General features: G+C 45.2%; 1 protein-coding gene and 1 pseudogene across 3 annotated transcripts; one reads left to right on the forward strand and one right to left on the reverse strand.

Moving 5' to 3' along the window:
- The first annotated feature begins 9745 nt into the window (after positions 1-9745).
- Positions 9746-12277, forward strand: LOC139530825 (ergosterol biosynthetic protein 28 homolog; annotated as a pseudogene).
- On the reverse strand, positions 12266-44288 carry LOC139530824 (choline/ethanolamine transporter flvcr2a-like). 3 transcript variants are annotated; one of them, XM_071327554.1, is made up of 11 exons: positions 43306-44288; positions 32319-32460; positions 24844-24984; positions 23651-23718; positions 23193-23296; positions 19448-19558; positions 18421-18526; positions 17272-17383; positions 16687-16751; positions 15061-15173; positions 12266-13625 (listed from the first exon to the last, which is right to left on the reverse strand). In XM_071327554.1, the coding sequence occupies exons 1-10, from the start codon at positions 43900-43902 to the stop codon at positions 15099-15101; spliced, it is 1521 nt and encodes a 506-aa protein (XP_071183655.1). In that variant the 5' UTR covers positions 43903-44288; the 3' UTR covers positions 12266-13625; positions 15061-15098. The 3 variants fall into 3 exon arrangements, with proteins under 3 accessions (XP_071183655.1, XP_071183654.1, XP_071183656.1); XM_071327553.1 differs by having other exon boundaries at positions 15061-15185; XM_071327555.1 differs by lacking the exon at positions 15061-15173.
- Positions 44289-72089: the final 27801 nt, after the last annotated feature.

Consider the following 72089-nt stretch of genomic DNA (forward strand, 5'->3'; position numbering starts at 1 on the left):
TAAATTAATTACATAAAAAAATGTCAACTTATTTCTATCATAAATAAAGAATGCAAGCAGCACATCTCTCCATAATAGTGTAAAATCTACATAAATGTGTTCAATTATAAATCTACTGATGTCTTGCCACAGATTCCTTACATGAATACAATGCCAAAAAACAGAAAATACTGTTTCTGGGTGGTCATTACAAAAGGTACAATTTGATTATTATTATAAAAAAAATTACTTCTTCATATAGTGGTTGGCAGGATAATATTTATGAACAATTTTAAAAGAAACTTCCATAATTTTGTTAATAAGTAGGTATGCGGGTGGCAACATCCAAACTTTTTTACAACAGACATTATCAATAAAACCATTCCAATAAGCCATGACATATGGGATAGATACATCCTGTTGAAACAAGGCTCGTATAGCTCTATTGTTATTAAATGGACTCAAAGAAAAGAAAATCTTTCCTACTGATGAGTCAACGGGGTTAATCGTAACTACGTTTTTCATTGGGAGAGCAAACTAACATTCAGGTTATAAATCATGAAAGCCGTAAAACTACCATATAAACACACCCAACTCTTCCCAGCATAGGATAAACTTACGTAATCAAAGAACCACATTTAGTTACAGTAGCTAGCTAGCCATCATTAACAAGTCGTCCTGTAGCCTATTTGTAACTACAACAACTGACTGGCAACCAATGGAGGGAGCATCCACACTGTCCTCAAGCACGTGACGTTTCTGACACAATTTACACTGTGAATCCCAAACACTGATCCCAAACCACACCCTCGCACCTACCAACCAACCACTGGTATAATAAGAACGGCTACCAACTCGCTCAGAGGGCCCTCTGTTTTCACATGTTGCTGATGAAACTCCTAGGGTGACTGACCTCCAGAGAATTGCAAAGGGATCAATAAACCCATCAACTTCTGGACACACTCCTGACTTGAATGATGCAATTCATGTTCCACTTTTTAAGAACAAAACGAGCATGAAATTCAAATGAACAAATCCCCCCTGTAGTTTTACAGTATATAAACCTCAGTAACAGATAAACATTTAATTTTGGAGCTATTTCATCTGTTACGTGTCAAGTCTCGAAATCAGACAAACAAATGCACTTTTGTATGAAATTGCCAAAACATATTGCTGACACTCGGTATAGCACTTCGCTCTGAAGCCTTACTGGCTCAGTCGAATTGGCTACCTGAGGGTCTAATTAACCCCTACACCCTCAATAATGTTCACCCCCTGAGCTTTGGGACACTTGTGCAAATGGCGGAGGTGTGTGTAAACGCGCAAATGGAGAGCCGAGGGGAAGGGGGTGATTTGGGATTCAGACCCCATTTGTGATGGATTTCTATAAATTCAAATCTGCATCATAAAATAATGATTTTTATTGAGGGAAAAAACAGACCTGCATGTGCATTCCAATGTTTTCAAGTTACTGTACTGAATTGGTACATATGGTTAGAGAATTTCACACATAGAATTCATTCTATGAAATATTCATACAAAGGCTTAATTACATCCTCCCAGCTGCCCACTGCACTGAGGCTAGGAAACACTATCACTACAGAAAAATCCACAATAATTGAGAATTTCAATAAGCATTTTTCTATGGCTGGCCATGCTTTCCACCTGGCTACCCCTACCCCGGTCAACAGCCCTGCGCTCCCCACAGCAACTCGCCCAAACCTCCCCCACCCAAATCCAGATAGCTGATGTTCTGAAAGAGCTGCAAAATATGGACCCCTACAAATCAGCCGGGCTAGACAATCTGGACCCTCTCTTTCTAAAATTATCTGCCGAAATTGTTGCAACCCCTATTACTAGCCTGTTCAACCTCTCTTTCGTATCGTCTGAGATTCCCATAGATTGGAAAGCTGCCGCGGTCATCCCCCTCTTCAAAGGGGGAGACACTCTAGACCCAAACTGCTACAGACCATTATCTATTCTACCCTGCTTTTCTAAAGTCTTTGAAAGCCAAGTTAACAAACAGATCACCGACCATTTCGAATCTCACCGTACCTTCTCCACTATGCAATCTGGTTTCAGAGCTGGTCATGGATGCACCTTAGCCACGCTCAAGGTCCTAAACGATATCATAACCGCCATTGATAAGAGACATTACTGTGCAGCCGTATTCATCGACCTGGCCAAGGCTTTCGACTCTGTCAATCACCACATTCTTATCGGCAGACTCAACAGCCTTGGTTTCTCAAATGATTGCCTCGCCTGGTTTACCAACTACTTCTCTGATAGTGTTCAGTGTGTCAAATCGGAGGGCCTGTTGTCCGGACCTCTGGCAGTCTCTATGGGGGTGCCACAGGGTTCAATTCCCGGGCCGACTCTTTTCTCTGTATACATCAATGATGTCGCTCTCGCTGCTGGTGATTCTTTGATCCACCTCTACGCAGATGACACCATTCTGTATACCTCTGGCCCTTCGTTGGACACTGTGTTAACTAACCTCCAGATGAGCTTCAATGCCATACAACTCTCCTTCCGTGGCCTCCAACTGCTCTTAAATGCAAGTAAAACTAAATGCATGCTCTTCAACCGATCGCTGCCTGCACCTGCCCGCCCGTCCAGAATCACTACTCTGGACGGTTCTGACTTAGAATATGTGGACAACTACAAATACCTAGGTGTCTGGCTAGACTGTAAACTCTCCTTCCAGACTCACATTAAGCATCTCCAATCCAAAATTAAATCTAGAATCAGCTTCCTATTTCGCAACAAAGCATCCTTCACTCATGCTGCCAAACACACCCTTGTTAAACTGACCATCCTACCGATCCTCGACTTCGGCGATGTCATTTACAAAATAGCCTCCAACAGTCTATTCAACAAATTGGATGCAGTCTATCACAGTGCCATCCGTTTTGTTACCAAAGCCCCATATACTACCCACCACTGCGACCTGTAAGATCTTGTTGGCTGGCCCTCGCTTCATACTCGTCGCCAAACCCACTGGCTCCAGGTCATCTACAAGTCTCTGCTAGGTAAAGCCCCGCCTTATCTCAGCTCACTGGTCACCATAGCAGCACCCACCCGTAGCACACGCTCCAGCAGGTATATCTCACTTGTCACCCCCAAAGCCAATTCCTCCTTTGGCCGCCTCTCCTTCCAGTTCTCTGCTGCCAATGACTGGAACGAACTGCAAAAGTCTCTGAAGCTGGAGACTCATATCTCCCTCACTAGCTTTAAGCACCAGCTGTCAGAGCAGCTCACATCTCACTGCACCTGTACATAGCTCATCTGTAAATAGCCCATCCAATCTACCTCATCCCCATACTGTATTTATTTATTTATCTGGCTCCTTTGCACCCCAGTATCTCAACTTGCACATTCATCTTCTGCACATCCTACCATTCCAGTGTTTAATTGCTATATTGTAATTACTTTGCCACCATGGCCTATTTATTGCCTTATCTCTCTTATCCTACCTCGACTGTATTATTGATTGTGTTTGTTTATTCCATGTGTAACTCTGTTGTTGTGTCGAACTGCTTTGCTTTATCTTGGCCAGGTCGCAGTTGCAAATGAGAACTTGGCTCAACTAGCCTACCTGGTTAAATAAAGGTGAAATAAATAAAAAATTAAAAAAATCAATCAACATTGTCTATCATAGTATTAAAACAATTGATGAAGTATCCACATATGTATGGTGTTTTTATAGTACATTGTATATATACACTGCTCAAAAGAATAAAGGGAACACTAAAATAACACATCCTAGATCTGAATGAATGAAATATTCTTATTAAATACTTTTTTCTTTACATAGTTGAATGTGCTGACAACAAAATCACACAAAAATGATCAATGGAAATCAAATTTATCAACCCATGGAGGTCTGGATTTGGAGTCACACTCAAAATTAAAGTGGAAAACCACACTGTTGGCTGATCCAACTTTGATGTAATGTCCTTAAAACAAGTCAAAATGAGGCTCAGTAGTGTGTGTGGCCTCCACGTGCCTGTATGACCTCCCTACAACTCCTGGGCATGCTCCTGATGAGGTGGCGGATGGTCTCCTGAGGGATCTCCTCCCAGACCTGGACTAAAGCATCCGCCAACTCCTGGACAGTCTGTGGTGCAACGTGGCGTTGGTGGATGGAGCGAGACATGATGTCCCAGATGTGCTCAATTGGATTCAGGTCTGGGGAACGGGCGGGCCAGTCCATAGCATCAATGCCTTCCTCTTGCAGGAACTGCTGACACACTCCAGCCACATGAGGTCTAGCATTGTCTTGCATTAGGAGGAACCCAGGGCCAACCGCACCAGCATATGGTCTCACAAGGGGTCTGAGGATCTCATCTCGGTACCTAATGGCAGTCAGGCTACCTCTGGCGAGCACATGGAGGGCTGTGCGGCCCCCCAAAGAAATGCCACCCCACACCATGACTGACCCACCTCCAAACCGGTCATGCTGGAGGATGTTGCAGGCAGCAGAACGTTCTCCACGGCGTCTCCAGACTGTCACATGTGCTCAGTGTGAACCTGCTTTCATCTGTGAAGAGCACAGGGCGCCAGTGGCAAATTTGCCAATCTTGGTGTTCTCTGGCAAATGCCAAACTTCCTGCACGGTGTTGGGCTGTAAGCACAACCCCCACCTGTGGACGTCGGGCCCTCATACCACCCTCATGGAGTCTGTTTCTGACCGTTTGAGCAGACACATGCACATTTGTGGCCTGCTGGAGGTCATTTTGCAGGGCTCTGGCAGTGCTCCACCTGCTCCTCCTTGCACAAAGGCGGAGGTAGCGGTCCTGCTGCTGGGTTGTTGCCCTCCTATGGCCTCCTCCACGTCTCCTGATGTACTGGCCTGTCTCCTGGTAGCGCCTCCATGCTCTGGACACTACGCTGACAGACACAGCAAACCTTCCTGCCACAGCTCGCATTGATGTGCCATCCTGGATGAGCTGCACTACCTGAGCCACTTGTGTGGGTTGTAGACTCCGTCTCATGCTACCACTAGAGTGAAAGCACCGCCAGCATTCAAAAGTGACCAAAACATCAGCCAGGAAGCATAGGAACTGAGAAGTGGTCTGTGGTCACCACCTGCAGAACCACTCCTTTATTGGGGGTGTCTTGCTAATTGCCTATAATTTCCACCTTTTGTCTATTCCATTTGCACAACAGCATGTGAAATTTATTGTCAATCAGTGTTCCTTCCTAAGTGGACAGTTTGATTTCACAGAAGTGTGATTGACTTGGAGTTACATTGTGTTGTTTAAGTGTTCCCTTTATTTTTTTGAGCAGTATATATATATATATATATACACACATACATACATACACACCTACATGTCTTAATCACCAGCCAATCACTGGACCCAATGAAGCGAAGTCTCCATCTAGTCGGGCCCGGTGCACCAGGAGAGCTAAATCGAATGCGCCCACAGTCGCAATTGTGGTTTGGGTTGTAATGATTGGTGGAATGAGCAAAAGAAACGGAAAAAATTAAGAGAATGTTAGAGAAGCAATAGCTGTGCTGGAGTGCGATCATTATGGGTGACCATTCTGATGATATGGAGTGGAGGATGAGGGGCAAGGATCTGAATGGTCTGTAGAGGAAAGACATAAGAAGAAGAGAGATCATGATACTGAAAGCAGGTGAGCGTCTAGTGTTGAAAGCAAAAATAGGGTCAAGGTAGGAAGCAAGAGCAATAATGTGTCGGAGTGGAAAGTTGTGATTGATGAGACCATAGGGCCTCATTTACACCCTACCTGACTAACTAATGCTGTAGAGAGAGAGAGAGATGGGTGAAGTTAAACTAGCCCGGTTAATTGGAAATGGTAGATTTCTAATATTTTGTGGTAGTTCTGGAAATGGAAAAGCGTAATGGGAAGAAGATTAAAAGTCATGCTCCTGGTGTTTTTGCTAGGTTGAGGGGGGGGTCATCACTGTGTGTCACGCTGGATAATGATAGGAGACAAGCGCATACGTAATAGGTTTTTTTATTTGTTCACCCAAACAAAAGAGTGAGGTGTAAACCTGGAAACAATACACGGGACAGGACCCGTAAAACAAGTGCACAATAACACGTAGCATAGAAGCCGATACAACAGCACAGGTACTCAAAAGACCAACGGATATGATAACAATAACCGACAAGCACAACAGGGTACAGAGGGCACACACACATGTGTGTGTGTTATATAGATTGGGATATATCCCAATCAGGGGGAATGGGAACCAGGTGTGCATAATGAGACAAGACAGTCCGGGGTTGGTGGTAATGAATCCAGTTCAGTGACACCTAGAAGGGCGGTGACGTAGACCTCTGGAGCTGGTGAACGGAATGAGCAGCAGTACCGAGTACATCCCCCCCCGATGTGCTGCACCAGCAGGTTCTTTATTGAAATTATTCTAATAAATATGAATACTCACCACGCTGCGTATTGGTCCGATATCTCCTACTCCTCCTCAGACGAGAAGGACGAAGAACGTGACAGAATCACCCACCACAACCGGACCAAGCAGCGTGGTAACGGGCAGCAGCAGCAGCTATCGCAGGACTCCTGGACCTGGGAGGAGATTCTGGACGGCAAGGGACCCTGGGCACAGGCTGGAGAATATCACCGCCCCAAGGCTGAGCTGGAGGCAGCGACAGTGGAGAGGCGGCGGTATGAGGAAGCAGCACGAAAGCGCGGCTGGAAGCCAGAGAGGCAGCCCCAAAAATGTATTGGGGGAGGCACACGGGGAGTGTGGCTAAGTCAGGTAGGAGACCTGAGCCAACTCCCCGTGCTTACCGTGGAGAGAGAGGGACCGGGCATGCACCATGTTATGCCGTGAGGCGCACGGTGTCCCCGGTGAGCAGGCATAGCCCGGTGCGGTACATAGCAGCGCCTCGTATCGGCCGGGCTAGAGTGGGCATCGAGCCAGGTGCCATGAAGCCGGCTCAACGCATCTGGTCTCCAGTGCGTCTCCTCGGGCCGGGGTACATGGCACCAGCCCTACGCATGGTGTCCCCAGTTCACCAGCACAGCCTGGTGCGTGGAGAAGGCACCGGATAGACCGGACCGTGAAGACGCACTACAGGTCTCGAGCACCGAGCCTGCCCAACTCTACCTGGCTGAATGCTCCCCGTAGCCAGGCCAGTGCGGTGAGGTGGAATAGCCCGCACTGGCCTGGCTACGGGGAGCATTCAGCCAGGTAGAGTTGGGCAGGCTCGGTGCTCGAGACCTGTAGTGCGTCTTCACGGTCCGGTCTATCCGGTGCCTTCTCCACGCACCAGCCCTCCTGTGGCAGCCCCACGCACCAGCTCTCCTGTGGCGGCCCCACGCACCAGCTCTCCTGTGGCGGCCCCACGCACCAGGCTCTCCGGTGGCGGCCCCACGCACCAGGCCTCCGGTGGCGGCACCACGTACCAGGCCTCCGGTGGCGGCACCGACGTACCAGGCCTCCGGTGGCGGCACCGACGTACCAGGCCTCCGGTGGCGGCACCGACGTACCAGGCCTCCGGTGGCGGCACCGAGTACCAGGCCTCCGGTGGCGGCACCACGTACCAGGCCTCCGGTGGCGGCACCACGTACCAGGCCTCCGGTGGCGGCACCACGTACCAGGCCTCCGGTGGCGGCACCACGTACCAGGCCTCCGGTGGCGGCACCACGTACCAGGCCTCCGGTGGCGGCACCACGTACCAGGCCTCCGGTGGCGGCACCACGTACCAGGCCTCCGGTGGCGGCACCACGTACCAGGCCTCCAGTTCCTGCTCCCCGCACTCGCCCAGTGGTGCCTGAGCCGCCCTTCAGTCCGGAGCTGCCCCTCGGTCCAGAGGCGCCCCTCGGTCCAGAGGCGCCCCTCGGTCCAGAGGCGCCCCTCGGTCCAGAGGCGCCCCTCGGTCCAGAGGCGCCCCTCGGTCCAGTGGGGCCCTTTATTAGGGTTCCCAGTCCAAGGTCGGCGGCGAGGGTCGCCGCTCCAAAGAGGTTACTGAAGCGGGAGTCCGCACCTTGGGGGGGGGGGGGTTTACTGTCACGCCCTGACCATAGTTTGCTTTGTATGTTTCTATGTTTTGTTTGGTCAGGGTGTAATCTGAGTGGGCATTCTATGTTGTATGTCTAGTTTGTCTATTTCTATGCGTTTGGCCTGATATGGTTCTCAATCAGAGGCAGGTGTTAGTCGTTGTCTCTGATTGGGAACCATATTTAGGTAGCCTGTTTTGTATTGTGGGTTGTGGGTGATTGTTCCTGTTCCTGTGTTTTGTATTTTCACCGTTCAGGACTGTTTCGTTTCGTTCTCGTGTTTTTGTTAGATTATTCGTGTTCATTAAAAATGGATAATCATCACGCTGCATTTTGGTCCTCCTCTCTTTCTCCTAACAACGAACGTGACAAGGAATACGTAATTGGGGATTTTATTTCTCCACCCAAACAAAAGAGCGAGGTGTAAACCTCTAAACAATACACGGGACGAGACACGTAAAACAAATGCACAATAACACGTAGCATGGAAGCCAATACACCAGCACAAGACCAACGGACATGGTAACAATAACTGACAAGGTCAATGATGAACAGAGGGCACACACACACAAACATACATACTAATCAGGGGGAATGGGAACCAGGTGTGCGTAATGAGACAAGACAGTCCAGGGTTGGTGGTAATGATCCAGTTCAGTGACACCTAGAAGGCCGGTGACGTAGACCTCCGGAGCTGGTGAACGGAATGAGCAGCAATACCGGGGGATCTGACACTGTGGTCCCAATATCTATGTCGACAGATAATATTAAAGAAAATGTAAGGTTGATCAGTAGGAAAGAGGGTCAAAGAAGTGGAAGCTTATCAGTGACGCTGTGCCTTGAGAAAGTCTTGCCCGGGAAAAGTACAGCTTGGATTCCTTAGCTTCAATGTTAGAGAATTTGTCCCATTTGCACTGCAGTGTTTTAAATGCCAAAGAATAGGACATGTAGCTGCTCAGTGTAAAGGAAAGAAAGGATGTGCCAATTGTTGAGGGGCACATAATTACGGTGAACGTGGAAGCAATGTGAAGGTTTAGCACCGATGGAGCTTACATGGAGGTACCTGTAGTAAGTGCACCTACTGTCGAGGCTGGTGCTTCGGATGGTCCTGGCATGGTTTCGAGGCCTGTTCAGAAATCTTGTGCTCATGAATGTGTGGTGTCAAAGGACACTTTGATAATTAATCAAGTTGAATTTATAGCTTTTATTGGTAAGGTTAACAATATGACTCGGGTTGTGGAAAGGAGAAATGCAAGGTTGAAGGTTATTATGGAGACGGTAAAAGAGATATTGGGGGTAACATATGTTACTGTTGAAATGGTTATTGATATGCTGAGTGTTTCAGCATGATATAAAGTTTAATGGCATTGGGAGGATTTTGGGGGAGGAGGGAGGGTATGGTCGAAGTTAAGGATTTATTTGGTTTTTAATTTACATGGTAGTTCAGAATTGGGCAGTTTGTGAATTCCAGCACAGTAGGTGGCGGCATACACTTTAAACATTTGTTTGCAGAAGAAGAAGGAGCATGAGCGAAACAACTCCTACGTTACCAGAGATTAATGGGACAATTTGACCAAGCCATCTTTTGAGCTCTCTAATTAGCCAAATTGAATGTCCATATCAGGTAGTAGTTATTGAACAACAGTAGCTAGCTAGCTAGCTTCACACAGTATTCTCAATATCAAAAACATTATCATTGATTTCGACTCATCGATCACTGTCGTATCTGGATATGCCCCAGCTATAAACTACACTTTAGAAGGTCAATTAGACACATGGTTATCAAGCTAGCAATAGTTGTTGTTGCCAACTAACAGTTGCTAGCTACAGTAGCTATCCTTTGATCGTGGTAGTTATTGCAACCTGTCAGGTAGCATTCATTGATCCCGGCTATAGCAATCAGAATGAAGCTGTTATTTTCTTGATAGCTTTTGCACACTGCAATGTTGTCGGTCCCTCATTCTCAGCCAACTTGTCTGGCAGGTGCGTCCCACAGAAGGCAAGGATGAGTCGTTTTCTAAATGTTCTGCGGATTTGGTTGGTAGGTAATGGTGTCTCTGTCATTGCCATGGGAAACACCGTCCAGAGTTTCAGCGATCACAGCTTCCTCTCTGAGAAACTCTACACAGGGACACCAGAGTTTGGTGAGTAGTTTCTACACTTCATGACTGGAATGCTCTTACCCTGCAAGGGCCGGTGTGGGTGCAGGCTTTTGTTCCAGCCAAGCAGAAACACCTAATACATCAAATCATAATTCAGTGAAGGAATTGATTAATGGAATCAAATCGGTTGCTGCTTGGGTAGGGGAAAAGCCTGCCCCCACAGGGTAAGGTTTCCATCTGCTGCTTTAGTCCAGCGCTCAAAAAACATTCTTATAGGGGTTTCAGCGGTTGGCTGCGCGTTACTTCAATTCCGTCGCGGTGTTTTAACGTTTAGAAATGTCAATAATCATTGCTTTCTAAACAGTTTTCGAAACATCTGGCCGTTCTCTTTTATATCAGCGAGAAAGAATCTTTCAAATAAAAAATATACACTTACTTTAGCAGCGTTGCACGTGTCCATACTGTTGGTGCCTCCCGTTGACGAACTACCCTTCCTCCCCAGTTAGCTGACACACAGGTGTTTGGCGCGCATTAGATTGCTAATTAGCACAGGTGGCTGCCTATGTCTTCTTCTCTTCCGTAAACAAGCGCTGTAACATCAAGATATGGCTGTGGGAACACTAACTATTAAGGTGTGTTTGTTTTGAAAATTATTTCTTGCTGATGTGAAAGATAGGTTCCTTATGTTTCCAAAACCGATGCATTTTTTAACGTTCAGAGCGTCAGACCCTCCCATAACACACACAACTCCCCCGACCCGAAGATGCTATCATCAATAGGCACAAAAGCAGTTAGTGTCTATGAATGGGGTACTGTAGAGTCTATCCATACAATCCCACAAATATCCTGTAGGTTTATGTCATTATGCCTGTAGGTTTATGTCATTATGCCTGTATATAAGACTGGGTTACACATTGATTTGTCTACATTACAGGAGCTTAACAGTAGCAGTATGCTCCATGCTCCTCCATGGTGCAAGGAATTTTGGGGAATTTAATTTAGGTTTTGCTTCCTTTTACAGTAAATAGCCTCCAAGCAAGAACATTTGGTATCTGGACATTGTTGTCGTCAATTATCCGCTGCACATTCAGAACAAAACGTAAGATTTCCTCCATACCTGCACTGTTCATGCAGTAGTGAGTGCATAAACTATGACTCATGTTCTATGGAAGTTATCTTTCTCCTCTTCAAGTTATCTTTCTCCTCTTCTGCAGCCTCTATCACATCACCCTGTGGACACTTCCTGTCTGAAGCCTTCATCTACAAAACGGCACCTCTGACCATTGGCATTATGGCACCTCTCATTGTGGCGAGTAAGTACTGCAGCTCTATAATCCCATCTGATCAAATAGTGAGCTTGTTTTGTTATAACCAGTAACAACACAGTGTTAGTAAATCATCAAACTACCAGGTACAGAATGTGCATCGCTCAACAACATTTTTCATCTGATATAATTTGCTCAGAGCTTGTGCTGCTGGTGTCTGTTATTGCAGAGGAAACCCCATTCCATCCTCTCACCTCTCCAGGTTTCTCTATCGTGGAAATGCTGATTGGGTTCCAGTGTGTTCCAGAGCCTCAGGAGGAGGTGGCTGTACGTCATAAGAAGCAGAACTGATTCCAAGCTGCAGAAAACTTTTGTTATACATTGTGCCATTTTGCCCAGCAATAGAGAGAGCTGTGGGATAGTATACTTCTTCTCTTGAATAATGAGTGGCCTATTTACTATACTGTATGTACACAAAGACAAGTCCAATAGCTTTAAACTTTTAAGAGGGGGTATACAATAACTGGAGTTTATTTTGCAGGTCATTTGTACCTGTCCTACGTGATTTGTACCTGTGCTAGAATATACTAGTTTGGCTACAGCTGTTTCACTCTTGCATGGACAATTGAACAGGGATTGTCGATCAATGTTTCATCATGTACAGTACAGTAATTTACATAAATGTACAGTGATGATTTTATGTATATTAATAATGGTTTGATTAATGTGTGGTAGGGTTGACTGGATTTGGAATTATTTTATGTAAATGAACAGTTTGGGTGTGTGCCATGTACAGTACTTGAATGGATTCTCTCAACATTGGGCCTTTGTCTTGATTTCTAAACTGCTCAGTGATGGTGTGCTTTCTGTATGTTACTGGATTTTGTGTGTGGTATAACATCCATTGATAAAATAACTGAGCATTTTTTAAAATGTTTTTTACATTTAGTTCACCAGATTACCATGTACAATTGTTCACACTGACATTTTGTCCAAACAACATCTACAAACATTTTTACAAAACTATAATTATGTTGTTCATGACTGAATATGAGAAATAGTAAAAATGACATCACCATTTGATGTATATAAAATTATCCTTCAAAACAAAAAAAGCTGATGAAACACTGCACTATGGAATTTAATCTTAAATCTCACTATTAACATTAAGTATGGCATGAAAGAGTTCTCAGTAACAAATATACAGGCCAAAAGAATCATACATACAATTACAACACTCGCCTACCTCGTGCAAAATGACAAGTCCATTGGATTGTCTGTCTTGCCACGCTAATGATTTTGTGCTCACATTGTTATCATAGTGTTTTAGGCTCTAAAACAAGTCAATGCAGAGCATTAAATACAATAGTCCCAAAGTTTCTGACTTATTCTAAGAATGTGGTTAAAGCAGGTTGATTCCTTCTGAGACATACTCAGGCACAGTATCAACCCTATTCACCATTATCAGTAGTACTTAGAAGTATCTCTGTGTAATCCTATTTGGCAGATAGCAATCTCAAAATCCTGTTAAACCACTAGGTGAGTTGGCTTGACTGGACCTAGAACAGTTACATTAATACATTGAGCAATGTTAAGTTTGGTTACGGTATAGTATTGGTCAAATGTCAGGAAACAAAAAGCACAATACTGCTCATATCGGGATGCACAGACATCAACATTTACATGATTTAGATTGGAGACAGTCAAAGGTAAACAAAATGAAAAGATGAACCATTCATAGCGTACTCTCAAAAAGTGACACTTAAATATTAATTAACAGGTCATTCAACTTGAAATACTTCTGCTTGTGCTTGACAATCAAACTCGTTATCTGTTGAGTAATTTGCTAAAGAGGGAGAACATGTGAGGTTCCAAGTGAGTTCTTCTGCATGGCTTGAGTAGATCTGGGGAGCCAGTTGTGCTAGGCAGTAGAAATAGCAGTCACTGGAACTAAAGCCAAAGCAGGGTGTCCATACCCCAGCCTACAGTACATTCCTGGGCTCTGACTTCCTCAGAGGCGTCCTCCATGTCATAGTTTCAATTAAGTACATTAAGTACAAATTCATCACTTGTGCATGTGCTCACCTTCACATTTGTAAAGGGAAAGCAGCATGCTTTTTAGTGTATGTATTGAATCTGTTCCTGTTTGTGTGTACATCCTTTGGTAGTTTTCAAACATGTCAGTGTGTGCTGGGCTGTCTTCTCACACCTGTCCAACTGGAATTCCTCCTTATACCTTGACCTCCTTCAGTGTATCTGGCGGTGCGATGCCTGCCTGTTTCTGTCAAATCAAAACATTACTATTAGAAATCAGATTTTCCTCATGATGTTCCAATATTATATATTACTACATGTACTATGTTAAAACTTTAAATTGTGTTATTTCTATTGAGGTGGAGCTTACTAACAACGGAACATCTTATTGGGTCTCAATATTTATAAACAAAGCATATTTTATTTAACCCTTATTTTACCAGGTAAGTTGACTGAGAACACATTCTCATTTACAGCAACGACTAGGGGAACAGTTACGGGGAGAGGAATGAGCCAATTGGAAGCTGGGGATGGTATGAGGGCCAGATTGGGAATTTATCCAGGACACCGGGATTTACACCCCTACTATTACGATAAGTGCCACAGTGACCACAGAGTCGGAACACCTGTTTAATGTCCCATCCAAAAGCATCACCGTACACAGGGCAATGTCCCCAATCACTGCACTGGGGGATTGGGATATATTTGTTTTAGACCAGAGGGAAAAGTGCCTCCTACTGGCCTTCCAACACCATCTGGCCTCCCATCCAGAGACCAACCAGGACCAACCCTGCTTAGCTTCAGAGACAAGCCAGCAGTGGGATGCAGGGTGGTATGCTGATGGTGTAAATTAGACAAACAGGCACTTAAGTAACTTGGTTTCACTAGAATGTATTTAGGTTATCAAAACAATATGTGTTTCATGCAATAAACACATCAATCCAAATTTTACAGGTAATGTATACACGTATGATTATCTTTCTCTGGTAGACAGAAAAAGCTGATTGATTCCCCTGACCCTTTTTGTAAGGTACCAAAATATTTCCTCAGGGGTTTATTAGCTAAACTTAAAACAGGAAGTTAAAAGCTCTGTGCCACACTTAAAATCATCACCCTTTTGTTTTCCAACCAGCTCATATAGTAGGGCTTTGCTTTGAGAAGGATGATCAACCGAAGGACAAATAGTTCAAAGCACACTAATATTACACTGAAGCTGCAAGTAGCATACTTCAACAAAGCTTCGGCATGATCACTTAATTTCCAACAATATTTTACAGAACTTCAGTTCCTCAGTCACTGCTTAGCTGACAGAAAACGTGTCTTACTGATTATTGTAATTGAAGCACAGTACCCTATCCAGATATTAACTCCAAACCCTGCTTAGAGACTCCTTATGCTTTACCAATCCCTGTCATCTGCTTTGGCAAGTCCCACACGGCATTCTCAATCCAAGTTACTGCTCTTTTCACAGAAAGAGCAGGTGCCATGTCTTTATTTAAGACCTTTCACCTTGCTGAAGTGGGTTACATGTGTAAAGATTGAGTGAATTTAGTGTTTTATGTCTTTATCTTTCAATCGGAATTCTCAACACATCCCCAATAGGAGTGCTCTTTATGATTGCATTTTGTACAGTACAGCACTTTGCATGTGTGATATAAGACTCAAAGACTTGATACCCCTACCTTGGCAGGTGTGTGTTTGGGTTTTAGTGAAGTTAATGTCAGGATTGCTGCTCCTGTGGTCTGCTGGGTGTTGTGGCCCCGTAGTCCTGTACCCGAGACGGGGAATCTGCAGCCTGGAACAACGGCTGGGGAATCACGCACAAGAGGGGCAAGAGGGCTCCTCCACCATCCCTATCACCATAATCCCTCTGCCCTTTCCAGACCCTCCCATAACACTTTATTTTAACTCCAGCAGTCTACCTGCCTCTAGAGAGAGCCTTCTCTTAATGAGGACTCTTCTTTGGATGGAAAGGATATGACATAAAGCTGGAGTGGAATTGTAAAGGATTATGGATTAAACAGTCAAATTGTGCAATATGGTCTTTTGACTCTTCAGACGCTATAAACACGTTCTAAGATATATTTTCAACTAATACAATGCTACCTATTGTGACTAACAAGCATTCCATTTTCAACATCCAATTTTTTTTAAATGGAGAGAAAATTATTGAATTCTCTTGGCACTGTTACTGGAGACAAGGGACATTGCACTGGTTTCAAATATTAAGAGAAGTATTGATGGGATTATTGTTGTATTCCATAAATGAAGTGAGTAAAGCTCCCATCCTGCATTGAGATAAAATAAGTGATAGCGATATTCTCATAATAGAAAGAATAGTCGCTGAGCAGAGTGGATTTGTTAGGCATGATAGTCTTGTTAATGATTTAAAGTTGATCTTCAACAGCTGAACATCACTGGCCAATGGTTAGTTGAACCTGAAGTTTATTATGAATCTACTATATGATTAAAGTAAAAAAATACATAATTACATTCTCTTGCGTGAGCAAGCCATTGGTGTATGATTTATTTTGCTGCCAAGTGAGAGTAATTGAAAATGTAAATGTGATGTATTTTTTACTATAGCCTATTGTACTTTTGATGAATATACTCCCGAGTGGCACAGCGGTCTAAGGCACTGCATCTCAGTGCTAGAGGTGTCACTACAGACCCTGGTTCGATCCTGGGATGTATCACAACTGGCCGTGATCGGCAGTCCCATAGGGCGATGCACAATTAGCCCAGCGTCGTCTGGGTTAGGGGAGGGTTTGGCCGGGGTAGGCCGGCATTGTAAAATACGAATTTGTTCTTAACTGACTTGCCTAGTTAAATAAAAGGTGGCTGCATCATTGTAGTTCTATACTCTAGATAAACCACAATGATATTGTGTGATTCCTACAGCTCTGCAGACATAATAATCTGTGACAAAAGGTCATGCATGATCTTTGTCTTGCATGTCGAATGAAACAGAAACTTCTCAAGCATGTTTTTGTATCAAACACCAGCAAGGCATGTAATCAAATACAGCTAGTTGGAGAGCTGACAGCGGGTGCAAAGTCATGTTTTCAGAAACAGCTAGGTTGTTTTCCGAGAGCTGAGGAAAAGCATGGTGGTGTCTGATGCCTGTGACCCCTGTGTCCACTCCACAGCAAGCAAGAGGAACCCACACCAGAGAAGAAGCCAGACAGCCAGCATAGTCCATTGAATGGAGCATCAGCCATGGGAAATATCCAACAGATCACATCCCTTTTAACTGGAACGCAGAGATCCTACCGCTGACACCAAATAGCAGAAACAGATATACTTACACTTTCCGCCTGTGTCTCAGCCAGATGGTTGGCCTTTTGCCGTCGGAGGTCAGACTTGATGAATGCTGTGACATATAGATGAGAGAGGTAAGGCACTACTCAGAAACATATTCAGGGTCATATATAGCATTCATATTCAGGAATGCATGGGTCATATATAGTATTAATATTCAGGAATGCATGGGTCATATATAGTATTAATATTCAGGAATGCATGGGTCATATATAGTATTAATATTCAGGAATGTATCGCCTCGGAAACAATGTGGGAAATGTACTACTGTATGTAGAAAATGTGTTAACTTTTTCCTGTGAAGAGAAATCATGGTCACTATGACCCACTAGAGGGCATCATTACTCCATAATGAATCCTAGATAAGGCTGTTACGCAAAATCTGTGCAACTGACTGCAATTATTTGAGGAGTCATGCGTTCCTACAGCCCCATATAATGTGGATCACATAACAGGACACTGTGCTTCATTATAACAACTGCAGGCAGAGGAGTCCAATGTTCAATCTACCGTAAAGCTGTTCTGTTATTGCAAAATTGGGCTATAATGTGTGTAGTGGGTAAGCAAACTACCTGTCATAATAGTGCCCATGAGGAGGAAGACACAGAGAAAGATGTTCCCAGCGAACGTTCCAAAGTGCTCTATGATCTTCCCTTGACCGATGGTGAATATGATCCCAAATATCTGGAAGAATGAGGGGAGTGAACATGAGAGTTGATCATCTCTAAACACAATCAAGTTTCAAGTTTTAATGTCACATGCACAAGTACAGTGAAATGCCTTTCTTGCAAGCTCTAACCCCAACAATGTAATACTAAAAATAACAAAATTGAACAAAAAAAATAACACAAGTAAGCATACTATATACAGAGTCAGTTCCAGTACCATATTTACAATGTGCAGGGATACTGGATGGAGAGAGGTAGATATGTATAGGGGTAAGGTGAGGTGACTAGGCATCAGGATATATGATAAACAGAGTAGTAGCAGCATATATGATGAGTGTATGTGAGTGGGTGTGTAGAGTTGGTATGAAATGTAAAGGTATGTGCATATTATGGAGAGAGCGTATGTATGTGTGTTGGAGTATCAAGGTGCATAGTGTGTAGAACCCTGTGAGTGTGCATAGAGAGTGCAAAAATAAGAATTAAATATGACGGTCAACTCAGATGTTATGTGTAACCATTTTGTTAGCTATTTAGCAGTCTTATAGCTTGGGGATAGAAGCTGTTCAGGAGCCTATTGGTGTCAGACTTGATACACCGGTACCGCTTGCTGTGCGTAAGCAGAGAGAACCTTCTATGGCTTGGGTGGTTGGAGTCTAACTTTTTCTCCGGGCCTTCCTTTCACACAGCCTGATATAGAGGTACTGGATGGCAGGGAGCTCGGCCCCAGTAATGTACTGGGTTGTCCATGCGATCGAGGGCGGTGCTATTGCCATACCAAGCTGTGATACAGCCAGTCATGATGCTCTCAATGGTACAGCTGTAGAACTTTGAGGATTTGAGGGCCTTCTTCACAACTGTGTGTGGACCATTTTAAGTTTAGTGATTTGGACACTTTAAGCTCTCGATCTGCTCCACTGCAGCCCCCGGGACTATGTTGTTATTGTCATAGCGTGCATAAAATGCATTACGTTCATACATAGACTTCATGCATACAACAAACCTAGATGTACTATTTCAATGGTGAATATTATCCCAAAGTATGATCCCTGTTACCTGAGCTGAACAGTTGAGCAGGCCTGAGGAGGTGCCCTCACACTCTGGGAAGGTCAGCTCCACAGCAAACTCAAAGCCAAGCGGCAGGTACCCAGTCATGAAGAACCTGAAGACATGAGGTTATTCAGTGTTGTTTTTACTCAAACTAAAGAGCAGCACTTAACATTTCATGCCTGCTGAGAGAAAGAAAAAAAAAATCTACTCCACAGCCAAATCTCCTCTGAGGGCATTACTCTAGCAGACCCTTTAAAACCTTCAGCTCTTGTTCATCTCCTTTATACAGTGGGGCAAAAAAGTATTTAGTCAGCCACCAATTGTGCAAGTTCTCCCACTTAAAAAGATGAGAGAGGCCTGTAATGCAACAGCCCCAAAACATCACTGCTCTAGAGGAGATCTGCATGGAGGAATGGGCCAAAATACCAGCAACAGTGTGTGAAAACCTTGTGAAGAGTTACAGAAAACGTTTGACCTCTGTCATTGCCAACAAAGGGTATATAACAAAGTATTGAGATAAACTTTTGTTATTGACCAAATACTTATTTTCCACCATAATTTGCAAATAAATTCATTAAAAATCCTACAATGTGATTTTCTGGAATTTCTTTTCTAATTTTGTCTGTCATAGTTGAAGTGTACCTATGATGAAAATTACATGCCTCTCTCATCTTTTTAAGTGGGAGAACTTGCACAATTGGTGGCTGACTAAATACTGTTTTGCCCCACTGTACATCAGTTAACAAATAATAAAATACTTATTAAATTCCAGAGGAAAATAATTAATGTTGCACAGAATCATGGGCTTGTCTCCCACTACACTTGACCTTAAACAGTCTTAACATTAGCATTGTAAGATATTGTCTGCCTCTTCCCACAGAGTGGCTGTTTAAAGAACAAGGAGGCAGTTTGCAATGTAAATAGCATGCAGTGTTCCTGCGGTGTGACCAGGGCAGGAAACCTAGTCCACCCCACATTACAACTGACATGCTAAAGGTGGAATAGCAACATCACAGTGTTTGTTCACTCTTACCCTAGAGCCCCCGATGTTACAAACACCACCCATAGGTGGCCTAAGTTAAGGGTGAAGGCATAGACCACCATTCCCACGAAGGACAGAAGATATACAGCCAGGGTAGTCTGTCTGGGGAGAGAGGAAAATAATAATATATGTTTTGTTTTGCCTGTATGAAATGTACTGTATGCTTGTGTAAACAGAAATGTACTAACTATATTTTCATACGCAGTTTGATTTGCTGCATTTCTCACGGACACGTCAACATAGCTGCATATCCCATATGGGATTTGAATGAGTCTGCAATGTATTCATCATATCTGGATATTGCTTTTACATAAGTTTCACAAAGCACTTCAGAAAAGTCCCAGTCCTCAACAATCTGTGGTAGGCCTACATACAGCACCAGTAACCCATCCAGGTTCTGAACTAGCATGCAGAACTGTTCAGTAAGGCTGGCTGTGGCTTCACTGTCAACACCTCCAATCCCATCCTCTATGAGAGGAAAAACAAGAATCCTGACCATCTAAGACCCCCTTATTAAAACTGGCACATTCTGGCCTACACCAACAGGCTTACTTTGGTGAAGCTCTTCCTGTACAACCACGCATGAAACATTGCTCCACTCAGCTATTGTTGTTAATACAACTTAGTCCTTTGTCTCTCACACACATGGAGGTATGAGGAAGGGAGCATCAATAACAGAAATCTGGGTTGACTGCTTTGGCTCGATTTATTCGAATGGCATGTGAAGAATTTGGGGAAACAATTTTCACCCTCATAACATGTGTTATATATCCCTTTCATACTAAGATGGAAAGTTGCCAACTTTACCATGCCGTCAACTTTTATAAACCTTTCCTTTATATTTGAAAGGTATTGCGGTCACAAAGCCTGTACTTTTATTTCCACCAACCAAGGTAGTCATGAATGCGGTATTATGCTTAAGTCTCGCTAACACCTCAGTATAAAACGTTGCCTTTTATCTTAGCAGCTTTGGAACGCATTAAATAATGAACATTCTATTGTTGTCAGACATCAAACTTATCAAAGCTTCACAGAAATGCTTTTAATGCATGTATTCTCTCCATGTAAATGTATGTAGTTCTGTCCTTGAGCTGTTCTTGTCTATTGTCACAGAAATTCATGGGGAAACACATTGTATATGCCATTGCATCTTTTTTTCTTGACTTTGAGAGCTACATTTTTAAAGCCCTTATATCTAGCTCCTAAATTATGGGTTAACATGCATACTTTTCTAACTTAGCCTACTAGCGATTTGTAGTTTATCCGTCTTCAGCCAAAATAACTGGTGGCGAGTTTGAAAGGAGAGAAAGCGTGCAATGATGTGATCACATTGGCTGGTGATTATACATGTACTGCAGTATTAGGCCTAATATTTAGCCAACAAATGAGTTCATATGAATGAGCTTCTTCAGCTACATATATTTGTAAGTCGCTCTGGATAAGAGCGTCTGCTAAATGACTTAAATGTAAATGTAATATAGCCTCTCTTTTCCAGATGCACAATTACGCAAGCCTCTCCACTATTCCTCTTCTCCTGGAGTCGCAAAAGCTACAGGCTACAATATCTTGTTGGACATTAAATGTTGAGCATGTTTTGCTACGATTAGTCCTACGATTAGATAACTGTCTGCTGGGGATGAAGCAGGAGTTTGGGGGCTAGGTTGGCATGTAAACACTTGGTACTGCCACTGCTGTTGTTATAGCATTCCCTGATGTGTAGAGTTGTGTAACACCTACAATTGAACTACATAGTTGATTCATTGTTTGTTCATGATCAGGTCAGGTGTTTGATGAATGGCTGCTCTGTGGTGAGAAACAAGGGCCTGTGTTATTTGACCAAAACAAATAGAAAGGAGATTAAACAGAATTGGACATTGTCTGTGCAGATGTCTGAATGACTGCATTAATAACCTCTACATCTTAATTTGATCACTCTTTTGTTACTGAGAATTTTCCTACACAGCAGGAATTGTAAATGTGTAGTGTATTCAAGGTTTAAAAAGGCTTCTAAAGTTTGTAATTTCCACTTTAAAATGTCAGCCACTGTTCCCCGGCTGCCGATGACGTGGATGTTGATTAAGACAGCCCCCCGCACCTTTCTGATTCAGTAAAATGGGGTTAAATGCGGGTTAAATGCATTCAACTGACACATTTCAGTTGAATGCATTCAGTTGTACAACTGACTAGGTATCCCCCTTTCCCTTACGATCTACATCTGTATTTAGATGCATTTAAAAGGATAGAGACTTCCTCTCAGGCATTCTCTATGGAGCCTCAATTCCAACAGGCCAGTACTTCAGCTGAGAGGATTCATAGATAAAACTTGTCAGCTTGGATATGCAGGGAGAGGCATCAGATACAACGCTTAGTTCCTCCAGAACCTCATTGGTTTCCACTTCCAACAAAAATAACTAATCTGCCTAGACGCCTGCCTTTGAATGAGAGCTTTAAAAGACATTCATGCAGAAAGTGCCTCCTTTAGAGTGGCTAATGAGAGAAGCAAGAGCCCAGCCCATCCAAGGTCATATTCGGTTTACTGTTTTCATAGCCCGGAGCTCAAGAGTGTAACACAACATTACTGATTGTTACCTTGTCAACCTATGCTATGGATAGTTTTTTTAATGAAGGATATGATTGAGATATTAGATGTAGAGTAAGATTAAGTAGATACAGTGAATCTGGCTACTGTATGCACTAGTCTTTATCTGTACACAATAGTTATCTGTACGCAAGGCAAATCACATTTTAATCACTATTTAAAAAGGGCAAAGGTTCTCAAAGAGATGAGCAGTGGGACCTTAACAGCTCTTATCTTATTAACTCACTCATCAGCAGTTACTAGACCTCTTCCAACACAGAGCTTGACTGATTTGATCAGAGAGCGTGACGAAAAAACTTGAGAGGATTATAAAGCCAATTACTGGGATTTTCTGGTGTCATCAGACAAAAGATTAACCAGTGGCCTTGTCAGCAACCAGCTACAGCTGCACTATTACAATGTGTATGTGTCTAAGTTGGGGACTGTGTATGTAACCTTATTTAGTTACTTAGTACTAAGGAAGGGCCACTGAGCCCTGGGCATAAGTGGTCGCTTAGGGCCACGCGGCCACTAGAGGGTCCCTAACCAAATCGTTGTGGTTTTTTTAGGAACTCAGTCAGGGCCTCAACTTACTGTTCCTTGAATAGACAAAGTGCAATTTCGAAATGTGCTTGTGCATCAGCAGTTTTTATCTTGTTATGTCAGTCACTCAATAGCCATTGCAGAGAAAATCATTTGATTGGTAAGTTTGTCTTGCCAGCTATCTATTAATCATGGCCTTATACCAGGGCACATGCCCAGGGGCCCTGACCTCCAGGCGGCCCACATTGATTTTGTTTGTCACTCTCATTCAGATATAATTTTATCATGGCATAAGTTATGGCAAAATGGGTATAATTGCAGGAATTTAGCTGTTAAACGTACCATTTTTTGCTCCGCTCCATGTCAAAATGTATAGAATTGCATAAAACTTGCATTAAAACTGTAACATTGGGGGGGGCACAAAAATGTTTTCCCAGCGAGGTGACGCACCCCAACCAAATCTCGCTTAGGGCCCAAAAGGCTCGGGCCGGACTTGCCATTCAGTGATCAGTCACACAAAAAAGCTATTGTATCTAGGAGCATAATGCTGTATGCAATAACGTGTATTTTTAGTAAAGTATTGTGTACTCTCAAGTGTTCCTAAGAGTATCTTACTTGTAGGTTTTGGTCTTGTCCAACCAGATCCCACATATGAGGGACCCCACCATCCCCGCAATGACAATGGTGAGGCCAATTCTTCCAGCATTCACCTCTTCACCCTGTGGAGGTTAAAATGACTGAATTGGTCTTTCTGCAGTCAAATTGGACATCCTGACCCTCTCACGCCTTTCAGTTATCTTATCTGGGGTGAGCCTAATTGCTACTAGAATTTGATACTAGTTCTCTTATACCCCAGTCATCTTTTTCAGGGCTATAGAATTGTGTCTTTAGTCTAGAAAAGACCCTTAATTATAGACTACACAATTAAATGTTTTACTTATTGGGGAGGTAACATCTCAAGATCTTCCTTGAATACAGTAAGTGAGGATATAACTGAAGGTCATGACCACGGAGGGACTTATGCAGACTACAGTAGGTTGGTTTTGTTGTGATAAGATTCAGGTGAGACTTACTGGATAATGCTCAATAATCATCCGGTTCAGCAGTGTGGAAACAGCATAGAAACAACCGACATTCAGCCCTGCAGAAAACATAAGGACACATGTTAGTTTTGTTTCTGCACTCTGAGACAGAGCTGTATTTTACAGGAGCTGTAGTCTGCAGAGGAGCAGGTCTTTAGTCTGAGGCCTGCGGGGAAAGCAGGGGGATCCAGATGGGACGCTGTATTTGGGTTTCACTGGCCCTGTCCTAATGGAACCCATACCTGGCCCTTAGCCAGTCTACTACTACAAAGGAGAGAATATTTGACTTTGACATAAACGGTGGTGTGTCACTCAATATTTAATTGGTTTGGACAGCTTTGCCCTTAAGGTTTGTTGTCTTGTTCCTGAAAATCCTTATTTGCCACATCAAAGGGTAAACAATGTTAATATCAAATAACATTTAAAAAAGTTAAACTTAATATTTCCAAACAGCTAAAGGGCATGACATATGTAATAGTTCAACTCTAGCATTTATGTCATTGTTTATATTGAGATGGCACAGCCAAGGCAGCCAATAATTCAGTTAAAATTTAATCAGGCTAAGCTGACCCGAGGCAATACTTTTATGGACTAGTAACGCTACCATTGCAAATCTTCAATAAGTTAACCATTAACTACAAGGACTGTGACCTTTCAACCCTAAGAATCTGACAATAAACCTAAAATCCTCAAAAAGACCGTTTGATGTACAAATATGTAATCTGTGCTGGATACAAAAACATAATGAGAGATATATTCACATCTCTAAGCACAAACTGATAATGAGCTATTGATCTGGCTTTAAGCCCCTAACAGATGTTATCTTCAGATGGTTATATTCTGATGTTGTGTACATGTTTTCATTCACCTGTCACTGTGATGATGCAACAGCATCCACAGTGTTCATATTTACGCTTGTGAGTTCACCTTACTTGAACTCATTCAGGGGACACACAGTAGAGACTGCAGGATAATGCACAGTGTACTTCAAATAGGGGGAATTCTGCTGTGAGGCCATGTGTGTGTGTTTATGAGATGAGGTCTGGGGCATCACCAACACAACAAGCTTTGGCCAACAATCTGGCCAGCCTTATGTAACTTCTGTTTTCTCAAATAATAGGAGAACAAACATGCTGGTAGACATGGGTGTGGTTGGAGAGTGATGGAGGGTGAATACGACCCACCATAGCTGATGACGAGGAGCATGAAGGGTAGGTTACGCAGCAGTCTCAGGATAGAAGCCATGTAGGAGTACTCTTCTGGAGGGATGCTCCTGGCCTGGACCTGAGCCAGGGTGGGAGGGATTTCCGGCTTCTCTTGGAACACTGTTGAACACAGATACAGAACCGGTAATAATAATCATGTAATATTGCTGATATACTGTAGTGTAGAAGTTTGTATGCAATTCCTGTAACACTGGACCATTCATTCCTATACAAATATTTCACAAACACCAATCATAGACACACCTAAATGTGTGTTCTCAATATACATTATCTAGACACACCCAAAGTATATTAGAAAAGGGTTGGATGTAGATTCTGAAGTTGCACAACTGTCAGAGCCCTTTAAAAGACTATGTTAAAATTGGATCCAACCACAAGTCAATCCTCCCCCTCGTTTCTCCTCCCAAGAAGAACTAGCAGCAGTCACTCAAATAAGCTGGTGATAGCAACAAATTAGTGAAAGGGCAATGGCCATCCATGACCTCTAACATCCCTCCATCTGTGCTTCTATCAATCAACACAGACACCTGAGCTCAGTAGTAGTCAGGGCAGTCACGGGTAGTCAAATAGCTTTGGGTTGGGCGACTATAGGACAGGAGGGGCCAAAGTTACATCCAGCTAGTTCAGTACAGCACAGCCAAGGCAACAAACCAGGCCTATCTCTAAAAGAGCAAGAGAGAAAGAGAGAGAAAGAAAGACGAGTGTCTGAAGTCTTCACCTGAAGACTGGAGAGATGAAATGCACCAGTAACTGTTTGCCCTATCAGGGTCCCCTCTCTTCCTCCATGCCCCTGGTGCGTCAGTGAGTCAGTCAGTCAGTGATTCAACAATAGTCACGCTGGAGAGTCCAGCTCCAACGTTCAGTCTGAGAAGTGGAGGAGAGATCAGCTCCAACGTTCAGTCTCAGAAGTGGAGGAGAGATCAGCTCCAACATTCAGTCTGAGAAGTGGAGGAGAGATCAGCTCCAACGTTCAGTCTGAGAAGTGGAGGAGAGATCAGCTCCAACATTCAGTCTGAGAAGTGGAGGAGAGATCAGCTCCAACATTCAGTCTGAGAAATGGAGGAGAGATCAGCTCCAACATTCAGTCTGAGAAGTGGAGGAGAGATCAGCTCCAACGTTCAGTCTGAGAAGTGGAGGAGAGATCAGCTCCAACGTTCAGTCTGAGAAGTGGAGGAGAGATCAGCTCCAACGTTCAGTCTGAGAAGTGGAGGAGAGATCAGCTCCAACATTCAGTCTGAGAAGTGGAGGAGAGATCAGCTCCAACGTTCAGTCTGAGAAGTGGAGGAGAGATCAGCTCCAACATTCAGTCTGAGAAGTGGAAGAGAGATCAGCTCCAACATTCAGTCTGAGAAGTGGAGGAGAGATCAGCTCCAACGTTCAGTCTGAGAAGTGGAGGAGAGATCAGCTCGAACATTCAGTCTGAGAAGTGGAGGTGTAACGGTAGTCCTCCTCCTCTTCATTCGAAGAGGAGGAGTAGTGATCGAACCAAGGCGCAGCGTAGTGAAATGACATGATTTATTGAACACGACAAAAAAACAAACTAAACTTGCATAAACAAACAAAACAAATAAACGATGCAGACAGACCTGAACGACGAACTTACATATAATGTGAAGAACGCAATGAACAGGAACAGACTACATAAAACGAACAAACCGCAAACAGTCCCGTATGGTGCAAACATATACACAGACACAGGAGACAACCACCCACAACGAACACTGTGAAACAACCTACCTAAATATGACTCTCAATTAGAGGAACGCCAAACACCTGCCTCTAATTGAGAGCCATACCAGGCAACCCTTAAACCAACATAGAAACAGACAACATAGAATGCCCACCCAAACTCACGTCCTGACCAACTAACACATACAACAAACTAACAGAAATAGGTCAGGAACGTGACATAACCCCCCCCTTAAGGTGCGAACTCCGGGCGCACCAGCAGAAAGTCTAGGGGAGGGTCCGGGTGGGCATCTGACCACGGTGGTGGCTCAGGCTCTGGACGAGGTCCCCACCCCACCATAGTCAATCCCAGCTTACGTTTACCCCTTATCATGACCACCCTCTTATTTCCCCCACCTAATTTAAGGGGCAACACCAAGATGAAGGACAGCTCCGGGATAAGGTAGCTCAGGACAGAGAAATAGCTCAGGACAGAGGGATAGCTCAGGATAGAGAGGTAGCTCAGGATAAAGAGGTAGCTTAGGATAAAGAGGTAGCTTAGGATAGAGGGGCAACTCCGGACTGAAGGGCAGCTCCGGACAGAGAGACAGCTCTGGACTGAGGGGCAGTTCTGGATTACTAGCCGCTTCTGGCTGAGGGGCAGCTCATGGCTGACTGACGGCTCTGGACGCTCATGGCAGGCTGACGGCTCTGGACGCTCATGGCTCGCTGACGGCTCTGGACGGTCATGGCTCGCTGACGGCTCTGGACGGTCATGGCTCGCTGACGGCTCTGGCAGATCCTGTCTGGCTGGCGGCTCTGGCAGATCCTGTCTGGTTGGCGGCTCTGGCAGATCCTGTCTGGTTGGCGGCTCTGGCAGATCCTGTCTGGTTGGCGGCTCTGGCAGATCCTGTCTGGTTGGCGGCTCTGGCAGATCCTGACTGACGAATGGCTCTAGCGGCTCCTGACTGACTAACGGCTCTGACGGCTCGGGACAGACGGGCGGCTCTAATGGCTCGGGACAGACGGATGGCTCAGACGGCGCTGGGGAGACGGATGGCTCAGACGGCGCTGGGGAGACGGATGGCTCAGACGGCGCTGGGGAGACGGATGGCTCAGACGGCGCTGGGGAGACGGATGGCTCAGACGGCGCTGGGGAGACGGATGGCTCAGACGGCGCTGAGGAGACGGATGGCTCAGACGGCGCTGAGGAGACGGATGGCTCAGACGGCGCTGGGGAGACGGATGGCTCAGATGGCGCTGCGGAGACGGATGGCTCAGACTGATCCTGTCTAGCGGAAGGCTTTGGCTGCTCCTGTCTGGCGGAAGGCTCTAGCGGCTCCTGTCTGGCGGAAGGCTCTAGCGGCTCCTGTCTGGCGGAAGGCTCTGTAGGCTCATGGCAGACGGGCGGCTTTGCAGGCTCATGGCAGACGGGCGGCTTTGAAGGCTCATGGCAGACGGGCAGTTCATGCGGCGCTTGGCAGACGGACAGTTCAGGCGCCATTGGGCAGACGGCAGACTCTGGCCGGCTGAGACGCACTGTAGGCCTGGTACGTGGTGCCGGAACTGGAGGCACCGGACTGGAGACACGCACTTCAAGCCTAGTGCGGGGAGCAGGGACAGGGCACACTGACCTCTCAAAGCGCACTATAGGCCTGGTGCGTGGTACCGGCACTGGTGGTACCGGGCTAAGGGCACGCACCTCAGGGCGAGTGCGGGGAGAAGGAACAGTGTGTACAGGACTCTGGAGACGCACAGGAGGCTTAGTGCGTGTTGTCGGAACTGGAGGCACCGAACTGGATACACGCACCATAGGAAAAGTGTGTGGAGGAGGAACAGGGCTCTGGAGACGCACTGGAAACCTGGTGCGTAGTGTAGGCACTGGTGGTACTGGGCTGGGGCGGGGAGGTAGCGCCGGAAATACCTACCGGACCGTGCAGGCGTACTGGCTCTCTTGAGCATTGAGCCTGCCCAACCTTACCTGGTTGAATGCTCCCGGTCGCCCGACCAGTGCGGGGAGGTGGAATAACCCGCACCGGGCTATGTAGGCGAACCGGGGAAACCATGCGTAAGGCAGGTGCCATGTATGCCGGCCCGAGGAGACGCACTGGAGACCAGACGCGTTGAGCCGGCCTCATGACACCTGGCTCAATGCCCAATCTAGCCCTACCAGTGCGGGGAGGTGGAATAACCCGCACCGGGCTATGCACACGTACAGGAGACACCCTGCGCTCTACTGCGTAACACGGTGTCTGCCCGTACTCCCGCTCTCCACGGTTAGCCTGAGAAGTGGGCTGCAGGTCTCCTACCTGCCCTTGGCCCACTACCTCTTAGCCACCCCCCAAGAAATTTTTGGGTGTTACTCACGGGCTTTTCGGGCTTCCGTGCAAGACGCCTCCCCTCATAACGCCGGTTCCTCTCTCTCTTTTCCTCCGCTCTCCGAACTGCCTCCAGCTGTTCCCATGGACAGTGATTCACTTTAGCCCATGGTCCTTCTCCGTTAAATACTTGCTCCCAACTCCACAAGTCCTGTATACTTTCCCGTTGCTCGACATTACGCTGCTTGGTTCTGGATTGGTGGGTGGTTCTGTAACGGTAGTCCTCCTCCTCTTCATCCGAAGAGGAGGAGTAGTGATCGAACCAAGGCGCAGCGCAGTGAAATGACATGATTTATTGAACACGACAAAAAAACAAACTAAACTTGCATAAACAAACAAAACAAATAAACGATGCAGACAGACCTGAACGACGAACTTACATATAACGTGAAGAACGCAATGAACAGGAACAGACTACATAAAACGAACAAACCGCAAACAGTCCCGTATGGTGCAAACATATACACAGACACAGGAGACAACCACCCACAACGAACACTGTGAAACAACCTACCTAAATATGACTCTCAATTAGAGGAACGCCAAACACCTGCCTCTAATTGAGAGCCATACCAGGCAACCCTTAAACCAACATAGAAACAGACAACATAGAATGCCCACCCAAACTCACGTCCTGACCAACTAACACATACAACAAACTAACAGAAATAGGTCAGGAACGTGACAGGAGGAGAGATCAGCTCCAACATTCAGTCTGAGAAGTGGAGGAGAGATCAGCTCACTGGGGCAGGAGTTCATAGAGTAGACCCACACACCAACTAGCCTCTACTCCACCTATCTGTAGAGCACCAGGCTAACAGAGGGCTTCAATAGATATCAGATATCTTACAGGACTGAGCAAACAGAGGGCTTCAATAGATATCAGATATCTTACAGCACCAGGCTAACAGAGGGCTTCAATAGGTATCATATATCTTACAGGACTCAGCTAACAGAGGGCTTCAATAGATATCAGATATCTTACAGCACCCAGCTAACAGAGGGCTTCAATAGGTATCAGATATCTTACAGGACTCAGCTAACAGAGGGCTTCAATAGGTATCAGATATCTTACAGGACTCAGCTAACAGAGGGCTTCAATATATATCAGATATCTTACAGCACCAGGCTAACAGAGGGCTTCAATAGGTATCATATATCTTACAGGACTCAGCTAACAGAGGGCTTCAATAGGTATCAGATATCTTACAGCACCAGGCTAACAGAGGGCTTCAATAGGTATCATATATCTTACAGGACTCAACTAACAGAGGGCTTCAATAGGTATCAGATATCTTACAGGACTCAGCTAACAGAGGGCTTCAATAGGTATCATATATCTTACAGGACTCAACTAACAGAGGGCTTCAATAGGTATCAGATATCTTACAGCACCAGGCTAACAGAGGGCTTCAATAGGTATCAGATATCTTACAGGACTCAGCTAACAGAGGGCTTCAATAGGCCTCAGATACCTTATAGCACCCAGCTAACAGAGGGCTTCAATAGGATTCAAATATCTTACAGCACCAGGCTAAGAGAGGGCTTCAATAGATATCAGATATCTTACAGGACTGAGCAAACAGAGGGCTTCAATAGATATCAGATATCTTACAGGACTCAGCTAACAGAGGGCTTCAATAGGTATGAGCTACTGCATCTTACAGCATCCAGCTCACAGTGAGTCCTAACCACAGATGGGTGACACATACAATACAGCCACCATATCAGCACACTGTAACCTACCTTACCTGTTTGATTAACCACACCTTTATACAAGCACAATTGATAACTGACATCAAATATCTCTCAGCGCCTTTGAGAAACAGATTCCTGTTTTTTTAAGACTTACAGACTGAACATACATTATGTATCAGCTTTGTTCTCAGAATAAAGAAATCTTGAATACAGAGTCACAAGATAAATATAGTAACAGTTTGAGGTGAGATCAACCACTTAGCTGTGAACATGTGTGTGATCTCTACAGTATCTGCTCACATCCTCCCCCCTGGCTCCAGTTTCATTTGGTTGAGTGTGAAAGTGCAGCAAAAGATTCTCCACGGGGATTGTCAGTAACCTGAATGTTGGCATGTTGGGGGGGGGGGGGGGGCAGAGGGTGTGGCCGGGTTAATTATGTGATCAGGGTGAAGTTGCCATGGGTTGGATCCAGCGGACCGTGCCAAGAGAGGCATAGGTTGTCTCTGAATTTTCTTGGAAGATTATCTGGTTTACTGATCCAGAACTAGAGGGCTACAGGCTGTAAACATGCTTATGTTTTCCCACAGAGCAGTCTGGGGAGATAGAAAGGGCCTTGTCTTATCCCCTGATCTCTCCTCCAGTTTGATCAATTCGTTAAGTCGCTACTCAATACTGTCTGCTGACACCGGAGGAGAGTTTTATTTCCCAATAGTCAAGAAAAGATAAAAAATGGCAGGTCAGGCAGTGAATCCCTGTTCTTCTTCTAAGGCCAGGTTCCATGTCTAAGCTTGCCCAATGTGCCTCTTTCAACAAAACATGGGAGGCCCCAAAACAGAAGTGAGATGACCTGGTTTGTGTGATGAAACAAAACTACTTTAAAAAGGCAGTTCAGCAGTTTTAACTGAGGGTAATTGCAGAAGTCATGAACATAGGTTACTGAAGTTCATGTGACTCATGTGAATACTTCTCTATCTATCCTACCATGTCATCACTCTGAGAAAGTGTCAGTCATTAAACAGATACTAGGGGGGGGGGGGGGGGGCAAAGGAATGATTCTATATAATACCGCTCAACGTCCCTACTCCGTTTTAATATCACAACTAAAGGGATCTCGGTCAATTACAGCGATTGCAGCCCTGCCACAGCGAGTGAGTGAAGAGACGTTAGGTGGTCTGTTCAGAGCACATCTCAACACACACTAATCCCTAAGACTGCTGACCTATCCACCAACACTGCCTGGAGAACATGACAGCCAGGGACAAATAGATATCCAGGACAGAAGACTACAGAACTGCAGACCCAATGGTAAGCCTCAGAGATGCAATGGTGCAATGTAATTGTATTCCAACTGCCATAGCAGAGCTATGTGTCCCCGTTTAAATAATCTTACAATGAAGCAAGTCAGAAACCACATCTCTTCGGCACAAGGTTATGAACTGAGGCTCTATTTGTCCTCTACCGAGAGTTAACTATGAGTTGTTGTGACATCGACAATGTTAGGGGAGAGGTAATACTGGCCCCTCATGTTGACATTATAATGAATTCAACACCTCAAGGTTCATAATGACTGAAAGAGTTATACGTTATAATTTGGATGAGTTTAGGAAGGAGTTACTCTACTGGCCAACTCTATGTGTTAGCCACAGGATGTACTGTGTATAAGACTGTCCATTTTCCCTCAGGACTTACTGAAGACCACGAGGATGAAGATCATGGTGGCCACTCCAGCAGTGATGTAGAACATGATGCTGATGTGGTATGCCAGCTCTTCTATATTGTCAACATTTGGCACGAGGATGGGTGGCACCAGGAAGCCAATGGCAATGCCCAACTGTGAGTGAGGGAGACAAAAATACATGATCATTCAATGACTCCTCCCCTCACACCTACATACATATAAAACAAAGCTTGGAAAAAGGGATCATAACCAAGGCACAAAAAATTTGATTTGAGGCATAAAAGAAAACACATATGACATATTTAAAATAACTTCCAGTGCTTCCCTGCTTTGCATATCAAAAAACAAATATACACACTAAAATGTTAAGTGAGGCGTTTAAACAGTCCTACAGTTGAATACACTCAATTAGTATTTGGTAGCATTGCCTTTAAACTGTTTAACCTGGGTCAAACGCTTCAGGTAGCCTTCCACAAGCTTCCCACAATAAGTTGGGTGAATTTTGGCCTATTCCTCCTGACAGAGCTGGTGTAACTGAGTCAGGTTTGTAGGCCTCCTTGCTCGCACACACTTTTTCAGGTCTGCCCACACATTTTCTATAGGATTGAGGTCAGGGCTTTGTGATGGCCACTCCAATACCTTGACTTTGTTGTCCTTAAGCCATTTTGCCACAACTTTGGAAGTATGCTTGGGGTCATTGTCCATTTGGAAGTCCCATTTGCAACCAAGCTTTAACTTCCTGACTGAGGTCTTGAGATGTTGCTTCAATATATCCACATCATTTTACTCCCTCATGATCCCATCTATTTTGTGAAGTGCACTAGTCCCTCCTGCAGCAAAGCACCCCCACAACATGATGCTGCCACCCCCGTGCTTCACGGTTGGGATGGTGTTCTTCAGCTTGCAAGCCTCCCCCTTTTTCCTCCAAACATAACAATGGTCATTATGGCCAAACAGTTCTATTTTTGTTTCATCAGACCAGAGCACATTTCTCCAAAAAGTACGATCTTTGTCCCCATGTGCAGTTGCAAACCGTAGTTTGTTTTTTTATGGAGGTTTTGGAGCAGTGGCTTCTGCCTTGCTGAGCGGCCTTTCAGGTTATGTCGATATAGGACTCGTTTTACTGTGGATATAGATACTTCTGTACCTGTTTCCTCCAGCATCTTCACAATGTCCTTTGCTGTTGTTTTGGGATTGATTTGCACTTTTCACACCAAAGTACGTTCATCTCTAGAAGACAGAACGCGTCTCCTTCCTGAGCGGTATGATGGATGCCTGGTCCCACGGTGTTTATACTTGGGTACTATTGTTGGTACAGATGAACGTGGTACCTTCAGGCATTTGGAAATTGCTCCCAAGGATGAACTAGACTTGTGTAAGTCTACAATTTTTTTCTGAGGTCCTGGCTGATTTCTTTTGATTTTCCCATGATGTCAAGCAAAGAGGCACTGAGTTTGAAGGTAGGCCTTGAAATACATCCACAGGTACACCTCCAATTGACTCAAATTAAAGCTTCTAAAGCCATGACATCATTTTCTGGAATTTTCCAAGCTGTTTAAAGGCACAGTTAACTTAGTGTATGTACACTTCTGACCCACTGGAATTGTGATACAGTGAATTATAAGTGAAATAATCTGTCTGTAAACAATTGTTGGAAAAATTACTTGTGTCATGCACAAAGTAGATGTCCTAAACGACTTGCCAAAACTATAGTTAGTTAACAAGAAATTTGTGGTGTGGTTGAAAAGCGAGTTTTCATGACTCCAACCTGTGTATGTAAACTTCCGACTTCAACTGTATGTTAATGAACCACTAACAACATTGGCATACTGCTTGACAGTTGTTAGAGTGTCAGTAAATGCATGGGCTATTGTAAACACAGAACTAGAACCAAAAAAGACCATGATTTTTTTTCTCACTAAATGTAATCCATAGAAGCATGCTTTGGAGGAGGGATTGTTGACATATATTTGACATTTGTATTTTAAAGCATAATTGAGAAATAATTAATTGAAGCTGGAATATTTGTGATATTTTGGCCTTGATTATGGCAAGTCAGTTTATATTTGGCTTGGCTAGCTAGCTAGCCAGCTAGCTAATATGATTTGAATAATGGAGCAACACCAGATCAACAGCATCAGCTTTTTGGCCCCCTGCACCAGGGAAGTGTTCTGCGTTGTGAGGGGATGCAGACCTTTGCTGATTTGTGGTGGTCTTACTGGCGCTTTGACAGTCGCTGAAGGATCACCCAGGTGGGTGCTACATTTTAGTAGTGGACAATCCAGCCTACCTATGGAGGAGCAGCTGTGACTTTTGAAAAGACAACGAGGTGCACGGTGAAGAGCTCCGGGGCCTATCTATTAGGTGTCTCTACCTCCCTGACTGACTGTACCATCTATGCTCCCTCCTCTTAAGATACTACCTTTCTGAACTGCCTATCACCTAAAGCTGTGGAAGACCATCGCCCAAAAACTGCCAGATCCCTTACATTTGTTTTGCTAAATTGTATTTGGTTTATTTGATTTTTAAAGCTACTTTGAGATTCTACCTGTAATGAAAAGCGCCTCCTTTAGGCCTCCTTTAAGAGTCCAAAATGTTTCATCTGTTGGTTACAAAGCAAAAGTTGGAGTCATATGAAGCTTTACCACTCGCTCTGTAACATGAGTAGTATTATAATCATACATTTATGAATATTGAAAAATATAAACATTAATATAGAAAATTGTAGATTTGGCAAATATACTCAATATATATCGAAGATATCAAAGTTTCAGTGTGGGATCTCTTCTACTATTAAAGTTATGATCCAATTTGTAAGCATTACCAACAAAGTTAACGTGAAAATTGATTCAAAATGGTTGCCCTCTGTTGGTAATCTGCAGGATGTGCAATGATACAAGTAAAAAGAAGGCTGTGTTTGGGTGCATTGCCTATTATGCCAATTTCTCTGTATAAAATGGGCCATAACTGTTAAACTGGCAAAAATCCCACTCAGGAACTTTGATATGCCCATAGAGTATATTATGTTTAACAAAATATTGAAAAATGTGCCAAATCAAAACATTAATATTTTCAATATGTATGTTTATATTTTGTCTATATTCATAAATTAATGCATGTTATTGAAATCAAAATACTACTCATATTACAGAGCGAGCGGTAAAGCTTCATATGACTCCAACTTTTGCTTTGTAGCACCTACAGATTAAACATTATGAAGTCTTAAAGGAGGCTTGGGTAAGGCTATAATGTCACAAATATTCCAACTTCAATCAATTATTTCTCAATAACTATAAGATACAAATGTCAAATACAAATCACTAATACCCCCCCTGCCACATGCTGAAGTCACACTCAAGCTCTTATGTCAGGGACTTGGACTTAAACAACAGTGGAGATGATGCAAACTTATATTTACGTTCTTGACCATGTGAGACTCATAGTACCCTACGCTTATACTAGGCCTTCTATGTTTTTACTGTACTACATCAGGGGCTGCCAAACTTTTTCACTGCCCCCCACGCACACGTCTATTTCTATATACACAAGCACTGTTCATGACACAAACTGTTCATGCCTCTTGTTGGTAGAGAGAATTTTGCAGGCTTAAAGCTTATTTACTGCAATTCTACACCTTTTGTCACAGGGTGCAAAGAGGATTTTGCGGTTTTAAAGCACATTTTCTTGCAATTCTATACATTTTGCCATGTGATATTTGAATGGGGAAAAAATACAACAATATCCATTGGCAAAAAAAACTCTGACATGGGCTGGTTGATCTGGACATTTCTGACAAGTTATAAGTAGCTCTCTAAGGTATGCAATGACTAACATGACAAGAGGAACTGATGATACACTGCCCAATTTTGAAATTGCACCTTGTGCATTATACTATTACAGCTTTCAAGAGTAAGTTTAAGTTTAAAGTTCTTTGAAAAAAAGATTAATAATAATTTGGGGGGGGGACCCCCACTCCCCCTATACCAGCCCCTCATGCTTCCCCTAGGGGGCGCGCCCCACAGTTTGGGAACCACTGTACTACATGATCTGCCCAGCCAGCTCACCAGTGTTGAATGAACATACACGATCCAAATATTATACAATAGACCTTAAGAAAAGATGCACCTGCTCCTCATATGACCTTGTGATATCCAGCAGTTAGGTCAGAGTACCCTGCACATTGACTCGATACCGGTACTCCTTGTATATAGCCTTGTTATGTTATTTAACTCTGCATTGTTGGGAAAGGGCTTGTAAGTAAGCATTTCACGTTAAAGTTGTCTGTAGCTTCTGAAGTGTGGAAACACTTTGTTGCTTTTATGAATTTTATTTTGTTATCATTACTGCATGCTACTTGTTGCTTGTCCTATATTGCTCTGCATGTGCTTACTGATCATAGTACCATTTATTTATTTATTTATTTTTACCCCTTTTTCTCCCCATTTTCGTGAAATCCAATTGGTAGTTACAGTCTTATCTAATCGCTGCAACTCCCATACTGACTCGGGAGAGGCAAAGGTCTAGAGCCATGCGTCCTCTGAAACACAACCCTGCCAAGCTGCACTGCTTCTTGACACACTGCTTGATTAACCAGGAAGCCAGCCACACCAATGTGCCGGAGGAAACACCGTCCAACTGGCCAAACGACCCGCCGCAGGAGTCGCAGATCGCGATGGGACAAGGACATCCCGGCCGGCCTAACCCTCCCCTAACCCGGACGACGCTGGGCCAATTGTGCGCCGCCTCATGCGTCTCCCGGTCTCGGCCTGCTGCGACACAGCCCAGGATCAAACCCGGACCTGTAGTGATGCCTCTAGCAATGCAATGCAGTGACTTAGACCGCTGCGCCACTCGGGAGGCACTCACTGCTCATTGTTTATCCATATTGGTATTGTAATTGTTTTTAATAACCTGCCCAGGCACTGCGATTGAAAGTTAGCCGGACTGGCTAAAACCAGCACTTTTACTGAAACGTTGATTAATGTGCACTGTCCCTGTAAAATAAAATAAACTCAAAGTCTACACCTGTTGTATTTGGCCCATGTGACAAATAAAAAAGTATTTGATTTCAGTTATTGGGCATAGCCTCAGTGTTCGTGGCATAAATAGGGTCTTCTAATGCCAGATCACATTACATCATCTGTCTTGAGCATTACCTCAACAGAGCATAAACTCAAACCTCAGCCAGTTTATTTTCAATCTTTGTTATTAGCCAATGACTCCGTGGTACCCTGACCTCAAATGGTAGAGCATGTACTGACAAAATTGGCTCATAATATGTATAATAAAGTTGACCATGAAACCTTGACAACAAAAGCAGATCCAAACCCTGTTTTTTATTGGATGCTGCAGTGTGAGTGTCATTTCATGATCCAGTGAAAACATGATGCTAGAAGTTATGAGGTCAGGTCACTTGTGAAAATGTCACTGTCACACCCTGGCCTTAGTTATCTTTGTTTTCTTTATTATTTTAGTTAGGTCAGGGTGTGAGATGGGGAATGTTTGTGTTTTGTCTCGTTTCGGGTGGTTATATGGAAAAGGGGGTGTTGGGTTTAGTGTATGGGTTTGTGTTGTGTGAATGTTTCTAGGTATGTCTATGGTTGAGTGAATGTTTCTAGGTATGTCTATGGTTGCCTGAGTGGTTCTCAATCAGAGACAGATGTCGTTCATTTGTCTCTGATTGGGAGCCATATTTTAGGCAGCCATAGGCATCATGTTTTTGTTGGGTCATTGTCTAGGTCTGTGTCTGTGTCTAGGTTGCATGTTTGCATTTTGTTCGGTTATAGCTTCACGGTCGTCTATTTGTTGTTTTGCTTCGTTGGTTCATCTCCTAAATAAAGAGAAGATGTATTTTTCACACGCTGCGCCTTGGTCCGCTTTCTCTCCCTTGGACAATCGTGACAGTCACTAAATGTAGTTTCTTTTCAGGAATGGCCAGAGATGTGGGCCTGAAGAGACTTCCATATGTCCAGTTCGGCAGCATGAGTAAAATGGTTGTGAACTTCTGTCACAGCACCTGCTAGTGCAGAAAGAGAAACCCAGAGACCTCCACGCATCAAGACAAAGGTTTCCTTTCATGTTTCAAAATAATGCAATGTTTTGACCTCAGGTAAACAAATAGCCTCCATATACAATTCGATTTCTGAGAAGTTAATGTCATTAATATATTGTTCACGGGATGGGCTCCTAATGTCTTTCACAGACCAGAAATGAGGATCCCCTCTGAACTGAGCACCAGTTAAAAACATCTTAATTGCTGGGTTTTATAGATATTAAACAGACTGCCAGAGATGCCTGAACTAAGACATCATACAACCCTTGTGCGGCAATGTGGCAACACAATCCTCAACATAACACGGCACAAACAGCACAATATACAGGACAAACATCCGTGTAAATGATTCATACCACAATGAACATTTAAATAAAATTTAAAAATGATTAACTGAGATTTGGAAACTGAAAACAGACATTCAAAATTAAAATTGTAAAGGGTAAACAGAAAATGGCATGGATGCCAAGTCTTCCCAAAATAATTTACAAATAAAAAATAATTTAAAAAATATATACATTTTTTAAAATCTTTCGTCTCTCTGTGTTTCATAAAGGTCCTTCAATTCACAAGAGGCTGAATGTATCTCACCGGGGAAAGCATCCGAGCAAACAAAACAGCGCCCCTCTGTCTCAGTATGTGTAGCGTATCTATGATTGTCACGCCCTGGCCATAGAGAGGCTTTTATTCTCTATTTTGGTTAGGCCAGGGTGTGACTAGGGTGTGACTAGGGTGGGCATTCTAGTTTCTTTATTTCTATGTTTTGTATTTCTTTGTTTTGGCCGGGTATGGTTCTCAATCAGGGACAGCTGTCTATCGTTGTCTCTGATTGGGAATCATACTTAGGCAGTCTTTTTTCCCTTTGGTGTTTGTGGGTAGTTATCTTTGTTAGTGGCATTATAGCCCTGTTAAGCTTCACGGTTGTTTCTTCATTTCTTGTTTTGTTGGCGACATTTACAAAAATAAAATAAAATGTACGCTTACCACGCTGCACCTTGGTCTCCTTCCGACGACGGCCGTGACAGAACTACCCACCACAAATGGACCAAGCAGCGTGGTAAGGAGGACTGGACATGGGAGGACATCCTGGACGGCAAAGGATCCTGGACGTGGGAGGAGATCCTGGCCGGAATGGATCGCCTTCCATGGGAACAGGTGGAAGCAGCTAGGAAGGCAGAGGCCGGTAGAAAGGGGGCCCAGCATTACGAGGGGACACGGCTAGCACGTAAGCCCGAGAAGCCACTCCCAAAACATTTTTTGGGGGGCACACGAGGAGATTGGCGGAGTCAGGTTGGAGACCTGAGCCAACTCCTCGTGCTTACCGTGGGGAGAGTGTGACTAGTCAGGGCCCATGTTATGCGGCTCTGCACAGTATGTCTCCAGTGCACACTCATAGCCCGGTGCGCTATATTCCTCCCCGCATCGGCCGGGCTAGAGTGGGCATCCAGCCAGGACGGATGGTGCCGGCTCAGCGCATCTGGCCTCCAGTGTGTCTCTTCGGTCCAGGATATCCTGCGCCGGCTCTGCGCACTGTGTCTCCGGTGCGTGTCCACAGACCAGTACGTCCTGTGCCAACGCCCCGCAAGTTGCCGGGCTAGGGTGAGCATCCAGCAAAGACGGGTTGTGCCAGCTCTGCTCTCCAGACTTCCAGTGATGATCCATGGCACGAAGCCTCCAGTGATGTTCCATGGCACGAAGCCTCCAGTGACGATCCATGGCACAAAGCCTCCAGTGACGATCCATGGCACAAAGCCTCCAGTGACGATCCATGGCACGAAGCCTCCAGTGACGATCCATGGCACGAAGCCTCCAGCGACGATCCATGGCACGAAGCCTCCAGCAACGATCCATGGCACGAAGCCTCCAGCGACGTTCTCCAGTCCGGAGCTTCCAACGACGGCCCCCAGTCCGGAGCCTCCAGCGACGGCCCGCAGTTCGGAGCCTCCAGCGACGGTCCCCAGAGGCGCCATCAAAGTGGGGGGAGCCAGAGGTGGAGCGGGGTCTACGTCCCGCACCGGAGCCGCCACCGTGAATAGATGCCCACCCGGACCCTCCCATATAGAGTCAGGTTTTGCGGCCGGAGTCCGCACTTTCTGTGGGGGGGGTGGCGGGTACTGTCACGCCCTGGGCATAGAGAGACTTTTATTCTCTATTTTGGTTAGGCCAGGGTGTGACTAGGGTGGGCATTCTAGTTTCTTTATTTCTATGTTTTGTATTTCTATGTTTTGGCCGGGTATGGTTCTCAATCAGGGACAGCTGTCTATCGTTGTCTCTGATTGGGAATCATACTTAGGCAGCCTTTTTCCCTTTGGTGTTTGTGGTTAGTTATCTTTGTTAGTGGCACTATAGCCCTGTTAAGCTTCACGGTTGTTTCTTCGTTTCTTGTTTTGTTGGCGACATTTACAAAAATAAAAGAAAATGTACGCTCACCACGCTGCACCTTTGTCTCCTTCCGACGACGGCCGTGACAATGATGCTGTCTAGTCAAAAATAGTATGACATTATTTCTGCCCGTAGCATTGAATACAAGAAAACAAGATGGTATTTGGCCTCCCTTGATATATTTTTTTATAATAGCCAATCAGCATTGAGTTAAACTGAATGAGCTCAGCTGTGGTTTGAACATGTGGTTTTCTGTAATTCTCTGTTCTAGCCAATGATTATAACAGTGATTCTGATCCAACCATAAATCCATACATTGTGCCCCTGGCCTGAGAGGATGGAAGTTCAACATGTAGCTAGATGTAGTATGCTAATGTTGACTAGCTGGCCTGGCACATCGTTGCCCATGAGTTAGGCTAGCGAGGAAGCATTTTAGCCAGGTAGCCTAGGGATTCGAACCTGGTGTTCTGTACACCAGAAAGACATCTTAGCCTGCTAAGCCAAAGCCTATAGGCAATTTATCTTGAGAAGCTAATTACATTTTTCTGGTCTCAGGCAAAGTTACTCAACACTAGGCAAAGTTACTCATCACGTGCGTGTTCACCAAACCACTTCTACCTGGTTAGTTGTTATATTAGTTAGTTGTAAATATTTCCTCGTAAATGCACGTGGTGGATACATTACATAAAGGATTTTTAAAAGAGTGACGATTTAACATACCTGTAGAAAAGTAGCTGCATTAATGCATTAAGTGTGTGATTAAGTGTAGCCTACTGTACAGCTGCATACACTGTACTGGCAGAAGATGGTGGAATTGTACCATGTCATTTCCCCTTACTTACCTTTATATTTTCACATTTCTGAGTTTTTCTTTGAATTCCATAAATTGCTCTAGTGACAGAATTCTCAAGAAACCTAGCCAATCGTGGAAGATCCATTGAGTTGTATTAGAAAACATAACAGAAATACTTCTGAAAATTATTATCCATCATTCAGCAATAGAGATGCTCAATGTTGTGTATTTGACAGTTATGGTGATGACATATTGAAATGTGCTACAATTTTAGAAAAAGTTACACACAAAAATGTTGAAATGGTTTGACATGATGTCTTCTCATGGAGTTTCAAGATTTGTATGTTGCAATTTTCAGGTTAGTATTAGGGTATAACCTGTAATGTCAGTGTCTATCTGAAACATTTTAAACCTGAGAGCTGAATTGTTTTTATAAAGTATACATATTCAAAGAGATCATCTATACAGAAAGGGCTACATCCCAAGGAGACTGATTGGATAGGTAGGAAGATAGGGGGTTGGAAAGATGTAGAGTTGAACTTGCAGAAGAAAAACTCCCCACCCTACTCAGCACATTACACACACACACTTCAAAAAATAAATATTTAATATTATTATTTGAGCACAAAGCTATACTGGTAACTAAGCTCAAACAGCATGTTAAGTATTTCATTGTTATCAACTCAAACACTTAATCACGGGGCTACTTTAGTCATAAAAGTAGGCTAAAGCAGATTTTTTTTTTTTATCCATACAAAAGTGAGCTCTGAAAAGAGATAATCCAGCAAAGAGGCTCACAAAGAACAAAATGCCTGCGGTTGGTTGGAAAGCTACTTTATTGGAGCAGTGGATGTGAAGCTGCCTATGAAAATCATCTCAGATCAGTTTGTAGGACATGCTTGTCACTATGCATGTAACTCACTATACGCCTGGATTAGTGAGTCCACAGGACCAGCAATATTAACCTCTAACGGAGAATAATATGCAGCTCAAAAGGTATTATGAACATTCTTTCATAATCCCCAATAAATTGATTTGACTTTCATCATTTGCCTCAGCATTGTAAGTCCCAAATGGCCTCCAGTTTAAGGTTTGACTTCAACATAGTTGGATACTGAATACAGGCATATTGCAGTAGTGTAATTATACATATTACCTATTGCATTTAGAAGTCAACTACCCAATCTATAATTTGATTAATTGGGTGTTTTGAGGGAGGAAATAAGACAAATCTCGCCCTAAGAGAGGTTGTAGATACTTTCAGGTTCAGATTGTGTTTACCGTGTCAGAACTTTAATATTAAAAGAGGATGCATGCTCAATATGCTCTCAATGCGTCCATTGCAGAATTACAGTAGCCTAGATCCATGTGTGAATGCATATGGATTGCTCTGGGCTAAATCATAACATGTTAACCACTTTCAATGTATTATAATTTTTATAAACAACTTTTACATCTAAAATACCACAAAAAGTAAGGACACTCTCTTGATGGCCATTGGTCATACATGCCATACTGTAGGCCTATATGTCATCTGAGCCAATGAACTGTCCAGTTTAAGACATTGAGATGTTCTTATTCATTATTCATTCATCATCTAAGATGTCAAATAATAACTCTCCTCTAAGACCGACCTTTTTCAAAACACCACATTTATGTGCACTCTTTATTTTGATCAGTCAATCAATATCTTAAGCGAATTAGAAACAAAATAAATCGCAACTCTTTTTAACTTAATAGGGTACCTTTGCGTGAGGTGGGATAAACTCACCTGATTCCCAAAAACGCCGATGGAACAGGCGGTGGACACCTCTTCGGACCCAAACCAAACCGATGCCAGGCGGGAGGGCATGCCAAGGATGAAGACCTGGGATAGAGAACTTGCAAACTGTCCGAGCATCGTCACCCAAAATAAGTTTGACCTGACGCTGGCCACCTTGATCCATGTCCCAAGGCAATTAATAGCGGTGGCCATCAGTGCTATGAGCCGCAGTCCCTTTTTGTCCAAAAGCCAGGAGACAGGCCATATAAAAGGAATATAGGTCAACATATAGACCATTGACATCCAGTCAATGGTAAAAGAGTCCACATTGTAGAATTTCATAAAAATATTGTTGATTATTCCATATTGGATCCATTGAAATGCGTTGCACAGGGAGTAACAGCTGAAAAGGAACACCATCACCCATCTCCTTTTGTATAAACGCGTGGTAGTTGAAGGCCTATTGTCCTGGTTCTCATTCGAGATGCTCGTACATTCAATTTGTTCCTCCATGTCCACGGATTTGGAAGGGTTCGTTTTCCTCAGATCCAGACCATTTTTCTCCTCTTTCATTTCTTTGTTATCAAAGTCAGGGTTGTCGTCCATAATGACAAAGTTGTTGGGTACCCTTGGGTACCTACGCGCACTGTTAGTTTAGTCTACAGAAACTGCAACTTAAACACCTAGGTCTATGTGTTATTCAAAATGAGCATGCAGTGTTGGCTAACGCGCAACACATCTAAACTTTTTAAATGTGCAACTAACGCCAAAATGCTCGGTGAGCAATATGTTCTAACTAGCTATTAAAAAGCAGACAACTGCAAGCCAAATAGTAAACCAGGGTATAATGTAGGCTAATGTTAAATATCATCTCTTATTATATAATGATACAAAGTTCCAAAACTTGAAATGGGGAATCATACATACAAGCCTATGTTTCTTAACATAAGAATGTCCCGAATACGTCCGTGATAGTGCTTTTGCTCTGAGAGAAATTCCAATCGGCTTATTATAACACCACGTGATGTCCAAACTCTATCTCCACCCTGATGGAAGTTGAACCAATGACAAGAAAAACTTCCGTACACGACGTGACTGACAGAACAAATTTTAATTAGCATTTAATGACCCATATTGCTTCTTACAACATGTTTATTGCTAAATGTGACAATTAATTAATAAACAAACATTGTACACAATTACAGTGGCGTCATTAGGCCTGGGCTTGAAGGGCTTCAGCCCAGATGTTTTTGATCAAGCCCTGAACCTTTTGGTGGTAAAAAAAAACACACACACATCACTTGTCCTATGCAGTATAAAATAAAACGTTTTACCTACTAATTTTACCAGTGGACCGCTCATGTCCCTTGACCCTTCCCCCACCCCTACAGCACCGGTTAGATGTCAATGTCATCACTCAGCAAAATGTCTGTCACTCAATCAATCTGCAGCATAGCACAGAGCAATTATGGATATTCAAAATGTATTCCAAAGGAGTGGCAAAAAGACGAGCAGGTTGAGGCAACAGTGAATGGGGTGGAGAGGCAGCAGAGGCAGCAGAGTTAGCCACATGTTTGTGCAGGGTTGGTGGTAGCTAACAAGCTAGTCTCCCTCAGCATAAGGGTTGGCTAATGATAATTAGCTAGTGTTAGTACTCAGCATCCTTAAGATATTGGCTGTCAGTCAGAGTTAATGAACAGTATATTTAGTGAATGGGCAAGCTAAGGATGTTGATATAAGCAGTCGTGACTTGTCATTCAGGGCAAGTGGGGCAGAGCCCCACATTTTTTGCGAAAACAGGCTTGCCTGTTTTGCATGTTATTTTGGCATTAATAAGTGTCACAACAGTTTGCAAACAATGTACAAATAATATATATCATTGAGTTAATAAAGCCACATACAAACATGGTCTCTTTTTTTTCTTGAGTAATATATGTGTTTCAGCCTAGCTCAGTGCTTTCTGTTGTGGTCGGGCAAGCCAGCAGAAAATATGAAGCGTTGCGTCGTGATTGGCTCAGTGTTCTGTCACTCAATAACCTGTTTTAGAGAAATGTAATTATCAAATATTGTAAGAGCTTTCATTGTCTGCTTATATGCCCACTTTGTTTAGCCTACAGTTCTAACTTGGTGTACAGGGAGAGCACTGTAACAACGGCCCATGTTCTGAATTATGTTGCTGTACATTTCAAAAGTGCTAAACAAATAGTTATATTGACGAACATTACGTCCGTCCTAGCTCGCTCATTGTCTTAATCGAAATTACGGATTGCCTCTTAGCCGCTTGTCGTCCCCTTATGCCATAGTTTGTACATCTCAATTGTCAGTAGAACCACATTTGTTTAAGCAAGTCAGCTATATCAGCTATATTTTTTTGTGTTTTGCTGCCAGACAAGGCTCCGCTGATAGCCAGGTGTAGCAGTGGTAAGATGTTGGGACTGCTGTTGGGACAGCTTTATGTAGGCCCTAACAGTTTGTGGGCACCATTTGTCACCGTTGTAGTGCAATTCATTTATTGTTTAGTGTTGTGTTGTGTAGTGGCTTTGCTGGCATGCGTTCCATTTTTATTTATTTTTTGCCCCACCAGATTTGCATGCTAAAATCGCCACTGGATATAAGTCATGATATTAGGAAATAGGTTTATTTCCACCAAGTGTATTTGATGGGTTTAGTTTCTGTAGCTAGTTTGGCTGGCTATCCACATTGGTAGCTACTGTCTGGCTAGCTAGTTAAGACCGAAGAGATGAGAGAATGTTCTTCTGACTTGAAGCACATATCTCCTGACAGTGACACAGTGCCGACCTGTGGACTGAAGCTGAACTTTACTACAACATTATATGAACGGGACCAACGCGCAGCGGATGTTGAGTTCCACATATTTAATACAAAGAGAAACTTAAACAAAACAAAAATATATCAATAAACGAACAACTAAACGTGACTACGTGGTGCACATGTACAAACACAAAACAATATCCCACAAACACAGGTGGGAAAAATAGCTACTTAAATATGATCCCCAATTAGAGACAACGATTACCGGCTGCCTCTAATTGGGAATCATACAAAACACCAACATAGAAACTATAAACTAGAACACAACATAGAAATGATAAACTAGAATACCCCCTAGTCACGCCCTGACCTACTACACCATAGAGAAACAAGGGCTCTCTATGGCCAGGGCGTGACATTAACCCTGTTTAAAATTAGAAATGTTGAGGTAGAACTGACAAAATTAAATTAATTAATAGGTCTTATAACCTATTCCATTCTACAGGTAAACATGCTTAGCTCATGTCTGTTATTTCCATACAGGCTATCTTTTTTATTTTATTTTATTTAACCTTTATTTAACTAGGCAAGTCAGTTAAGAACAAATTCTTATTTACAATGACGGCCTAGGAACAGTGGGTTAACTGCCTTGTTCAGGGGCAGAACGACTGATTTATAGCTATCTCACAACTATTTGGTAAAAAAAACTGCCCATTAATCAATTGGTGAAATTATTTCATTGAGCTTTTATTTTTATTACTCTTTTAATTCACTTAGCTACTTACTTTTTCGATTGTTGTTGCATTGTCAATAGGTACATGCTAGTAAGCATTTCATTGCACTGTGTACTCCATATACAGTGCATTCGGAAAGCATTCAGACCCCTTCCCTTTTTCCACATTTTGTCTTATTCTAAAATTGATTAAATAAATGTTTTCCTCATCAATCTACACACAATGCCCCATAATGACAAAGCAAAAACAGTTTTTCTGAAATGTTTGCAAATGTAATAAGTATTCAGACCCTTTCTACTCCTGTTTCAATTGATCATCCTTGAGCTGTATCTACAACTTGATTGGAGTCCACCTGTGGTAAATTCAATTGATTGGACATGATTTGGAAAGGCACACACCTGTCTATATAAGGTTCCACAGTTCACAGTGCATGTCAGAGCAAAAACCAAGCCATGTGGTCGAAGGAATTGTCCATAGAGCTCCGAGACAGGATTGTGTCGAGGCACACATCTGGGGAAGGGTACAATAAAATGTCTGCAGCATTGAAGGTCCCCAAGAACATAGTGGCCTTCATCATTCTTAAATGGAAGAAGTTTGGAACCACCAAGACTCTTCCTAGGGCTGTCCGCCCGGCCAAACTGAACAATCGGGGGATAAGGGCCTTGGTCAGGGAGGTGACCAAGAATGCGATGTTCACTTTGACAGAGCTTCAGAGTTCCTCTGTGGAGATGGGAGAACCTTCCAGAAGAACAACCATCTCTGCAGCACTCCACCAACCAGGCCTTTATGGTAGTGTGGCCAGACGGAAGCCACTCTTGGTAAAAGGCACATGACAGCCCGCTAGGAGTTTGCCAAAAGTCACCTAAAGACTCTCAGACCATGAGAAACAAGATTATCTGGTCTGATGAAACCAAGATGGAACTCTTTGGCCTGAATGCCAGCGTCAAGTCTGGAGGAAACCTGACACCATCCCTATGGTGAAGCATGGTGGTGGCAGCATCATGCTGTGGGGATGTTTTTCATCGGCAGGGACTGGGAGACTAGTCAGGATTGCCAAAAGGCAAGGATTAGTAGTAATGGCGTCAGAGGGGATGGCTGACATTTTAAGGGCTCCTAACCAACTGTGCTATTTTGTTAGTTTTTTTTGCCTCGTTTGTGACTTATTTTGTACATAATGTTGCTGCTACCGTCTCGCATGACCGAAAAGAGCTTCTGGACATCAGAACAGCGATTACTCACCTTGAACTAGACAAAGATTTTTTATTTAATGAGTCCGACGCAAAGGATATACTGCTTTCTTGAGACCAGGCCCAAATCCCTGTCATTCACGTGAAGAAAAGATGGAGAAAAGGGGGAAGGATATCGGGTTGTGTTGCGTTGTGAGAATTCAGAGAAGAGTGAATAAACCTCCACTACCATCTGTACTATTGGTCAACGTGCAATCATTGGAAAATACACTGGACGATCTACGATTAAGACTATCCTATCATCGGGACATTGAAAACTGTAATATCTTATGTTTCACAGAGTCGTGGCTGAACGACGACACGGATAATATGGAGTTGGCTGGGTTTTCCGTGCATCGGCAGGACAGAGCAGCTACATCTGGTAAGACGAGGGGCGGGAGTGTGTGTCTATTTGTCAATAATCGCTGGTGCTCGATGTCTAATATTAAAGAAATCTTGAGGCATTGCTCGTCTGAGGTAGAGTACCTTATGATAAGCTGTAGACCACACTATCTACTAAGAGACTTCTCATCTATATTATTCATAGCTGTCTATTTACCAAACAAATGCTGGCACTAAGACTGCACTCAACGAGCAGTATAAGGCCATTAGCAAACAAGAAATGGCTCATCCAGAAGCAGAGCTCCTATTGGCCATGGATTTTAATGCAGGCAAACAAATCCGTTTTACCTGATTTCTACCAGCATGTCACGTGTAACCAGAGGAAGAAAACATCTAGACCACCTTTACTCCACACACAGAGACACATACAAAGCTCTCCCTCACCCTCCATTTGGCAAATCTGACCATAATTCTATCCTCCTGATTCTTGCTTACAAGCAAAAATTGGTCAGATGATGCAGATGCTACGCTACATGACTGTTTTGCAAGCACAGACTGGAATATGTTCTGGGATTCATCCAATGCCATTGAGGAGTATAGCACCTCACTCACCAGCTTCATCAATAAGTGCATCGACGAAGCCGTCACCACGGTGATCGTACATACATATCCCAACCAGAAGCCATGGATTACAGGCCACATCCGCACCGAGCTAAAGGCTAGAGATGCCACTTTCAAGGAGCAGGACACTAATCCGGACGCTTATAAGAAATCCCGCTACGCCCTCAGACAAACCATCAAACATGGAAAACATCAATACAGGAGTAAGATTGAATCCTACTACACCGGCTCTGATGCTCGTCGGATGGAGCAGGGCTTGAAAACTATTACGGACTACAAAGGGAAACCCAGCCGTGAGCTGCCCAGTGATGCGAGCCTACCAGACGAGCTAAATGCCTTTTATGCTTGCTTCGAGGCAAACAACACTGAAGCATGCATGAGAGCACCAACTGTTGCGGACGACTGGGTGATCACGCTCTCCGTAGCCGGTGTGTGCAAGATCTTTAAACAGCTCAACAATCACAAATCCGCAGGGCCAGACTGATTACCAGGACGTGTACTCAAAGTGTGCGCAGACCAACTGGCAAGTGTCTTCACTGACATTTTTAACCTCTCCCTGACAGAGTCTGTAAAACCAACATGTTTCAAGCAGACCACATAGCCCTGTACCCAAGAAGGCGAAGGTAACCTGCACAAATGATTACCGCCCCGTAGCACTCTTGTCAGTAGCCATGAAGCGCTTTGAAAGGCTGGTCATGGCTCACATCAACACCATCATCCCGGAAACCCTAGACCCACTCCAATTCGCATACCGCCCCAACAGATCCACAGATGATGCAATTTCAATCGCACTCCGCACTGCCCTTTCCCACCTGGACAAAAGGAAAACCTTTGTGAGAATGCTGTTCAGTGACTACAGCTCAGCGTTCAACACCATAGTGCCCACAAAGCTCATCACTAAGCTAAGGACCCTGGGACTAAACACCTCCTTCCGCAACTGGATCCTGTACTACCTGACAGGCCGCCACAGGTGGTAAGGGTAGGCAAGAACACATCTGCCACGCTGATCCTCAACAGCGGGGCCGCTCAGGGGTGCGTGCTACGCCCCTCCTGTACTCCCTGTTCACCAACGACTGCATGGCCAAACATGACTCCAACGCCATCATTAAGTTTGCTGACGACACAATAGTGGTAGGCCTGATCACCGACAACGATGAGAGAGCCTATAGGGAGCAGGTCAGAGACCTGGCAGTGTGGTGTCAGGACAACAACCTCTCCCTCATTGTGAGCAAGACAAAGGAGATGATCGTGGACTACAGGAAAAGGAGGGCTGAACAGGCCCCCATTAACATCGACGGGGCTGTAGTGGAGCGGGGCGAGAGTTTCAAGTTCTTTGGTGTCCACATCACCAATGAACTATCATGGTCCAAACACACCAAGACAGTCGGGAAGAGGGCACGACAACACATTTCCCCCCTCAGGACACTGAAAAGATTTGGCATAGGTCCCTAAATCCTCAAAAAGTTATATAGCTGCACCATTGAGAGCATCCTGACCGGTTCCATCACCACCTGGTATGGCAACTGTTCGGCATCTGACCAGAAGGCGCTGCAGAGGGTCAAGCATCACTGGGGCCAATTTTCCTGCCATCTAGGACATATATACTAGGTGTCAGAGGAAGGCCCAAAAATGGTCAAATACTCCAGTCACCCAATTCATAGACTGTTCTCTCTGCTACCGCATGGCAAGAGGTACGGGAGGGCCAAGTCTAGATCCAAAACGCTCCTTAACAGCTTCTACCCCCAAGGCATAAGATTGCTGAACAATTAATCAAATGGCACACCGGACTGTTTACATTGACCCCCCCCCCCCCCCTGCTACACTGCTGCAACTCGCTGTTTATTATCAATGCATAGTCACTTTACCCCTAACTACAGTACATGTACATATTACCTCGACTGTACCCCCTCACATTGACTCGGTACCGGTACCCCCTGTATATAGCCTCGTTATTGTTATTTTATTGTTGAACTTTTTTTTTTTTTTACTTCAGTTTATTTAGTAAATATTTTCTTAATTCTATTTCTTGAACTGCAATGTTGGTTAAGGGCTTGTAACTAAGCATTTCACGGTAAGGTCTACACCTGTTTAATTCGGCGCATTTGACAAATATAATTTGATTTGATTTGCTTGAGGAAAATGAACGGAGCAAAGTACAGAGAGATCCTTGATGAAAATCAGCTCCAGAGTGTTCAGGACTTCAGACTGGGGCGAAGGTTCACCTTCCAACAGGACAACGACTGTAAGCACACAGCCAAGACAACACAGGAGTGGCTTCGGGACAAGTCTCTGAATGTCCTTGAGTGGCCCAGCCAGAGCCCGGACTTGAACCCGATCGAACATCTCTGGATAGACCTGAAAATAGCTGTGCAGCAACTATAGCTGTGCAGCAACTATCTAACCTGACAGAGCTTGAGAGCATCTGCAGAGAATAATGGGAGAAACTTCCCAAATACAGGTGTGCCAAGGTTGTAGCGCCATACCCAAGAAGACTCAATGCTGTATCGCTGTCAAAGGGGCTTCAACAAAGTACTGAGTAAAGGGTCTGAATACTTATGCAAATGTGATATTTCAGTTGTTTATTTTTTAATAAATTAGCAAAATGTTCTATACAGTATATATACACTACATTACCAAAAGTAGGTGGACAATCAATAAGGGATGATAGCTTTCACCTGGATTCACCTGGTTAGTCTATGTCATGGAAAGTGCAGTTGTTTCTGATGTTTTGTACACTCAGTGTAAATAAAAAGTATGTTGACACCCCTTTAAATTAGTGGATTGGGCTATTTCAGCCACACCTGGTGCTGACAGGTGTATAAAATCAAGCACACCACCATGCAATCTCCACAGACAAACATTGACAGTAAAACGACCTTACTGATCAGTGACTTTTAAGGTGTCACCGTTATAGGATGCCAAAATCAAATCATATCAAATGTTATTTGTCACATACACATGGTTAGCAGATGTTAATGCGAGTGTAGCGAAATGCTTGTGCTTCTAGTTCCGACAATGCAGTAATATCCAACGAGTAATCTAACCTAACAATTTCACAACAATTACCTTATACACACAAGTGTAAAGGAATGAATAAGAATATGTACATAAAAAATATATATGAATGAGTGATGGTATAGAACGGCATAGGCAAGATGCAGTGGATGGTATAGAGTACAGTATATACATATGAGATGAGTAATGTAGGGTATGTAAACATTATATGAAGTGGCATTGTTTTAAGTGGCTAGTGATACATTTATTACATACATTTTTCCATTATTAAAGTGGCTGGAGTTGAGTCAGTGTGTTGGCAGCAGCCACTCAATGTTAGTGATGGCTGTTTAACAGTCTGATGGCCTTGAGATAGAAGCTGTTTTTCAGTCTCTCGGTCCCTGCTTTGATGCACCTGTACTGACCTCGCCTTCTGGATGGTAGCGGGGTGAACAGACAGTGGCTCGGGTGGTTGTTGTCCTTGATGATCTTTATGGCCTTTCTGTGACATCGGGTGGTGTAGGTGTCCTGGAGGGCAGGTAGTTTGCCCCCGATGATATGTTGTGCAGAACTCAATACCATCTGGAGAGCCTTACGGTTATGGGCGGAGCTGTTGCCGTACCAGGCTGTGATACAGCCCGACAGGATGCTCTCGATTGTGCATCTGTAAAATTTGACAAGCCAAATTTCTTCAGCCTCCTGAGGTTGAAGAGGCGCTGCTGCGCCTTCTTCACCACGCTGTCTGTGTGGTTGGACCATTTCAGTTTGTCCGTGATGTGTACGCCGAGGAACTTAAAACTTTCTACCCTCTCCACTACTGTTCCTTCGATGTGGATAGGGGGGTGCTCCCTCTGCTGTTTGCTGAAGTCCACGATCATCTCCTTTGTTTTGTTGACGTTGAGTGTGAGGTTATTTTCCTGACACCACATTCCGAGGGCCCTCACCTCCTCCCTGTAGGCCGTCTCGTCGTTGTTGGTAATCAATCCTACCACTGTAGTGTCGTCTGCAAACTTGATGATTGAGTGAGAGGCGTGCATGACCACGCAGTCGTGGGTGAACAGGGAGTACAGGAGAAGGCTGAGAACGCACCCTTGTGGGGCCTCAGTGTTGAGGATCAGCGGGGTGGAGATGTTGTTACCTACCCTCACCACCTGGGGGCGGCCCGTCAGGAAGTCCAGGACCCAGTTGCACAGGGCGGGGTCGAGACCCAGGGTCTCGAGCTTGATGACGAGTTTGAAGGGTACAATGGTGTTAAATGCTGAGCTGTAGTCGATGAACAGCATTCTCACATAGGTATACCTCTTGTCCAGATGGGTTAGGGCAGTGTGCAGTGAGATTGCGATTGCGTCGTCTGTGGACCTATTGGGGCGGTAAGCAAATTGGAGTGGGTCAAGGGTGTCAGGTAGGGTGGAGGTGATATGGTCCTTGACTAGTCTCTCAAAGCACTTCATGATGACGGAAGTGAGTGCTACGGGGCGGAAGTCATTTAGCTCAGTTACCTTAGCTTTCTTGGGAATAGGAACAATGGTGGCCCTCTTGAAGCATGTGGGGACAGCAGACTGGTATAAGGAGCGATTGAATATGTCCGTAAACACACCAGCCAGCTGGTCTGCGCATGCTCTGAGGACGTGGCTGGGGATGCCGTCTGGGCCTGCAGCCTTGCGAGGGTTGACACGTTTAAATGTTTTGCTCACGTTGGCTGCAGTGAAGGAGAGTCCGCAGGTTTTGGTAGCGTGCCGTGTCAGTTGCACTGTATTGTCCTCAAAGCGAGCAAAGAAGTTGGTTAGTCTGTCTGGGAGCAAGACATCCTGGTCCGCGACGGGGCTGGTTTTCTTTTTATAGTCCGTGATTGACTGTAAACCCTGCCACATACCTCTCGTGTCTGAGCCGTTGAATTGCGACTCTACTTTGTCTCTATACTGATGCTTAGCTTGTTTGATTGCCTTACGGAGGGAATAGCTACACTGTTTGTATTCGGTCATGTTTCCGGTCATGTTTCCGGTCACCTTGCCCTGATTAAAAGCAGTGGTTCGCGCTTTCAGTTTTACGCGAATTCTGCCATCATTCCACGGTTTCTGGTTTGGGAATGCTTTAATAGACGCTGTGGGTACGAGATCGCCGATGCACTTGCTAATAAACCCGCTCACCAACTCAGCGTATTCGTCAATGTTGTTGTTCACTGCAATGCGGAACATATCCCAGACCACGTGATCGAAGCAATCTTGAAGTGTGGAATCAGATTGGTCGGACCAGCGTTGAACAGACCTGAGCGCGGGAGCTTCCTGTTTTAGTTTCTGTCTATAAGCTGGAAGCAACAAAATGGAGTCGTGGTCAGCTTTTCCAAAGGAGGGTGGGGGAGGGCCTTATATGCATCGCGGAAGTTAGAATAGTAATGATCTAGGGTTTTTTCCAGCCCTGGTAGCACAATCGATATGCTGATAGAATTTAGGGAGCCTTGTTTTCAGATTAGCCTTGTTAAAATCCCCAGCGACAATAAATGCATCCTCAGGATATGTGGTTTCCAGTTTACATAGAGTCAAATGAAGTTCGTTCAGGGCCATCGATGTGTCTGCTTGGGGGGGATATATGCGGCTGTGACTATAATCGAAGAGAATTCTCTAGGTCGATAATGCGGTCGGCATTTGATCGTGAGGAATTCAGGTGAACAGAAAGACCTGAGTTCCTGTATGTTGTTATGATCACACCACGTCTCGTTAATCATAAGGCATACACCCCCGCCCTTCTTCTTACCAGAAAGATGCTTGTTTCTGTCGGCGCGATGCGTGAAGACACCAGCCGGCTGTACCGACTCCGATAGCGTGTCTCGAGTGAGCCATGTTTCCGTTAAACAAAGAACGTTACAGTCTCTGATGTCTCTCTGGAAGGCTACCCTTGCACGGATTTCATCTACCTTGTTGTCAAAAGACTGGACACTGGCGAGTAGTATGCTCGGGAGCGGTGCGCGATGTGCCCGTCTAAGGAGCCTGACCAGAAGACCGCTCCGTCTGCCCCTTCTACGGCGTCGTTGTTTTAGGTCTCCGGCTGGGATCCGATCCATTGTCCTGGGTGGTGGGCAAAACAGAGGATCCGCTTCGGGAAAGTCGTTTCCTGGTCGTAATGTTGGTGAGTTGTCGTTGCTCTTATATCCAATAGTTCCTCCCGACTGTATGTAATTAAACCTAAGATTACCTGGGGTAACAATGTAAGAAATAACACATAATGTCACGTTCCTGACCTTGTTTTCCTTTTGTATTGTTGTGTTTAGTGGGTCAGGACGTGAGATGGGTGGGCAGTCTGTGTTTGTTCTATGTTAAGTGTCAGGTTTAATTGACCTTGTATGGCTCTCAATCAGAGGCAGGTGTTTTTGTTTTCCTCTGATTGAGAGACATACATAGGGAGGTTGTTTCACATTGTTTGTCGTGGGTGGTTGTCGCTGTGTCTGTGTTTATTGCACCACACGGTACTGTCTCGTCTCTCGTTCGTTCTTTCCTGTTCATGAGTGCATTGTTTTTTATGTTCACCAGTTCAGGTCTGTTTAACGTCGTTTGTTGTTTTGTAGTTTATGCAAGTATAAGTTTTTGTGTTCGTCTTCGTCAGCAAATAAATCTATATGTATTCACAACCCGCTGCACCTTGGTTTAATCCCTGCTCCTCCTCTTCGGATGAAGAGGAGGAGGAGAGTCGTTACAGAACCACCCACCAAATTACCAGAACCAAGCAGCGGGGAAAAGGACAGCAACCGCAGAAATCCCAGGACTTGTGGACTTGGGAGGACGAGTTGAACGGAGAAGGACCCTGGGCACAGGCTGGGGAGTATCGCCGCCCCAAAGCTGAGCTGGAGGAAGCGAAAGCTGAGCGGCGGCGATATGAGGAGGCAGCACGGCAGCGGGACAGGTACGAGAGGCAACCCCAGAATTTTTTTGGGGGGGGGCTAGAGAGGAGTGTGGCTAAGCCAGGTAGCAGACCTGAGCGCACTCCTCGTGCTTATTATAAGCATCGCGTCACTGGTCAGGCACCGTGTTATGCGGTTAAGCGCACGGTGTCGCCAGTGCGTGCCCATAGCCCGGTGCGCTATAGAGCAGCCCCCCGAAAGTGTCATGTGAGTGTGGGCATCCAGCCGGGGCGTATTGTGCCTGCTCAGCGCGTCTGGTCTCCGGTACGCAGTTTCGGTCCAGGGTATCCTGCGCCGGCTCTGCGTGCTGTGTCTCCGGAGCGCTGGGAGGGTGCAGTGCGTCCTATGCCTACGCTCCGCTCGTACCGGGCAAATGTGGTAGTGGAGCCTAAGAGAGAAGTGCGCGTAGTAGGCACTAGATCTCCAGTGCTCATCCACAGCCCGGTTCAACCTGTGCCTGCACTCTGGAGGGTACGGGCTGGTGTAGTATTCCAGCCTGGGGGAGTGGTGCCAAGGCTGCGCACCAGAGCTCCAGTACTCCCCCACAGCCCGGTCCTTCAGGTGCCTCGTAACATCAAGCCTCCTGTAGGTCTCTCCAGCCTGGTGGGTCCTGTGGCAGCCCCACGCACCAGGCTGTCTCTCCGTCTCCTCCCTACAGGTGTGCCCATCTGCCCAGCGGCGCCTGAACTGCCCGTCTGCCCAGCGGCGCCTGAACTGCCCGTCTGCCCAGCGGCGCCTGAACTGCCCGTCTGCCCAGCGGCGCCTGAACTGTCCGTCTGCCCAACGGCGCCTGAACTGCCCGTCTGTCATGAGCCTGCAAAGCTGCCCGTCTGTCATGAGCCTGCAAAGCCGCCCGTCTGCCATGAGCCTGCAAAGCCGCCCGTCTGCCAAGAGCCTACAGAGCCGTCCGCCAGACAGGAGCCGCTAGAGCCTTCCGCCAGACCGGATCAGCCAGAGCCTTCCGCCAGACCGGATCAGCCAGAGCCTTCCGCCAGACCGGATCAGCCAGAGCCTTCCGCCAGACCGGATCAGCCAGAGCCTTCCGCCAGACCGGATCAGCCAGAGCCTTCCGCCAGACCGGATCAGCCAGAGCCTTCCGCCAGACCGGATCAGCCAGAGCCTTCCGCCAGACCGGATCAGCCAGAGCCTTCCGCCAGCCAGGACCAGCCAGAGCTTTCCGCCAGCCAGGACCAGCCAGAGCCGTCCAGCCAGGACCAGCCAGAGCCGTCCAGCCAGGACCAGCCAGAGCCGTCCAGCCAGGACCAGCCAGAGCCGTCCAGCCAGGACCAGCCAGAGCCGTCCAGCCAGGACCAGCCAGAGCCAGCTAGCCAGGATCCGCCAGAGCCAGCCAGCCAGGATCCGCCAGCCAGTCCGGTGTTGTCCCTCAGTCCGGAGCTGCCGTCCCTCAGTCCGGGGCTGCCCCTAAATTCAGCGGGACCCATGTCTAGGGTTCCCAGTCCAAGGTCGGTGGCGAGGGTCGCCACCTTGAGGAGGCCACAGAAGCGGGGATTTATTATGGTGGGATGGGATCCACGTCCTGCGCCAGAGCCGCCGCCGCGGACAGATGCCCACCCAGACCCTCCCCTAGACTTTTTTTTATGGTGCGTCCGGAGTTCGCACCTTAAGGGGGGGGTTCTGTCACGTTCCTGACCTTGTTTTCCTTTTGTATTGTTGTGTTTAGTGGGTCAGGACGTGAGATGGGTGGGCAGTCTGTGTTTGTTCTATGTTAAGTGTCAGGTTTAATTGACCTTGTATGGCTCTCAATCAGAGGCAGGTGTTTTCGTTTTCCTCTGATTGAGAGACATACATAGGGAGGTTGTTTCACATTGTTTGTCGTTTGGTGGTTGTCGCTGTGTCTGTGTTTATTGCACCACACGGTACTGTCTCGTCTCTCGTTCGTTCTTTCCTGTTCATGAGTGCATTGTTTTTTATGTTCACCAGTTCAGGTCTGTTTAACGTCGTTTGTTGTTTTGTAGTTTATGCAAGTATAAGTTTTTGTGTTCGTCTTCGTCAGCAAATAAATCTATATGTATTCACAACCCGCTGCACCTTGGTTTAATCCCTGCTCCTCCTCTTCGGATGAAGAGGAGGAGGAGAGTCGTTACACATAAAATAACAAAATACTGTAACGATCGTCGTATGAAGGAGTGGACCAAAACGCAGCGTGGTAAATGTTCATGATAAATGTATTACTCAAAACACTCGAACAAAATAACAAAGAGGGAAAACCGAAACAGTCATGTCAGGTGCAGACACTAAACAGAAAACAACTACCCACAAAACCCAAACGAAAAAGGCCAACTTATATATGATCCCCAATCAGAGACAACGATAGACAGCTGATTGGGAACCACATCAACATAGAAATAAAGAAACTAGACTGCCCACCCTAGTCACACCCTGGCCTAACCAAAATAGAGAATAAAAACCTCTCTATGGCCAGGGCGTGACAAATACTGCATAGTTTCCTAGGAACACGAAGCGAGGCGGCCATCTCTGTTGGCGCCGGAAGCCACCTTTCCAACCAGTCAGTTCGTAAAATTTCTACCCTGCTTGAGCTGCCCTGGTCAACTGTAAGTGCTGTTATTGTGAAGTGGAAACATCTAGGAGCAACAACGGCTCAGCCGCAAAGTGATATGCCACACAAGCTCACAGAACGGGATCGCCGAGTGCTGAAGCGTATAGTGCGTAAAAATCGTCTGTCCTCGGTTGCAACACTCACTCACGAGTTCCAAACTGCCTCTTGAAGCATTGTCAGCACAATAACTGTTTGTTGGGAGCTTCATGAAATGGGTTTCAATGGCCGAGCAGCCGCACACAAGTATAAGATCACAATGCACAATTCCAAGTGTCGGCTGGAGTTGTGTAAAGCTCACTACCATTGAACTCGAGCAGTGGAAACGTGTTCTCTGGAGTGATGAATCACACTTCACCATCTGGCAGTCTAATGGACAAATCTGGGTTTGGCGGATGCCAGGAGAACTGGCCAGAGCTCTGACCTCAACCCCATCGAACACCTTTGAGATGAATTGGAACGTCGACGGCGGGCCAGGCCTAATAGCCCAACATCAGTGCCCAACCTCACTAATGCTTTTGTGGCTGAAAGGAAGCAAGTCCCCGCAGCAATGTTCCAACATCTATTTAAAGTGTTCCCAAATGAGCAGAGGCTCTTGTAGCAGCAAAGGGGGGACCAACTCCATATTAAAACTTCTTGTCAATAGGGGGGCGCTATTTTCACTTTGGAAAAAATCGTGCCCAATTTAAACAGCCTCGTACTCTATTCTAGATCATACAATATGCATATTATTATTACTATTGGATAGAAAACACTCTCAAGTTTCTAAAACTGTTTGAATTATATCTGTGAGTAAAACAGAACTCATTTGGCAGCAAACTTCCAGACAGGAAGTGAAAATTCTGAAAATGGGGCTCTATTTCAGGGCCTGCCTATTCAACTGGCTTATATTTATCGATATACATGCACTTCATACGCCTTCCACTAGATGTCAACAGGCAGTGGAAGGTGGAATGGGGTGTCTAGCTTGATCTGAGGTCGAACAAGAGCTTTTGGAGTGGCAGGTCAGGAATTTCCTTTCTCTACATAGGCGCGCGAAGCACCTCGATATTGTCTTCTGATAAGCGTTCGGTTTACACGGCGAATATCTCTGGCTCTGATTTTATTTGATACATGTGATAATAACATCGTAAAGTATGTTTTTTCAACCGAGTTTTATCAGATTATTCAACGTTTATTGGGACTTTTGGAGTTTTCCGTTCTTTGCGTAGAGAGAAGATGGGAACGTTATCAAGCTTGGCTAGCATTGTGGCGCGAATTCGACAGAAGAAAAGGACATTCTAAAACCAAACAACGATTTATTCTGGACCAAGGACTCCTTGTACAAGATTCTGATGGAAGCTCAGCAAAAGTAAGAACAATTTATGATGTTATTTCGTATTTCTGTGGAAAATGTTGATTCCTATTCTCTGCCGTTTTGGCGAGCGCTGTCTCGCAATAACGCAAGCTGTTTGTTTTGGTAAAGTTATTTTAAAAAATCTAACACGGCGGTTGCATTAAGAACCAGTGTATCTTTCATTTGCCATACAACAAGTATTTTTATGTAAAGTTTATGATGAGTTCTTTGGTCAGATTAGGTGAGTGTCCAAAATATCTCTGGAGATTCTGGTGAATCGATGCTACGTATTCACAATGTATAATCAGGATTTGTAGCTCTAAATATGCACATTTTCGAACAAAACATAAGTGTATTTGTAACGGCTTTCCTCCTCCTCTTCATCCGAAGAGGAGGAGCAGGGATTGAACCAAAATGCAGCGTTGTGTGATGACATAATTTATTTAAACCAGACGAAAAAACGAACTATACTTGAATAATTAACAAAACAAATAAACGATGTAGACAGACCTGGACGTCGAACTTACATGAAACACGAAGAACGCAATAACAGGAAAACTGACTACATAAAACGAACGAACAAACAAAACCGAAAACAGTCCCGTGTGGCGTAACATACAGACACTGACACAGGAGACAACCACCCACAAACAAACACTATGAAACTACCTACCTTAATATGATTCTCAATCAGAGGAGATGAAAACCACCTGCCTCTAATTGAGAACCATATTAGGTACCCATTCACCAACATAGAAACAGAAAACATAGACTGCCCACCCAAAATCACGTCCTGACCAACTAACACATACAAAACTAACAGAAAACAGGTCAGGAACGTGACATAACCCCCCCCTCAAGGTGCGTACTCCGAACGCACCACCAAAAGTCTAGGGGAGGGTCTGGGTGGGCATCTGACCACGGTGGTGGCTCAGGCTCTGGGCGAGGTCCCCACCCCACCATAGTCAATCCCAGCTTACGTCTCCCCCTTAGAATGACCACCCTCTTATTTCCCCCACCCAATTTAAGGGGCAACACCAAGATAAAGGACAGCTCCGGGACAAGGTAGCTCAGGACAGAGAGGTAGCTCAGGACAGAGGGATAGCTCAGGATAGAGAGGTAGCTCAGGATAGAGAGGTAGCTCAGGATAGAGGGGCAACTCCGGACTGAAGGGCAGCTCCGGACAGAGAGACAGCTCTGGACTGAGAGGCAGTTCTGGATGAATGACGGCTCCGGACGCTCATGGCAGGCTGACGGCTCTGGACGCTCATGGCAGGCTGACGGCTCTGGACGCTCATGGCAGGCTGACGTCTCTGGACGCTCATGGCAGGCTGACGGCTCTGGACGCTCATGGCAGGCAGACGGCTCTGGACGCTCATGGCAGGCAGACGGCTCTAGACGCTCATGGCTCGCTGACGGCTCTGGCTGCTCATGGCTCGCTGACGGCTCTGGCTGCTCATGGCTCGCTAACGGCTCTGGACGCTCATGGCTCACTGGCGGCTCTGGCAGATCCTGTCTGGCTGGCGGCTCTGGCAGATCCTGTCTGGTTGGCGGCTCTGGCAGATCCTGTCTGGTTGGCGGCTCTGGCAGATCCTGTCTGGTTGGCGGCTCTGGCAGATCCTGTCTGGTTGGCGGCTCTGGCAGATCCTGTCTGGTTGGCAGCTCTGGCAGATCCTGTCTGGTTGGCGGCTCTGGCAGATCCTGTCTGGTTGGCGGCTCTGGCAGATCCTGACTGAAGAATGGCTCTAGCGGCTCCTGACTGACGAACGGCTCGGGACAGACGGGCGGCTCTAATGGCTCGGGACAGACGGATGGCTCAGACGGCACTGGGCAGACGGATGGCTCAGATGGCGCTGGGGAGACGGATGGCTCAGATGGCGCTGGGGAGACGGATGGCTCAGATGGCGCTATGGAGACGGATGGCTCAGATGACGCTATGGAGACAGATGGCTCAGATGGCGCTATGGAGACGGATGGCTCAGATGGCGCTATGGAGACGGATGGCTCAGATGGCGCTGGGGAGACGGATGGCTCTGGCCGGATAAGGCGCACTGTAGACCTGGTGCGTGGTGCCGGAACTGGAGGCACCGGGCTAAGGACACGCACTTTCAGGCTAGTGCGGGGAGCAGGGACAGGGCACACTGACCTCTCAAAGCGCACTATAGGCCTGGTGCATGGTACCGGCACTGGTGGTACCGGGCTAAGGGCACGCACCTCAGGGCGAGTGCGGGGAGAAGGAACAGTGTGTACAGGACTCTGGAGACGCACAGGTGGCTTAGTGCGTGGTGCCGGAACTGGAGGCACTGGGCTGGAGACACGCACCATAGGAAGAGTGCGTGGAGGAGGAACAGGGCTCTGAAGACGCACTGGAAGCCTGGTGCGTGGTGTAGGCACTGGTGGTACTGGGCTGGGGCGGGGAGGTAGCGCCGGAAATACCGGACCGTGCAGGCGTACTGGCTCCCTTGAGCATTGAGCCTGCCCAACCTTACCTGGTTGAATGCTCCCCGTCGCCCGCCCAGTGCTGGGAGGTGGAATAACCCGCACCGGGCTATGTAGGCGAACCGGGGACACCATGCGTAAGGCTGGTGCCATGTAAGCCGGCCCGAGGAGACGCACTGGAGACCAGACGCGTTGAGCCGGCCTCATGACACCTGGCTCAATGCCCAATCTAGCCCTACCAGTGCGAGGAGGTGGAATAACCCGCACTGGGCTATGCACACGTACAGGAGACACCGTGCGCTCTACTGCGTAACACGGTGTCTGCCCGTACTCCCGCTCTCCACGGTAAGCCTGGGAAGTGGGCGCAGGTCTCCTACCTGCCCTTGGCCCACTACCTCTTAGCCACCCCCCAAGAAATTTTTGGGGTCTCTTCTCGGGCTTCCAGCCACGTCTCCTTGCTGCCTCCTCATACCACCGCTCTTGGGCTCTCGCTGCCTCCATCTCCTCACGAGCGCGGCGATATTCCCCAATGTGAGCCCAGTGTCCTTTTCCCTCCAATACTTCCTCCCAAGTCCATGAGTCCTGATTTCTTGGCCGCTGCTCAAACTTGCGCTGCTTGGTTCTGGATTGGTGGGTGGTTCTGTATTGGTGGGTGGTTCTGTAACGGCTTTCCTCCTCCTCTTCATCCGAAGAGGAGGAGCAGGGATTGAACCAAAATGCAGCGTTGTGTGATGACATAATTTATTTAAACAAGACGAAAAAACGAACTATACTTGAATAATTAACAAAACAAATAAACGATGTAGACAGACCTGGACGACGAACTTACATGAAACACGAAGAACGCAATAACAGGAAAACTGACTACATAAAACGAACGAACAAACAAAACCGAAAACAGTCCCGTGTGGCGTAACATACAGACACTGACACAGGAGACAACCACCCACAAACAAACACTGTGAAACTACCTACCTTAATATGATTCTCAATCAGAGGAGATGAAAACCACCTGCCTCTAATTGAGAACCATATTAGGTACCCATTCACCAACATAGAAACAGAAAACATAGACTGCCCACCCAAACTCACGTCCTGACCAACTAACACATACAAAACTAACAGAAAACAGGTCAGGAACGTGACAGTATTGTATAACCTGATGTTATAAGACTGTCATCTGATGAATTTGTTCAAGGTTAGTGATTAATTTTATCTCTATTTTGTCGGTTTTGTGCAAGCTATTTTTGCGGGGAGTAAATTGCGTTTTGTGATTGGCTACTGTAGTGAGCTAATAGAAATATATATTGCGTTTTCGCTGTAAAACACTTAAAAAATCGGAAATATTGGCTGGTTTCACAAGATGTTTATCTTTCATTAGCTGTACACCATGTATTTTTCATAAATGTTTTATGATGAGTATTTAGGTATTTCACGTTGCTCTCTGTAATTATTCTGGCTGCTTCGGTGCTATTTGTAATGGTAGCTGCAATGTAAAACTATGATTTATACCTCAAATATGCACATTTTTTGAACAAAACATAAATGTATTGTATAACATGTTATAAGACTGTCATCTGATGAAGTTGTTTCTTGGTTAGTGACTAATTATATCTCTATTTGGTTGGTTTTGTGATAGCTACCTATGCGGTAGAAACATGGTGAAAATATGCGGTTGAGTCTTTGGCTATTGTGGTTAGCTAATAGAAATACATATTGTGTTTTCGCTGTAAAACATTTTAAAAATCGGAAATGATGGCTGGATTCACAAGATGTTTATCTTTCATTTGCTGTATTGGACATGTGATTTCATGAAAATTATATTATATGATATCCCTGTCCCGTTAGGCTAGGCTATGCTAGTCAGCTTTTTTGATGAGGATGCTCCCAGATCCGGGATGGGTATCACTGAAAGTTAATGCCCATGATTTTGGAATGAGATGTTTGATGAGCACACCACATACTTTTGATCATGTAGTGTATGTGTTCCAGAGTAGAGAGACCAACAGTAGCAACTGTTATTGAGTACTGGCAGTGTCTGCTGTGGCAACTGGGAAGGTGCAAGTTACCTGCAAAATATCTCTCAATGTTCATCTCAAAGTGCACCAAATTCATGCATTTAGCTGATGAAATTCGTTTTGTTTCTTTTCCGGGGGAGAATGCCCCTGGACCTCGCTACTGGCTTTGGGCTAGGCCCTAAATGTCTTGATATCCTAGAAACACCCATGCAAAAACATTGGAACAGTTGACCACAGTTGGAACCAGTGGAGTCTCCTCAGAGGAAGAAGGGGAGGACCTTCCTCCTCAGTGAATTTCATAAAACTGTTCATTGTGAAACATTAAAAAGTTTCTGTCCTCCTCTGGGTACATTGACTTCAATACAAAACCTAGGAGGCTCATGCTTCTCGCCCCCTTCCATTCACTTACACAGTAATTATTACAACTTCCGGAGGACATTCTCCAACCTATCAGATCACATGCATCATGAACTGACATGTTCTCCACCCAACCAAAGGATCAGAGAATGAATCTAGTACTGAAAGCATAAGCTACAGCTAGCTAGTACTGTAGTAGTACATAAAATGTGGTGAGTAGTTGACTCAAAAACAGAGAAAGACAGTAGTGTAACAGTTTTGAACAAATTTATTTATTTAAAAATGAAGGAGAACTAAGAGAGAGAGAGAGAGCTAGCTATATTTCGTAGTATTTTTTTCCACTTTCACTAGTTAGTTTAGCCTACTCAAACAATTGTTAGCTAGCTGGCTATGTCTATCCAACACTGGAACTCTTCCAAGTCAAAGTAAGCTTTCGGTTTTGTTAATTTATTATCACCGGGGCCCGCCAGTGTAACTGCTAAACTACTTGCTGACTGTACTGCATGATTATGTTCTAGGGAGTTTTTCCTAGCCACCGTGCTTCTACACCTGCATTGCTTGCTGTTTGGGGTTTTAGGCTGGGTTTCTGTACAGCACTTTGAGATATCAGCTGATGTAAGAAGGGCTATATAAATACATTTGATTTGATGATTATAGCGGATTTACTAATGTGTTAGTTCTAGTAGTTATGTTGACTGGCGTTAGTGAATATGGTGACAACGATGTAGGCTGTGAGTAGCGGTTAGTGGTTATGATATGAAGGTTTGGCTTGGAAAGGTTTTTTCGCCTGGTCACAGACAGCTGATTTGTTGTGAATACATTTAGTATAGTTTTATCTAAAAAGGATAACTTTTTTATCTTTCACTATTTTTATTTGTATGAAATTCACTGAGGAGGATGGTCCTCCCCTTCCTCCTCTGAGGAGCCTCCACTGCTATAAGTCCAATGTTCATCAAAAGCACAGCTCCCCCGCCAAGACTTGCCTGCACTCTCGGCTCTGCCATATATACAGTATGTCTCTCAGAGTTCCGGGCAGGTGCTTGCAAGCAGACACTGGTGCGAGCAATTAGTTCATGATTTAGTGACGTCCTCCCTTACAAGCTGTCCCACAGCTTCACAACCCTACCCTACCAAATACCAATATCATGCCGCGTTCACGTACTGGTCGGAACTAGCAAACTCTGAAACTTCAGACTTGCTAACTGGTTGAAGGCGGCACACTTATAATTACAACCAGTTAGCGAGTCTGAAATGTAAGTTTCCTAGTTCCGACTAGGACGTGAACGCGACGTTAATCCTACAAGTTATTTATCTTGTAGGTTGCTATCCTACTCGAAACAAAATTAAGTGGGATGGAACAAATTGTCCACATAGCTACTGCCAGCAACATGTGACAAAGCTGCCCGGTGAAGCAACTGTTGCCCAGTGGGAAGCAACAGTGGGAACTGGGAAGCACCTTGATACAACACCATCCGTTACACTGGTCATTCACACTGGTGTGTCATTGCGTTAGCTAACTGGCATGTCACGGTGACATCCAGATGGTAACCAATACTACAAGTCATGGTGCTTTCAAGACAACTTGTAACTCAGAAAAATATGAGGTCAAATCATGACGTCAGTCGGTGGAGGCTGCTGAGTGGAGGACAGCTCATAATAATGACTGGAACGGAGTGAATGGAATGGCATCAAACACATGGAAACCATGTGCGTGATGTATTTGATACCATTGCACTCATTTGCTACAACCATTACCACGAGCCCGTCCTCCCCAATTAAGGTGCCACCAACCTCCTGTGACATCAGTGATCTTCAGGTCAGAAAGTTGGACCTCTAGAAAGAGCCCCGAGTTCCAGAGTTGGAATTAAGAAGTTTGGATGATGTAAAAAAATATATATATAATCCCAGACTGAGGTCGTTTTTCCCAAGTTCCCAGTTGTTTTGAACTTGTCATTACTTCTCCCTCACACCATCAAAATAAACATTACCAGAGAGGAAGAGGTACAGAGAGGTCCAACTTGGCTGGAAATCTGTCTCACTCCAGCATGTGGCGTTGTTTTGTTGTTTTGCCAACCAAGCAACACATTTTTGTATGGAAGTCAATTGAGAGTGTGGAATTTGGTCAACAACAAAAAATGTATGGCTTATTTGCTATGTGTGGTTTATTTGATCTAATAGAAGTTTTGTAATGCTTAAGTTGTTACGAGTGTAGTAATATAAGTAGGACAAGTGACATCCCGGCAACTTTGAGAAAAAACACTTTATATTGCAGTCGAGATGGCTATGCATATTCATGGTAGATGGCTAGTAACATAGCATTTCTCTCCATTGAATACAGGCAATTGACATCAAGAAAGGATTACAATAATGAGATGTATCCACCAATCCAAAGAAAGGATAGGCGGGAGCTACCCTGTACAGCCCGCCGTGCTGTTTTGTGGACAACAACTCCCATTGTTGGGGAAGAGAGACATTTATCTTGTCAGTCTATCCATAATCTTTGACATCACCTTATTTTACAAGTTTTAACTAGTGCCATTTTGCTGTTGTTGCCAGCATAAACTAGCTAGCTGGGAAGGGCTCATCATCAGGACAATAAACTGACTGAACCAAATCCATTCGCCTCTTTTTTTTATTTTTATCTTTTTATTATCTTTCTTTTCTTTGTAATTGTGTTTTTTTTATTGCAAAGCAATTCAAAATATACAATATAGAAAAAAACAAAAAATAGTATACAATGGATTAGGCTATACAAACATAACAAACAACAGTCAGGGGAATGCAGACAATACATTTATAAAGACCTTGTAAAAATTACAAACATTCAAAGTTTTGATTGCTTTTTTGTTATGTTCAGCTTAATTTAAAAAAAATATATTCGACATGTAATGATAAAGCAGCATACAGTGCATTCGGAAAGTATTCTGATTTTGTTACGTTACAGCCTCATTCTAAAATTGATTAAATCGTTTCCCCCCCTAATCAATCTACACGCAATACCCCATAATGACAAAGCAAAAATAGGTTTTTAGAAATTGTAACACATTTATCAAAATCAAAAACTGAAATATTGCATTTACATAAGTATTCAGACCCTTGACTCAGCACTTTCTTGAAGCACCTTTGGCAGCGATTACAGCCTCGTGTCTTCTTGGGTATGACGCTACAAGCTTGGCACACCTGTATTTGGGGAGTTTCTCCCATTCTTCTCTGCAGATCCTCTCAAGCTCTGTCAGGTTGGATGGGGAGCGTTGCTGCACAGCTATTTTCAGGTCTCTCCAGAGATGTTTGATCGGGTTCAAGTCCAGGCTCTCAGAGACTCGCCCGAAGCCACCCCTGCATTGTCTTGGCTGTGTGCTTAGGGTCGTTGTCCTGTTGGAAGGTGAACATTCACCCCAATCTGAGGTCCTGAGCGCTCTGGAGCAGGTTTTCATCAAGGATCTCTGTACTTTGCTCCGTTCATCTTTCCCTCAATCCTGACTACTCTCCCAGTCCCTGCTGCTGAAAAACATCCCCACCGCAAGATGCTGCCACCACAATGCCTCACAGTAGGGATGGTGCTAGGTTTCCTCCAGACGTGACACTTGGCATTTAGGCCAAATAGTTCAATCATGGTTTCATCAGACCAGAGAATCTTGTTTCTAATGGTCTGAGAGTCCTTTAGGTGTCTTTTGGCAAACTTCAAGCGGGATGTCATGTTCTTTTTACTGAGGAGTGGCTTGGTGGAGTGCTGCACCGATGGTTGTCCTTCTAGAAGGTTCTCCCATCTCCACAGAGGAACTCTGGAGCTCTGTCAGAGTGACCATCGCATTCTTGGTCAGCTCTCCCCTGATTGCTCAGTTTGGCTGGGCGGCCAACTCTAGGAAGAGTCTTGGTGGTTACAAACTTCTTCCATATAAGAATGATGAAGCACACTGTGTTCTTGGGAACCTTCAATGCTACAGAAATGTTTTGGTACCCTTCCCCAAATCTGTGCTCTCGACACAATCCTGTCTCTGAGCTCTACGGACAATTCTTTCGACCACATGGCTTGGTTTTTGCTCTGACATGCACTGTCAACTGTGGGACCTTTATATAGACAGGTGTTTGCCTTTCCAGGTGGACTCCAATCAAGTTGTAGAAACATCTCAAGGATGATCAATGGAAACAGGATGCACCTGAGCTCAATTTCTAGTCTCATAGGAAAGGGACTGAATACTTATGTAAATAAGGTGTTTTTATTTTTCATTAACCTGTTTTCGCTTTGTCATTATGGGGTATTGTGTGTAGATTGATGAGGATTTTGTTTTATTTCATCCATTTTAGAAAAAGGCTGAAACGTAACAAAATGTGGAAAAAGCGCAGGGGTCTGAATACTTTCCGAATGCACTGTAAGTGAGCATGTAAATAACCTCAGCCTTTGTGAGTAATATTCTACTCTTCAGCACATTTGGGGGCTCCCGAGTGGCACAGCGGTCTAAGGCACGACATCTCAGTGCTAGAGGCGTCACTACAGACACCCTGGTTTCAATCCATGCTGTATCACAACCGGCCATATGAGTCCCATAGGGTGGCCGGTGTAGGCCGTCATTGTAAATAAGAATTTCTTCTTAACTGACTTGCCTAGTTAAATAAAGGTTCAATTAACAAATAAATAATAATAAAACCCTTTGTAACCAATGATTATGTTTCTTTTGAGTTGTCTCTACGATGTCGTTAAAGTTCAGAAAACATGTAGCTTTTGATTCTTAGTTATCGTAATTCCCAGATAAGTGGTTGTATCCTTAGATTACATTTTACATTTACATTTAAGTCATTTAGCAGACGCTCTTATCCAGAGCGACTTACAAATTGGTGCATTCACCTTATGACATCCAGTGGAACAACCACTTTACAATAGTGCATCTAAATCTTTTAAGGGGGGGGGGGGGTCAGAAGGATTACTTTATCCTATCCTAGGTATTCCTTGAAGAGGTGGGGTTTCAGGTGTCTCCGGAAGGTGGTGATTGACTCCGCTGTCCTGGCGTCGTGAGGGAGTTTGTTCCACCATTGGGGTGCCAGAGCAGCGAACAGTTTTGACTGGGCTGAGCGGGAACTGTACTTCCTCAGTGGTAGGGAGGCGAGCAGGCCAGAGGTGGATGAACGCAGTGCCCTTGTTTGGGTGTAGGGCCTGATCAGAGCCTGAAGGTACGGAGGTGCCGTTCCCCTCACAGCTCCGTAGGCAAGCACCATGGTCTTGTAGCGGATGCGAGCTTCAACTGGAAGCCAGTGGAGAGAGCGGAGGAGCGGGGTGACGTGAGAGAACTTGGGAAGGTTGAACACCAGACGGGCTGCGGCGTTCTGGATGAGTTGTAGGGGTTTAATGGCACAGGCAGGGAGCCCAGCCAACAGCGAGTTGCAGTAATCCAGACGGGAGATGACAAGTGCCTGGATTAGGACCTGCGCCGCTTCCTGTGTGAGGCAGGGTCGTACTCTGCGGATGTTGTAGAGCATGAACCTACAGGAACGGGCCACCGCCTTGATGTTAGTTGAGAACGACAGGGTGTTGTCCAGGATCACGCCAAGGTTCTTAGCGCTCTGGGAGGAGGACACAATGGAGTTGTCAACCGTGATGGCGAGATCATGGAACGGGCAGTCCTTCCCCGGGAGGAAGAGCAGCTCCGTCTTGCCGAGGTTCAGCTTGAGGTGGTGGTCCGTCATCCACACTGATATGTCTGCCAGACATGCAGAGATGCGATTCGCCACCTGGTCATCAGAAGGGGGAAAGGAGAAGATTAATTGTGTGTCGTCTGCATAGCAATGATAGGAGAGACCATGTGAGGTTATGACAGAGCCAAGTGACTTGGTGTATAGCGAGAATAGGAGAGGGCCTAGAACAGAGCCCTGGGGGACACCAGTGGTGAGAGCACGTGGTGAGGAGACAGATTCTCGCCACGCCACCTGGTAGGAGCGACCTGTCAGGTAGGACGCAATCCAAGCGTGGGCCGCGCCGGAGATGCCCAACTCGGAGAGGGTGGAGAGGAGGATCTGATGGTTCACAGTATCGAAGGCAGCCGATAGGTCTAGGAGGATGAGAGCAGAGGAGAGAGAGTTAGCTTTAGCAGTGCGGAGCGCCTCCGTGATACAGAGAAGAGCAGTCTCAGTTGAATGACTAGTCTTGAAACCTGACTGATTTGGATCAAGAAGGTCATTCTGAGAGAGATAGCGGGAGAGCTGGCCAAGGACGGCACGTTCGAGAGTTTTGGAGAGAAAAGAAAGAAGGGATACTGGTCTGTAGTTGTTGACATCGGAGGGATCGAGTGTAGGTTTTTTCAGCAGGGGTGCAACTCTCGCTCTCTTGAAGACGGAAGGGACGTAGCCAGCGGTCAAGGATGAGTTGATGAGCGAGGTGAGGTAAGGGAGAAGGTCTCCGGAAATAGTCTGGAGAAGAGAGGAGGGGATAGGGTCAAGCGGGCAGGTTGTTGGGCGGCCGGCCGTCACAAGACGCGAGATTGAGGGCATATCAGTTTTTTACTGCATTTTATGTACATTCAACTCAAGACCAGATGTTTTAGAGCAGGGGTATTTAACTCTTCCGCTACGAGGTCCGGAGCCCGGTGGTTTTCTGTTATGCCAGATAATTAATTGCACCCACCTGGTGTCCCAGGTCTAAATCAGTCCCTGATTAGAGGGGAACAATGAAAGAACGCATTGGAACTGGTTGAAGTTGTAACGGTCGTTCTCCTCCTCTTCGTCTGAAGAGGAGGAGTAGGGATTGGACCAAAGCGCAGCGTGATAGTTATATGACATAATGAAGTTTATTAAAGTAAGACGAAACACGAAAACACTTTAACAAACTAAAACAAATAAACGATGTAGACAGACCTGACTTGAGAACTTACAAACTACGAAGAACGCACGAACAGGAACAGACTACATACACGAACGACAAACGAAACAGTCCCGTGTGGTAGACATACAGACACGGAAGACAACCACCCACAACAAACAATGTGAAACAACCTACCTTAATATGGTTCTCAATCAGAGGAAACGTAAAACACCTGCCTCTAATTGAGAACCATATCAGGCAACCCATTAACCAACCTAGAAACACATAACATAGAATGCCCACCCCAACTCACGCCCTGACCAACTAAACACATACAAAAACAACAGAAAATAGGTCAGGAACGTGACATAACCCCCCCCCCCCCTCAAGGTGCGCACTCCGGACGCACCACCAAAAGTCTAGGGGAGGGTCTGGGTGGGCATCTGACCACGGTGGTGGCTCAGGCTCTGGGCGTGGTCCCCACCCCACCATAGTCAATCCCCGCTTCCGTATCCTCCTCCCAATGACCACCCTCCAAATAAACCCACCTAATTTAAGGGGCAACACCAGGATAAGGGGCAGCACCGGGATAAGGGGCAGCTCCGGACTGAGGGACGGCAGCTCCGGACTGAAGGACGGCAGCTCCGGACTGAAGGACGGCAGCTCCGGACTGAAGGACGGCAGCTCCGGACTGAAG

The sequence above is a fragment of the Salvelinus alpinus genome, chromosome 9, assembly GCF_045679555.1.
Source record: "Salvelinus alpinus chromosome 9, SLU_Salpinus.1, whole genome shotgun sequence".
NCBI classification, from domain to species: domain Eukaryota; kingdom Metazoa; phylum Chordata; class Actinopteri; order Salmoniformes; family Salmonidae; genus Salvelinus; species Salvelinus alpinus.

Excerpts from the sequence above, each read along its gene's own strand:
- LOC139530824 (XM_071327553.1), bottom strand. The coding sequence starts at position 43,902 with ATGGACGACAACCCTGACTTTGATAACAAAGAAATGAAAGAGGAGAAA. Across the intron at positions 23,719-24,843 it reads GCTCCTCGTCATCAGCTATG|GGCTGAATGTCGGTTGTTTC; the intron begins GTGGGTCGTATT and ends TGTTTTCTGCAG. Across the intron at positions 16,752-17,271 it reads CATGGGCACTATTATGACAG|CATTCATCAAGTCTGACCTC; the intron begins GTAGTTTGCTTA and ends TATATGTCACAG.